The sequence below is a fragment of the Quercus lobata genome, chromosome 2 (assembly GCF_001633185.2).
Source record: "Quercus lobata isolate SW786 chromosome 2, ValleyOak3.0 Primary Assembly, whole genome shotgun sequence".
Lineage (NCBI taxonomy): Eukaryota > Viridiplantae > Streptophyta > Magnoliopsida > Fagales > Fagaceae > Quercus > Quercus lobata.
In genome coordinates this window covers 11,465,719-11,536,763 of record NC_044905.1, presented here as the reverse complement: position 1 = coordinate 11,536,763, position 71,045 = coordinate 11,465,719, and the positions used below count along the sequence as shown (strand labels likewise).

At 34.5% G+C, this 71,045-nt stretch overlaps 8 protein-coding genes across 10 annotated transcripts; 3 read left to right on the top strand and 5 right to left on the bottom strand.

Annotated features, from left to right (window-relative positions):
* Positions 1-5,673: 5,673 nt before the first annotated feature.
* Positions 5,674-6,270, bottom strand: LOC115959338. The gene has a single exon (XM_031077691.1). The coding sequence runs from the start codon at positions 6,268-6,270 to the stop codon at positions 5,674-5,676; it is 597 nt and encodes a 198-aa protein (XP_030933551.1).
* A 444-nt stretch (positions 6,271-6,714) lies between these two features.
* LOC115978350 (gibberellin-regulated protein 1-like) lies at positions 6,715-7,660 on the top strand. Its single transcript, XM_031100370.1, has 3 exons — positions 6,715-7,069; positions 7,162-7,219; positions 7,355-7,660. Exons 1-3 carry the CDS (start codon positions 6,887-6,889, stop codon positions 7,534-7,536), a joined length of 423 nt encoding a protein of 140 aa, XP_030956230.1. The 5' UTR covers positions 6,715-6,886; the 3' UTR covers positions 7,537-7,660.
* Positions 7,661-11,540: 3,880 nt separating this feature from the next.
* Positions 11,541-12,921, bottom strand: LOC115959328. The gene is made up of 3 exons (XM_031077683.1): positions 12,760-12,921; positions 12,210-12,472; positions 11,541-12,090 (listed from the first exon to the last, which is right to left on the bottom strand). Exons 1-3 carry the CDS (start codon positions 12,919-12,921, stop codon positions 11,541-11,543), a joined length of 975 nt encoding a protein of 324 aa, XP_030933543.1.
* Positions 12,922-15,805: 2,884 nt separating this feature from the next.
* Positions 15,806-21,214, top strand: LOC115974489. The gene is made up of 13 exons (XM_031094879.1): positions 15,806-16,607; positions 16,805-17,046; positions 17,142-17,199; positions 17,769-17,893; positions 17,997-18,207; positions 18,289-18,574; positions 18,679-18,745; positions 18,829-18,889; positions 19,011-19,077; positions 19,170-19,260; positions 19,386-19,736; positions 19,816-20,040; positions 20,424-21,214. The coding sequence occupies exons 1-13, from the start codon at positions 16,517-16,519 to the stop codon at positions 20,856-20,858; spliced, it is 2,310 nt and encodes a 769-aa protein (XP_030950739.1). The 5' UTR covers positions 15,806-16,516; the 3' UTR covers positions 20,859-21,214.
* Positions 21,215-24,985: 3,771 nt separating this feature from the next.
* Positions 24,986-30,397, bottom strand: LOC115974488 (AP-2 complex subunit sigma). Its single transcript, XM_031094878.1, has 6 exons — positions 30,191-30,397; positions 29,978-30,076; positions 29,846-29,896; positions 29,293-29,466; positions 26,351-26,410; positions 24,986-25,303 (listed from the first exon to the last, which is right to left on the bottom strand). Exons 1-6 carry the CDS (start codon positions 30,191-30,193, stop codon positions 25,262-25,264), a joined length of 429 nt encoding a protein of 142 aa, XP_030950738.1. The 5' UTR covers positions 30,194-30,397; the 3' UTR covers positions 24,986-25,261.
* A 2,301-nt stretch (positions 30,398-32,698) lies between these two features.
* On the bottom strand, positions 32,699-37,503 carry LOC115974487 (hexokinase-2, chloroplastic). Its single transcript, XM_031094877.1, has 10 exons — positions 37,387-37,503; positions 36,888-37,188; positions 36,469-36,619; positions 36,027-36,209; positions 35,113-35,187; positions 34,871-35,026; positions 34,672-34,767; positions 34,442-34,572; positions 33,904-33,985; positions 32,699-33,353 (listed from the first exon to the last, which is right to left on the bottom strand). Exons 2-10 carry the CDS (start codon positions 37,172-37,174, stop codon positions 33,015-33,017), a joined length of 1,500 nt encoding a protein of 499 aa, XP_030950737.1. The 5' UTR covers positions 37,175-37,188; positions 37,387-37,503; the 3' UTR covers positions 32,699-33,014.
* Positions 37,504-42,469: 4,966 nt separating this feature from the next.
* On the top strand, positions 42,470-44,923 carry LOC115974691 (WEB family protein At1g75720). Of its 3 annotated transcripts, none has more exons than XM_031095167.1 (2): positions 42,470-42,848; positions 44,223-44,923. In XM_031095167.1, the coding sequence occupies exons 1-2, from the start codon at positions 42,702-42,704 to the stop codon at positions 44,706-44,708; spliced, it is 633 nt and encodes a 210-aa protein (XP_030951027.1). In that variant the 5' UTR covers positions 42,470-42,701; the 3' UTR covers positions 44,709-44,923. The 3 variants fall into 3 exon arrangements, with proteins under 3 accessions (XP_030951027.1, XP_030951028.1, XP_030951026.1); XM_031095168.1 differs by having other exon boundaries at positions 42,471-42,824; positions 44,217-44,923; XM_031095166.1 differs by having other exon boundaries at positions 42,472-42,848; positions 44,217-44,923.
* A 4,912-nt stretch (positions 44,924-49,835) lies between these two features.
* LOC115959318 lies at positions 49,836-50,170 on the bottom strand. Its single transcript, XM_031077675.1, has one exon. It carries the CDS (start codon positions 50,100-50,102, stop codon positions 49,836-49,838), a length of 267 nt encoding a protein of 88 aa, XP_030933535.1. The 5' UTR covers positions 50,103-50,170.
* Positions 50,171-71,045: the final 20,875 nt, after the last annotated feature.

Here is a 71,045-nt window from a genome sequence, read left to right as displayed (position 1 = left end):
AAAAGTTAAAAATCTCATGTTAGACTCCACTTATTAAAGGGAGTTTAAACCCACACGTGGGATCAATATTAGAATAAAAGAAATGATATGTTCACAATATTTTTATAACAAATTCTAAGTGACAGATTGTTACTAATTGTTATTGTTGGGGCAAAAAAGTAATCTTAGTGTTAGATTCAAATTTGAACCAATAACAACTAACCACCTGTGATTTGTTGTAAAAATATTGTGGACGTAGCATCTCTCTTAGAATAATAGTTAGAAGATTAAATTCACTATTTTTTGGCTATATTTTAGCTGTATTATTTTCTCAAGCTATGAACTACTATCTTAAACAGATATAGATATTGAAGGTACTGGTCTCAAGTCAACTCGATCAGCGGATAAATTATTCTCCACCAATGAGGCCTGCAGAATCCGAAGCCCATAACATCTCAGCCCAATTTGTTCTGCTGAGAGCTGAAATATTGTCCACAAAACATTGTTCTAGTCCATCACCAGTTCACCATACAGATCAGAAAAGCTTAACCTCAAATAGACCCAAACATTTGTTCTAGTTCATTCCCCCACGTACCCTGGCATTTCTGTGTATACATACGTGATATATTGCTTTAGACCAAGCCACTTTTTACATATGGTTGATTTGAAATACTTCTTCTACAGCTGTTGAATCCCCCACAGCAAACACATATTCCCTTCTGATTTTGCATCAAGCAGTGGGAAAACATTTTCTTCTGGATTTGCATTGTAAAAGAGCAATTAAAAAAAAAAAAAATTTGATTACAAAATAGGCATGGATGAGAACCATACTAAAGTATGGATACTATTTTGGATGTACCAATTCCTTGAAAAATGCCATTTTGAATATTAAATCAGATTATCAGATATAGTCTCTGACCTCAAATCCACCTACCTTGCCTCAATGTACACTAGATATATACCTAAGAATTAATGTTACTTGTAGCTTCTTAAACCACCTGTTGCCCATATTTAGTGTAAAGAACACTATCTTGCTGCCAATTACCATGTCATAAGTGGATAGTGTACTGTCTCCCTTCTCTACAAAATATTACCACAAATACCGAGCTATACATTTCTTTATTTGAGAGGAAAAGCTATACATTTCTTGACTCTATTACCTTTCTCCAACCAACTTTATTTGAAGGATATTAATTCTCCAAATGAGTAAGAAAGTGTGTCAATCTGACGTGCGGTCCAATTTTTTTGTCCAATTTAATAAGTAACAAGTTTAAATCTTATATTTATTACATAAGATATTAAGTTCATAATGTTACAGCCAAAAACTATTTTACAACAATTTTACAAAATGTTGATGTGGTCAACCTCTTATTAGTTTTCATTTAGACCCACCATTAATATCACTTTTTCATTTACAAATAATCATTCACCCACATTAGTTGTTTGTAAAAAAATTTGTAAAATAATTTATATCTCTAGCATTATTCAAAAATATTATATAGTTTGTTAGAATGGAGGTGAGCCAGCCCATTGGTCCTTATCCTAACTTGCTTTAAGAAGATTATAAGAATGATTATCCAAGGTAAAATTTATGATGTAACAGTTTTAGCTAGCACAGTTTCTATAGTCTTGGACCATTGCTTTTACGAGACTTGGTGATTCGTCAATATCAAATCCTTTAATTAAGCAGCTGTAAAACTGAACAATATGGACATGATGATATTCTTAATTATTATGCCATTTGATTAACACAGTGAGAATGTAACTATCAGAGTTAAATCCACCTAATTCCAATGTTTTTCGTTCACCTCAATCAATTGAATGAGACACGCCTTACGTCCTCCACTTTCACGTAACGTTTCTGGACGGTGAAAAATAAAATTAAAAAAAAAATAAAAATAAAAATAAAAAAGCTAAAAGCAATCTGTGGCTTAGGTCACCAGAAAAAACTTTCTAGTTCTACCAAGCATCCTTTAAAAATTGCCTACTGATCCGTATAATTCCAAATGCTTTTCTATATAATTCCAAATACTTTTCGATCACTCCTCTGGTTAATTATTGTTTTTTTTTGGTTGGCTAAATCCTAGCTATAACCCCTATTCTTGTAATTGCGTAACTTCATTTTGACAATAATGCATTTTAAAGATTTCATAACCCATCAATGACACTAGCGCTATTGCAAGGGATTTGCATATCTTTGTATCATTCACAAAGATACTGTAGGTGGGTGGAATTGAGAGACATATGGAACCGCATTAAAAATTTTTACTTTGAGAACTACATGTGTTGAAACTCTTAATGGCGTCGGTCATGACCTGCTAAAGAACAAAACCTCAGATCAACCAAGACCAATGGGGGTTAGCCAAGGAGGGTGAAATGGTTAAGTAAGAAAACTAGTGGAGAAGATGAGAAATGAAAGAACTATTGTATAAAAAGCTTATTCCTTCCCCCTTCTTTATGCTGAGTGGGGATATTTATTAAGCTTAAGATGAGATTTTTGGCAGGAAACCTGGCAGTAGACCTACCAGCTAGTCTGAGGTTGGCCTATTTGTAGACCTACCAAGTGCCAACTAGTTGTCCCCTTAAGTTGGTTTAAGGGATGCAGGTTAAGATAGTAGCTCCAAGATGTAGAAAGATAGAACAAGTTATTGAGACCAGTACTTGAGATTTAGTCATTGAGAGCAATAGTTGAGATGGATACTTAAGATCAACCATAGTCTTTAGACAGTTAAGCGTCCACACTTGGCATGCACTAAACATGTAAAAAATATTACATGTATATACTATTTTAGCAAAAACACAGTCTCTATATTTTGGGGTCATAGTTAATTTAGTTCCTACATTTTGGTAGTAATTAATTTGGTTCTTGTTATTTTTAACTTACAGTTAATTGGCTCCCTACTGTTAACTCGTTAAGGAAATATGTATACATGGCAAACAGAGTGCATAGTAGGCACACTTGAATCTTACATGGCCAATAAAATAATTTTTTTTTAAAAAAATTGAATTAACATTAAAAATAGATTATCCTATATGCATCAAAATCAAAACTCATGTCTTCTCTGTTCAATGAGTTCTCACCAACAAACCCAAAATTTTTTCATACAAATTAGATCTGTCGCAATTAAAACTAACCTAGCTACCCATATGGCAAACCTAGTCCAGTTGCAACCTAGACCTGGTCTTCATGCTATCAAAGCATTTGTGGGTTTGGATCTAATTGTGGTGGTGTGGTGCTTACTCCGTCGCGAGATTTGCACATATGAGAGAAACCAAAAAAATAGGAGAAAAGGAAAAAAAAAATGAAGTGAGGGATTTTTGTGGTTTGGGTTGAAGATTGAAGGTTAGAAAAGATTAGATTTATGTTGATTTGTGCAATTTGATTTTGGGGAATTGATAAGCAAGTCTCTCTCTTGGCCAAGTCTCAAGCTGGTTAGGAAAAGAAGAACAAATGCCCAGATTTGGGTTTTCATTTCCCTTTCACTTGTTCCAAATATTGCACAAAGCCGTTGAAATTTAGGTGCACGTTGATGTTGTGATTTTTCCAAATATTCTCAAAATGAAAATCAAGATAATGTTTAGGGAATTTGGGTTTGTTGATGGCCATTTTGGAAGCCCAAGTGGCAGGAATAATGGATCACAGGCCCATGAGATGAACAAATGGGCCTTGAGGAAGTAAATGGGCTTAAAGGAGCCCGGAAAGAGAAAAAAAGCAGACCATGGGCAATATATGATGTGGAAAAGTGAAAATGGGTCACGGCAGACCCAAAGTAATAAAAGTAAAGAAAGTAAGAGGTTGATGGCAAGCCCATGAACCCCAAGGATGAGGGATAATGTAATTGAGCCAGGGAAGCCCAAAGAATTTAGTAAAAGCCCATGAAAATGCAAAGTTAAGAAAAGGACCAAGGAGGCCCAAGTAAAGTAAACGGGCCCGGGACGCCCAAGGGAAAACAAATGGGACACAAGAGTCTGCCAGTGATATAACAAAAGAACCAGTGACCGTGCTGGGCCATTAGGAGAAGAATAAACGACAAGCCCAAAGAGGCCTAGCTAGATTAAGGCAAAATAATTTCGCAATAGGAATGATAGAGTGGTATGGCAGGAGATGTTAGCAGGAAAAAGGGTAGGCTAAAGAAAAGCAAAGCCCATCGTCAAGTAAGGCCGAGCCCCGAATAGGGCAAGCCATAAAGGAAAGGGAAACCAGAAAATAGTCAAAAACAGACGGCAGACTATGCAGGCCAACCACGACAAACGCATGAGTAGCAGGTAGATTTTGAACATACATGGAAGAGAGGCATGCACAAGGCCCAGACCTCGACCTCACCAGCCTGTACCCAACCAATACAGGACACGGTAAGGTCATAGGTCAGAGGTAAGAGGGCATGGTTTGGTGGTGGGGAGAGGCGAAAACCTATTTTGAGGTTCCTACTAAGGCTCTTTTAGGGGAAGTATTCTGCTAGGATGACATACCACCCAAAGGAGCAAAACTGAGCTGAAACCACTAGGTGCATACCATGAAAGATAGGGAGAAAGAAGGCAACCACACCATAGCAAAAAAGAGTGCCACAGCAGACAAAAAAACAAAATAGTTTTCTTTTGTCTGGCGATGGGGAGTGGCACACAAACGAACCAGTGGTAATCGACAGGTACACCCATACCAGACAAAGGTGGTTAAGAGCTAAAATAATAAAATCCGGTCACGGCAGACACTATAAAGAGGCCCTTACTATGTATAGGGAAAAAGGGGATGGCAAGTACTACGGTATTAGAAATTTGAAAACTAAGAAATAGAAAACAAGTATTAAGAAAAACAAGTAGAAAGAAAAAAGATAAGAAAGGGGAATATTAGAAGATAAGGAAAGAAAAAGATAGAGAGTTAGAACGGCAGGCATGCACCAATAGGTTGATTCCCTCTCTCCCTCTCAAAATCTTACTCTCTGCTAGAAACAAAGGGCGTTCTTGTGTACCAACCATTCAGGTCCGCTCCCCTAAAAGTGATTAATTTCCACGATAGGATCTCCCTAAGAGATTATTTACTTTGAGAAAAGGAGTTCTCCCCTCTCTGGTTTTGGTCCTGCGGATCAGTTTTAATCTGATTTATTTCCTCTCTCAATCAACTCATATAATCTGCCTGCCGCAACCCTCTGAAACAGTTATGTCCGCCGTAAGTGTGCTCTTGGTAGACGAGGCATAGTTTGCGCACAAGCCGGACCAAATTGAGTTGCAGTTGGACCGGTCTCAACTCCCATACTCAGAATACTTGGGCCCAGTACCGCAAGGAGGCAACCCAGTCCACTTTAACCAAAAAAAGCCCACTACAAGGTTGTCATATCTAGACATGGGTTATTGAAAATCTGGGTTTTGGTTGTACATTGTTTGAAATATGTACATTAGTTGAATTACATGTTTAAAGATATTTTTGGTTGAATTGATGTAGTTGATTGTTTTTTTAAATAATCTGTACATAAATTTTGTATTAAGATAACGAATTTTGATTAAAGAGTTCAATTGTTCAAGATTACAAATTGTGTTTTTCCTATTTATTTTTTGTGTTCATGAAGATTAAATTAATTTTTGTTTATGAAGTATTTTTATTATTATTTATAATTTCCAATTTTTTTTATAATACACAAATGGTATAATTTCAATAGGGATTTTAATTTTTTTTTTTTTTGAAAAGGAAACCAGCTTCATTTAAACAACAAGAGAAAAATAATCCACATACAAAGCTTTTAGAGCTGGCAAAGGGGAATCCTCCAGCCAAATACAATCCTCAGAAGTATGTCTAGCAAAGCGAGCAAGAGAATGGGCAACCCCATTAGCAGAACGTCTAATACATTGAAATGCCACAAGTCTCAACCTATCAGCCAAACAACGAACATCGTCATAAATGTTCCCCAACCGAGACCAATCCGACTGGGCAGAAACAATAGACCGCATCACATTTGAATTGTCACCCTCCACAACTAAGTCAGCAAACCCAGCATCAATTGCAAACTCCAGAGCTCGACGACAAGCCAAAATCTCTGCCTCTTCACTATCCGAAACTGCAAGACCCCTCGACGACATCGCAGCCATAACCTGACCACCTCCATTTCGAATAACCATACCAACACTAGAGGCAAAAATATCATTGAAAACTGCAGCATCAAAATTTAGTTTGTACATCGATCCTATAGGTGGCTGCCACTGTTGTGATGGGCCAGTAGTCACAGGAAACACAGGTAATTCCAGGTGAGTCCAAGCCTCCAAGTACTCCACAAGGAGATTGCGAGCACGCCCAATCAACATACCCAGATCCTGTAGGATACCCCATGCACAACACGATTACGACGATGCCAAAGAAGCCAGCAAAGCACCAGAAAAAACTCAAGCACGTCCAACGGCAGTTTATGCAATAGATCCTCAATCAATTGAAACACAGAGGCTTGGATAGTCAGCCCTTTCTACAACAAACGGTGAGAGCAATCAGCCCACACATCCTGAGCTGCAGCACACTCCCACAATGCATGAAAAATTGTTTCTGGGGCTTGATTGTAGATGGGACACAAGTCATTCACAATAATCCACCGCTTCCAACTTATGAATAGGGATTTTAAAATATTAGAGTATATTTTCTTCTCAAAAAAAATATATTAGATTAGATTCGATAATAAATATGACTACAAATGAGAAAAGGTTAACTATTAGATTTCCGTTACTTGCATTATTTTTTTAATTGCTGAAAACCACAATGACAATGACTGGTTGCGAGCCCTCCAAGAATTCTTTCTCGTACACAGCAAAACATGAAAATGTTCCTCTCATTTCACCTGCTCTCTCTTTCTTTCATTGGTAAGAGCGCACCGACTTTCTTTATTACCCCAGTTTCTAACATGCTTTCCCTATAAATACAACCCTCATTTTCATGCACCTTCATACTAATCAGTTTACTACCCATCTTTTAAGTTTTAGAATATTCGTTTTTTTTTCAAAAGCAAGCCTTAGTAACAATCTTCCAAGTCTTCAAGGCATGGCCATCTCTAAAACACTAATTGCTCCAATTCTCATTTCTCTTCTCCTTCTTCACCTAGCTGAATCTTATCAAAAGGTAAAAATTTTCATTTCCGGTTCCTTAATTTACCACTGTTCATCAGGCGTTCTTACTAATTCAAGGAATTTCTTGCATAACATGTTTTTTAGGTGATCACAACCATGGTCGAGAGCCCAAGCCCAAGTCCTTCCCCACCACAAAAGATAGGTACGGAATATCCACTCAGTCACACACACAGATATATATATACTCAGCAGTCAGCACCCATTACTATAAATAATTGAAATAAACAAGTAGTACATAATTAATTGATTAAACATTTTCATTACTCTTTGGTCACAGATTGTGATGATGCTTGTGATGCGAGGTGCCAATTGTCTTCGAGGCCAAACCTATGCAAGAGGGCATGTGGAACTTGTTGTGCTCGTTGTGATTGTGTTCCTCCAGGCACTTCTGGAAACTATGATGTGTGTCCCTGCTATGCCAATATGACTACACATGGTGGCAGACACAAATGCCCTTAAAGTTATAAACTTCTTTGCTTAATGTTACTGTGCTGCTTCTCTCATATCTTGGATGATATATATAAGCATCAAATGTCTTACAAATTAAGAGAATAGAATAAAAAGTACCATGCGGTTATTATTATTTGTGATTACCAAAGATACTTGTTGCTTAAGCTTAAAATTAAAAAAGAGTAATAAATAAATTGTATAGTTGTAATTGTGAAAGTTTAATGTATTATAAGAATTATTCCTCGATGTGGGACTCATTAATGGGTTTCACAAGAATAATCCACAATTCCACATCCATATAACAAACATGATACTTCCCAAGCATTTGGCACCTCTTTCTTATTAATTTATGGCTTTTGTTAAGCTTTTTTTAATTTGGGGTGGGGGGGATTTAATTTTACTGGAATTATGGGTGAGACATTTCGATGAGTTTCCAGATTCATTAATTGAGTTTTACAGAAAATTACTTTTTTTTTTTTTTAAAGATTAGGGTGCTAGACAAGCCTAAAGCAACACATGCTTCATTCGATTTGTATGCTGTCTATTCAAGTCACTTGGATAGAAAATAATTTGTTGCTTCAAGGAAACTTTGTGGCTTTCGAATTCCGAGGAACTTTGGCTGCTTCAAGGAAACTTTTTTATTAGGGAAAAAAAAAAAAAAAAAAAAAAACTTTATATTAGTGGGAGAGGAACTGAATATCGTGATAATCCACAAGGGTCTGGCCTAGTTTTAGTAGCATTGAAATCCGAATTGGGAGAGACCAATCTAGACTATAATTGGGCCCATTTGATAGCCAGCCCAATAGACATTTTTCTTTTAGTCCATATTATGACAGAAATATGGATTCAGCTACGCTCTCTTACAGACAATGAGAAGCCTAAAGAGCAAGAACCAATAAAAAAATATAATTATAAAAGAAAATGATATGCCTTGGGAAGAAGAAAGAAACCCGACCAAAAGCAAGGGGACAAAAAATCCTATTTTATATATATATATTTTTGATTCAACTCTTAATATTTGGTTACATAAACTTTTCAGGCTTTACCATACCTGGACATTATTTTTTGAGTTATTTTTTAATTCTAATTTTATATAATAATAGAATTAAAACCCTTGCCAAATGTTTTGTGCTCCAAGTTAAGCAAGACTCAAGCAAGGCCAACTTGTAAAGCACGAAGTATTACAGAACTCACTATCAACTCTCAATACACTCCCTCCTTCTTAGCTCTCTCGCTTACTTTGACACCGACCAAGCTATGTACAAGTAGAGTTCTGTATCTTGCTCGAACTCAAAGAAAAAATATGGGTATAGCTAGGGGTTTTTGGACCCATGAAAACAGTTTAATCGGAACTCTTACTCGTATATGTCCAATATCAGGTTAAATTGACTCATGAATATTGCTAGTAATTTGATATAATACAAACCCAATTGACCCGACCCGTTTGTCAAGTTTGAATGTATGTTATTAAATCACAACATAAATGTTCAAATGTAGCCCACCTATATGGCCGAAGTCTATAACTAATAGTACAATAAAACAACAATTTTTAAAATTTGAACGAGGTTGAAAAGAGAAATAATAAAAGTGAATTCAACTTCAGTGAAAGTTGGAACTAGGGCCTGAAGCTCGGGGCTTGAATTAAAATAAGAATTTTAATTTAAATAATTAAAAAGGAGAATGGGAACGGAAATGAGAATTGATAGATAGATCAGAAATATCATACAAAATACTTAAATGAATAACGAAACACTAAACTAGAATTAGACATTCATTTTAATGGGCTCAACTGGACTTGGGCCTAAACACCATAATCTAACAAGTGCCAATAGTCCCATATCTAGAAATGTCCTCTAACTCTAGTAGTAGGGTCTGACCACCTTAACCACATCAATTTGACAATGACAATCAAGAAGAAAACATCAAATTTCCCAATCAAGGTGGAATGGAAAGCCAAGGCATTTAACAAAATAGGCACTCATGGGAGTGAGAAAAGGGAAGGAAAGGTATTGAATTTGTTGTAAGGAGAAACTCTCCTGTCTCTTCCCTAGGAAGACCTCACTTACCGACAGCTTACAAAAATCACAATGCCCATGTCACAATATTCATAAAAAATATATATCTCCCGGATCAATCAAAAAAATGTAAAACCTAGCACTTGACCTAAAGGCTATAGCTTATTGATGACCTCCTTTATAATGGGACCAATTGCTTTAAAACTTACAACTTTATAGTTGTGTTGATGGAGTAACATTATTCAAATAATTGAAATATGGAGTGTTGTACCAAACTTTATTTTTATGCAAAGTTGAGGTTCTTTAAAAAGTGATCATAACGAAATTCAGCAAAAGACCAAAGCTACAAGACATTTGAATTAAGATAAGCACAATGGAAAATTGTAAATTGTTGCTAAATCAAGATTATACTTGCTTCATACATCCAACCAAAAGAGAGAAAGAAAAAGGAAATTTGACATGGGTATAATTGCCTCACTGAGAAAAAATGAAGGTTGTTTTGGTAATTTCAAGTTTACGTACCAGAAAATGAGCTACGAGTCACGCAGCAAACATGACTCCCTCACTGCCACACTTAATGCAGAAGCCCAAAGAGTCAAAATCATAACATCCCATAAAAAAATCGCCATAATCTAACCAATTAATTGCGAATAACGCTATGGACACGGTCTGTTTGAAATTTGCGTATTTTGTTAAAATTAACAAAATTTTGATAAAAATAATGTAAATAAAGGTAAAAACTAACTGAAATAGTATAATAGAATCCATTAATAGCACTCAAAAGTGTAATAGAATTCATAAATAGTAACAAAAATAAGTTGATTTTATAATTTTTGCCAAACATACACTAAAATATATAATTTTGTGTTATAACATGCCACGTGATGAGTTATGATTAAAAGATGTATGATGATGGTGGCCGCGTAGAGACACACTTCCACTATTCACAAAATTGTGCTATAACGAATTATTGCACAAAATTATATATTATGTGATTGTTTGGATATTGCCTCTACGTCCAACGTCTAACTTTTTTTGATAGGTTTTGCCGTGCACTGTTTATGGAACTCATAAATATTTTTTTTACAAAAACAACTTTAAAACTAGATTTTACGATACTGTTCATACATTTAAAAATTATTTTATTTTCATGTTTTCAGTTTTTAATTTTCAATTTTTAACAACTAAACAGAAAAATTTTTTTTTTTGAGAAGTATCTAAACAGACCTAAGGGTCCGTTTGGGAGTTTATAAAGGAATGGAATGGAATGATCATTAAAAGAATGGAATGGATTTAGTAGGGAAAGGAATGGAATGGAATGGAATTTAAAAATCTTGTTTGAATGTTATAAAATAAATGAATGAAATGGAATGAAAAGTAAGTAACACCGTTTGGAAGTGACATTGGAAGGAATGGAATGAAATCATTTTATAATAACATTACTATTGTACCCCTCATTTTAAAGAACATAAAAAATAATCAATGAGAACTTATAATTGTTTTGAAATGTTTAGTATTTAGTGGATGATGTGAAACTAGTTAGCAACAATTGGGTCTGTGTTAGATTATTGAATTACAATATAGTTTTGTCAAGGTGAATAGAAATAATCACGCTAATCAATAATTTAACAAATGAAGATAATGGCATGAAAATTTGATAATAGCACAATTTCTTTATTTCAATTTGAAAATTTTTTTTAGGGGCTGCTAGTTTTAGATTGAATCTTTCTTGGCTAGTGTGCTTTACAATAGATTTGATAATTTAATACATCTCCATCTCCCAATTTCTTTAAAGAAAAAAGAAAATTTTATTGTAGCTAAAAAACAAGTTATGTATATTTCTATGTTGTAAAGCAATTCACGCATCACATATTTATTCTCAACAAAATAAATATTGTCTAACAATGCAAACAAATATCTTTAAAAAAAAAAAAAAAAAAGACTCCAGTAATGAGTCTTGTCAAAAAAAAAAAAAAAAAAACATAATCCATTCCAAAACTAAGGTTGGCCAAAAAATCCCACACTTTTTAAATTTTTAGGCCTAGACATTAGTGTCAATAAGACACATTTGCGCTCATGATCTGGGCAACCAAAGAACATCTCCTTATATGTTGGATTTTCCATCAAAAATATGTAGGCCTCAGTCTTTGATATTGGATCTAACTCCAATAGGCCCAAAGCTGCGTGAACTTCTGCTCCATATGACTTTGAAAAGCACTTTGCCATAACCTCAGTCGCCCTATCAATTGCCTTTGATACATTATCAAATGACTGGGAAATTACATTTCCGAGTTCATCATCTTCTGTCAATCGTCTTTTCTTGCTTTTAGAAGACATTGCATCTTGTGATGACACTCGAGAATGTGCAACATTAATTTCTGGTGACCTCTGATCATCTTCCACTTCAAAGTTCTCCAAAGAAACTTCATTTTGAGATATCAAATTATCAATCTCATCAATAGTGGTCGATGCAGCATACCTAACACGTTTCTCCTTTGCAGTTTCAGCATGATCACCTTTTGCTCTATCGAGCCCAAAGTTGTGCCATCTTAGAGTAGTTGGGTATAGGTGTTGTCATCCACTTTTTGGCTGCAGGTTTAGACTGTTACAAACCAAGACAAATGGTTAAACAACAGATATAATTATGAAATACAAAATTAAACTCACAAAAAATGGTAATTTATCGCTATGAGTGGCTCCCAAACTTCTGGTTCAGCTGTCCACATTTTTAAAGAATCATTCCATCCAAAACCACTCAATCCATCTTTAAATATGTCATAACATTCATGAAAATTCTTCTTTAGTGTCTTCTGTTGATTTTTCACCTTATCTTTGTTAATTTCCATGTCAAATTTTTCAACCAACTCTTTCACTATGTCATCATATGCCTTAGAGGTAAAAGTTCCATTAACTCTACCACCTATGATCACCTGATGTAAAAAAGCATCCACTAAAGCATCATCCATAACACTACTCTATTGTATTTCTTTGCTTGGATCTCCACCATTCTTTTTTGATATCTTACCCATACTATAATTAATAGAACAAAAAACACATGTAAAATATTGTGTAAATATTAATATTCATTATCAAAAGATAGAGAGCAATATTAAAATGAAAAGAGAAATTTGCATAACATTTAGGTCTAAGTAATTGAAACATAGCATATTCTTAAACGACATGACAACAATAAACTCAAAAGCTATCACATTTGGACATAGTTTTGCCACATGGCTAATGCTATAGAATCTCTTATAATATCTCCTTGCCTAGCATCCTCATCATCTTCTCTTGGAGTAGGGGCTACACGTTCACGATGAGAATGCAAAACCTCTTCATCAACTTCAGCAATAAGACTTTCATCAGGATTGACACCCATTAAATAATTATGAAGTATGCAACATGCTAAAATGATTTCATTTTGGGTGTCAACACAATAATTAGGCTCTGTAGTACTTGCTATGATAGGAAATCTCTTTTTAAGTACACCAAATGCTCTTTCAATAGTAGTGCGCAATGACGCATGTCACAAATTAAACAATTCTTTAGCATTTTCAGGGGGACGAACAGAGTACTCTTTTAAATGATAACGCACTCCCCTATAAGGTGCAATCAAACGACTTCTATTCATGTATCCCGCATCAACAAGATAATATTTATCTAATAAACAATAACAACCATTAATTATATACTACAAATTTTTTAATTATAAAAAATACACCCTAATATGTATTTGAATTAAATTTACCTTGTGGGATTTTCAAGTTATTGTTTCTAGTTAAAGCATTCTTTATTATTCTTGAATCTGAAGCAGTTCCTTCCCAACCTGGTAATATGTATGTGAATTTTAAATTAAATGAGCATGCCGCCAACACATTTTGTGTTGTGTAACCCTTTCTACCCCGATATCTTGGTGCATCCTCATTAGGCACCTTGACACGAACATGTGTTCCATCAAATGCCCCAATACAATCCTGAGATTAACATTATCTCTCAAAAACATTTACCTTAAAATATATTTGTACTAAAATACTATCAAATGATTCATTGGGGTTTGGGGAACGGGGTGTGGAGAAGAATCAATGATTCATTGGAACACATAAAAGCAATAGCAAATTGAATTTTAAGGGTCAGACCAAAAATAAGATTATCCAATAAGTTGTATACATTGGCATAACGTGTTTCTACGGGTTTTGAAATTTTTTTTTTTTAATGAATCAATCTCAATCCACAATCCCAAGACATTAATGAAAAATAGTTCCTCACACATAACAAAGATAGAAAATATATGACAAGACATGAAGTAGGAAGCAAACATAACAGAACCGGTAGAAACATAAGAAAAGAAAGACTTACTTGTGAGCAGTAACCAAAACTTGCAGCAGTCAAAGAATAAACAGCAATAGCTTCAATGGTGTCTCACGAAACAGCAATAGCTTCACTTTGTAGCAAATAAACAATAACGTGTAGCTATGTTTTTTTTCTTACGGCTGATTGAGAAAAGAATGGTTGATATTAAAGGGGTATTTAGGGGTTTTAACAAAAATTTCATTAAACCTAAACCCATTCCCTCTCATTCCTCCCAATTTTGAGGGGAACAAAAATTTGAGGTTTGGAGGAAAAAGGGAAGAATAAGCATTCCCTCCTAATCATTCCATTCCCTCCCACTTAAACTCTCAAACAAGGGAATAGACTTTCCATTCTCTCCGTTAAAACTTCTAAACAAGAAGAGGAAAGAATATTCTAAAAATATTCTTTTTTTTTTCATTCCAAACGGACCCTAAGTGTCCCTTACCTTACTTATTAATCGCCGAGTGCTATGACTGCCCTGTCCTCTCCTCGTGAGTCGCTAACAACTTTTTCGACAAGTAACGTCGCAGATTTCAGTGTCTAACAAGTGAAATATCATAAATTAATCACAAACATTTTCGTATCATTCAAGCTCACTCTTCAATTGGCGCGTGGAATCAACTCGCACTTTTTTTAGACAGATGGTTTGACATCTACTCTCATAGCAATTAATTTTTTTGATATAAGCATAATCGATCTTTTATTTAAGACAACAAATTTTAACTAGCTAAACTAAACTGACTGTTGCTCAAAAAAAAAAAAAAAAAAAAAACTAAACTGACTGAATCTGAAAACTCGTGCATTGTTAGAGCACCTGATATTGGTACGTGTTTCTCACAGCGATTATTGAGCTCTGAGTATGTAACCTCTTGACCCAAAAAATTTTACAAAAGCAAAAATCAGAGGCAAAAAAATTGTATGGAAATCAAAAAAAAGTACAGAATATTTTTCTTGCAGAGGAGGAGTGAGATTTGAGAAGAGAACAACATTTTTTATTTTTTATTTTTTGGGTACGGGGAGATAGTGAGCTATGCCACGTGGCGAAGATCCAGAGGATTTGCGATAGTAGCCGTCGATGAATGGATTAGGTTTTCAGTTACTGGTCTGAGATATTAAAAGCATGAAATGACTTGTCTCAATCCCATTAAAGGAAACCAATCAGACGGTTTAAATCAATCCGCGGTTTACAAAAATGAATCAGGACCGTTGATTCTTTTGCTTTGCATTACTTTACTTTACTCCAACGTGGACCGAGAGAGCTGAAATGGATTAGGCTTTGTCCAACGTGGATGACACGTTGGAATCCCAATTTGTCTCAGTGGCGATCTAACGGCTGTGAGGGACCACTCGATCTCCACCGTCGATCACGGAATGACGTCAGACCGAGAGAGACGGTTTTTTCTTTTTGTCTTTTTAACCGATTTTATAGTTATAGAGCGAGAAAAAGAATTCAGAAATTCAGAAAAAAAGCTTTGGTTTTTCCGTCTTTTGCGAGAGTGAGAGCTTTCATAGCTTTTGGGACTTTAACTTCAAATTCCACATTTTTTCTTTAAAATTTCCTTGCCTTATAATTTAAAGAGCACGAAAACTTCATTTGAAGTTTAGTATTCGTGTCGTATTTATGTCACATCAATATCATTTATTTTAATCTAATAATTCAGAGTTGGATTTAACATGAAGGGTGGTTCTGAATTTTGTTTTTTTTCGTAGGAAAGTAAGAGAGTCTCTCAGTGTAATCACGGCGAAAGAGTGTGTTAGTTGGGAATATTTGATATTAGAATTAATGGGATTCAGTGATATGGGTTTGGTTCTAGGAGATACCACCATAAATGGGGATTATTTAATATTATTGAATGTGATTTCATTATTCAAACCCAGCTCCCTTTTTTTTTTTTTTTTTTTTGGGGTCTGCTAAATTTAACTTTCTCTTTCTATATCTGACCTTTTTTTCTCTCTCTCTCTCTCTCTCATTCTGTGTGTCTGGCTCTGTAGGTCTGCTTTAATTTACAAAGAACCTGATTCTCTGAACACGAGGGAACGACTTGCACTTTCTTTTTTTCCTTCTTTCTCTTTTGTGCAGAGAGTCTCTTCGTTAGCTTTTTGTCTTTAATCCATCACTGTTGTTGTTTTTCACCGACGAGCTCTAGCTATATATCTATATCTATACCTATATCTATATATCTAATCCAAGCAAAGAGAGAGAGAGAGAGAGCGAAAAACAAGAGTCTGAGATAGAAACGGAGAGATATCTGGCAACTAACTAAGTATATTGATTTTTCTCTTTCTTTGGAAAACCCAAACGCCACTTTTTCGCTTCTCTTTCCGCCTAGCTTTTCGCTAAATACTCAAAACCCAAACAAACCCACACACATACACAAAAAAAGACAAGAGAGAGAGAGACTTCTTCTATCTTCATACATTTTCTCTCTCTCTCTTTACGTTCTTTTCTCATCATTCACATTTTCAAAGGGAAACTATATAATTTACTCTCAACTTTGTGATATTGAAGAATAGTTAGATCTGGGTTTGAGCGTTTTTTTGTTGTGGTGTTGTGAGCCATAAAAGCAGTTTTCAAAACAAACCCAGATGATGATGTTGTTGTTGTTAATAGCTAAGAAGAAGAAATGGACAAAGCTCGCCAAATGAGGCGTGGAGCTAGTCGGTTCTCTCTCACCAGGTCCCACAACAATAACAACAACAACAAGCACTTCTCTGGTAAATTACTTGAAACCACGGGAAGATACAAATAAAGCAAAAATAAATAAATAAACCCTTTTGTTTTACTTGTCGTTGTCTACGTATTCGTTGTTGTTTTGCTTTGGCTTTGTGATAAGGCTTCGCAGGTTATGCGTGTCTGTCCTTTAGCTATTATTGTTATCGTTTCTCTTAAAAAGTTTTGTGTGATTTTGAAGGGTCGGAAGATTGTGTTGGTGGGGACTTTGTAGTTGTACATTCGGAAAGAGCGAAGAAAGAGAGGCTAAGAGAATTGAGTGTTGCTGCTGGTACTATAACAACAAGCTCGAGCTTCGATTACCAAGACTGCGAAATGGGTTGTGATCACGTGTCTGATAATGAAGATGAGCTTCACTTAGAAGAAGAAGAATCTTCTTTTAGTATAATTGGTTCTAGCAAGAGATTTAAGGTTCCCAAAAAGGTCGATTATCTTTAATGACTGTGTTAAGTTTAGTCCTAGCTTGTTGCTCCTATTTTTTAATGTTTAACAATTTTTTTTTAAAATTTTTTTTACAGTTTTTTGATGACTGCAATGGCGTTGATCATGCCTCTGTTCCAAGAAAACTACGGTCAGGTATGTGGGTCATGAATTAGTAGTAAATGGAAGATTTTAGCCTTTTTTTTGTTTTGTTTTTTTTTTTGGGGGATATAATTGGGGTCTGAGTCTCTGTAATCCTATTTTTGAAGTGGGTTTTTGTTTAATTTGGTGAATCTCTTAGAGTCTCAAGTTTAAATTTTAGAGTAGTTTTTTTTTTTTTTTTTTTTTTTGGTGGGTGTTCTGGGAAGTTTCTTGTTTTGTTTTGGTATGTGGATTAGGACTGAAGCAAAACTGAAGCTTTTTGCTTTTTCTATCTTTTTCTAGACACAAGATTCTGTATGTTCTCATTTAATTCTTATTTAATAGTATGTTGATGCTGAAACTTTTATGGTACGTTATTCTTTTAAAATTAATTAGTATAATGGTGTTTTAGATTTTGCTTAATTCTGTTCTAAAAGAGATACTTTAGCTTTTTAATGAATCAAAAGTTTTTATAAATTAATTTTTATTATAAATATATATATATATATATATATATATATATATACTGCTGGCTTTTTTTGGGGGGGATTAATGTTTGGGAATTTTCTTTTTTGAATTTACAGCAACAAAGAAGCGCAATCGCGAATCTATTTCTCAACCTTTACCAGATTCAAAGAAGCTGAACCATAAAATCAGTGGAGTGGAATCATTCATAAAGAATGGAGCAAAGAAATCCAAGCTGAGCATGGTTAGTCCTCTCTATCTTGGCACTATTGAAAAATTCCTTTCTTTTTGCTTTTTTGATTTGGAATTTGAATTTTAATATACTTGGATTTTTTTTTTTTTTGTAGAAACAATGTGGCTCAGACAAGTTCCCAAGAAAGACTGTCACTGGGCCAATAACAAAGGATGAGGAAGAAGTTGTGGAGACCTTGTATGCATTGGCTGGAATGTTCCCAAACAATGATGCAAGTGAGAAGAGTAAATTAGACAGTGAATCTATGGAAGCAAAACCTTCAGCAATGCCAGTGTCAAAGGAGAGCCCAATGCCTACATTGGAAGGTTCCTTCATTAAGTTCTTTCTACAATCTTAAGTCTTGGTTTTCTCTTTGTTGTGGTCTGTTAAATTGTGTATTTTATCAGATTCTGCAGTTACAAATGACAACTTGAGCTCCACCCCCTTGATAACTGCCGAGGCTGCCAATTCATCGTCTAATTTTGAAAGTTCACCTAAAGAAACTGCAAAAGTAGATTCTTTGGATGAACTCAGTGTTCAAGAAAAACCTGTTTTGCTCGAAAGCAAGAAAATTAGTATGGAATCAGATTGTTCTGGTCATCAATTGAATCTAAACAGCATGTCATTCTTGGCTAATAGTGAAAGTAGCAATGAAAATCCATTGCGCTATTCTGATCTAAGCTTGGATACTAGGTGGGTAGTTTTTAAAGATTATTTAGTATTAGCGCTCTCTTATCTTTTCTTATTTATGACACTCCTTGGATATAATTCTTTCCATGTGTTTTATGCTTCTGCAGATTAAAGCCACCCGCACAACCAGGGACCCCAATAATTGATGTGAAACCAGAGATTGCACTGGGGCCAGTAAGTGTAATTTCCTAGTCTAACTAAATGTTCTTTTAGTCAGCTAGATCTTAAGTTAAAGGTGGCTTTGGGTTGCTTTATAGGTCGTAGCCATTGGAAGTCAACCAGAACAACAAAATGTGATCAAGGAGTCCAAGAAAAATGGTACAGTATTAGCTTGCTTGGATGGTCTCATTATCATATTTTTTGGATTTTTGCTTCAGTTGCAAAAGTGGCATTCTGGAGTTGTATTGTGACACTATCATACTTTTTCTTCTATCAAAAGGTCCAGCATTGTGGCCAGGCTTGTCTTCTGAGGCGTCACATGGTGTTGGGAGTCATGGTCTTTTGCAGTAATTTTCTTACATTCTCTTTGATTTTGACCCATTCATGTAACCTTTTTTTATTTTTGGTTCTCATCTCCTAATGCATTTATCTGTCTCAGGTCTTCAGATGCTAAAATTCCAGGTTGGCTTGACACTGCTACGTTTGCCCCCAGACACAGGTCTTTTGAAAACGGTTCTTTAACTGGAAAGGTGAATGTGACTTAATTAATGAATATTTATCTTGTATGCTTCTCTTAGCTGTTGTTCACAACTTTGAAAAGCTCTCCGTTTCTTTCCATACTAAGCATCCGATTAGTTTATGGTTAACTATGCAGGTTTCAAAAGTTGTTGTCAACAAAAAGCCATGGAAGAGGTGTGCCACTCATTTTCACATAAGTCATCTCATTCAGATTTTAAATATTCAAGAGAACCAAGAGAGGTTGCCACTGCAACCTAATCAATTGAGACCACAGGAAGGATCGAGTCTAGGAGTTCTTATGGCAATTAACAACTTTCAAGGTGTAGATAACAGATTAAATGCGATTGCTTCTCCTAGCAATGTATGCAATTCAACCACTGAAAGAAATATATCTGAAGCTAAAACTGGTAGCCTTCAGCACCAGCGGCTCCATCAAGATCAGCCCCAGGCTGCTCTGGCATCTGGGGCATACAATTCACAGCAGCAGGTAAACTTATATTGCAATTGCCAATGGTTTCTTCTGTAGTTCCATTACAATTTTTTTTTTATTCTCTGGTTGCTGGCAGGGTTTTGATTTCTTGTCACTGTCGGCTGGAGGGGGTGGGGTGGAAGCTAAGAATAGTGTTAGTAGAGCTGGAAATGGATTAGATTCTTCGTCACAATTCCAAGTTCCTTATCTTCAATCTCTGGCACAAAAGCAGACTCTCATGCCTTTCTCTATGCCCCAAAGTCGCTATACCTCCTCTGCTTACTCTGATCAGCTTTCAGTAGCACCAGCAGCAGCACATCAGGTTTTATTCTTTCTTTTGTAGGAGGAGATTTCAATAGAGCAAGTTAAACATTTTTTTGCAACTCTCCCAATATTATGTCCTTTTCCCTGCACTTGTTACAAGGTTTTGAGTAGCTCGATGGATCTCACTTTATGGAATTACTAACTTTTTCACCCACTTAATGAGAGAATCAAATGTAAGCTCTACATAGAGGGACCAACAAATAGGACAGTTAATATAGGATTGCCCAATTATGTAACATGAACCCATCTAAATTCTCCAACTTGCAAATAGCAGAAACTTACATTCTATCATATGATTTATGATTTTGTTGCTAACTGTTGCAGCTCTCACCATGTTAGCTAATAAAATTTCTAAAATTATGTTGTAATGCTTGATTGTAGGTCCAGCTGCAGCTACCTCTATATCTTGGCAGTCCACTATGTGGTTCTAATGCAAGTCCTGCAGCCTTGACAAAACAACAGCAGCATCAACGCTTTTGGCCTGCCCAGCTGGCAGCTCAATACAGGCCTGTGGGAACTTCAACATCCATGACCCAAGTTCAGAGCTGGCAACAGGGAAGGCAAGACACTCAGATGCGGATCCCATGTTCCAACGTCCATATTCCTCCACCCCCTTCACCACTAGAAGTACTTGGCCCTAAATACACGCCATTCTCTCAACAGCAGCAGTACCTCATGGACATTACTTCATCATTGCCCCATGCGCGGGTAAAAAGGCAAGACCACCTTCTCCCCTCTGTCTACGAAGACACTGGAGGTGGCTTCCATGCCAGTGGTGCATTGCCATTGCAATTACTCTGCAATGAGCGCCTTTGATGTGAGTCGCATTGACAACTCTTTGATGGGACATAAGGATGGGTAACACATTATTTCGATAATTCTTTCTGTTCATACTTGGGACTTGGTGCCTCAACTTTGGCATGATCGAATAAGTGATGATACATGCAAGGTTTGACTGATAACAATTTCCGAATATCAAATGATCAGAAAAGAAGAGCACTCCGGGCAAGCAGAGGAAACTTGCTGTGACCTCTAGGCGGAGTGAAAACCTGGACCTATCAGCTGCTAGGATGATGATTAAGTTTTGTAGAATAATCCTTTTATGAGCATTACCACATTCATGTCCTTTTACAAACAATGATACTAAATAGAATGGTTAAGGTTATGTTCAATTGGTGCTTCCCTTATTGTTTTAACCTTCACTGCTACACGGCTTCAGTTTAATGCTAGCTCCTTAAAGAAATAAACAGAAGGCCCGGAAAGTTATAGAAAAAAGAAAAAAAAGAATCGAAGGTTAGTCAGTCAATCACAAGACGGGTCCTGTTAGGGAATGTCAAAAAGGAACACAATTTTCGGATGCTGTCATTTTAGTCTATGGAATATGAATTACTCCCATCACACATGGTAGAACAATGAAACAATAATGAGAGATGCTATATTCACAATATTTTTACAATAATTTTACAACAAATCATAAATAGTTAGTTATTATTGGTTCAAATTTGAACCTAACACTAAGATTATTTTTTTGTCCTAATAATAACAACCAGTAACAACTTGTCACTTAGGATTTGTTGTAAAAATGTTGTGAAAATATTGTGGACATATCATTTCTCAACAATTATTGATGATGTACCATCCCATATAACAATAGAAATTTGTCGTTTCATAGAGGAATTAGGCCTGTACTGACCGAGAAATATCCTCCCAACATCTTGTTGAAAGGATAATATATACAAATTCCATATTCGAAATCAATGTATTCTTTTACACCCTTTGCCTAATTTGTGATTTTTGTCTTTAGAATTTAGGTTGGACGGCACTGGATGAGAATATTAAAGCATGATCTTTATTTCTTGCTATAAAAGTCTCAAACTGATAAGGAGCGGTCACAAATTTTTCAAGCCACTTTTGCCTTGTAGCATTAAATTTTTCGAGCACCTTTGCATAGTGTGGGTCCTGGAGCGTGTTTGTTTGCCATTCAATTCTTACATATGCTGCCAAATTGTGTTTGCCAATTGCCAGCCACTCTACAACAAATAAAAAATCATATATTTCACAGTATTTTAGAATTAGTATTTAATGAAATTGTTAAACATGAAGAATACTTAACTGTTAGTTTACTAACAAAAATTAATATCACGATCAATATAAAACTGGAATTAAACATGAAGCGTTAAAAAAAAAAAATTTGAAATGGAAATAGTGAAAATAAAAACAATCCAAACTTCAAGGTTAAGAATGTGTTTTTAATTTGGATAGTCCCAAGTAGTTTTGGTGGTCCCACACCATAAAATTTGGGGTAAGTCAGGATAATAGCTCCGCGATGTATGAGTCATTTTTCATTCATAAAAATTAAAAGAAGAAAAAGAAAAAGAAAATGTGTTTTTAATTAACATGATCATGGTCATGGGTTGGTCCGTTGGACTTTTGAGTTTTGACGCAAACTGGAACCAAACTGGTTAAACAAGCTAACAACTCATTGGACTAGAACACATTGAAAGTACCAAATTCAAACTTATTGGTAATGAGTTCCACGGTGCAGGTTGGTACTTCCAAACATCAAAGATAGAATTTGTAAGGTTGTGGTCAGGATCCACACAGCTTTTCAAGGTCAATTAAGTCCGTCAAAATAGGGAAGATACAATAGGAATTTCATCAATTATTATTTTTATATATTTTATCACAAACCTCAACCAGGGAATGCTTTTTTGCTAATCTTTGGAATTCAATGTCATCTCCTTATAAGTGACTAGAATCTTTTAGTTCAATGAGTACTTTTTTGATATTTTCAAAAGAAACAATTGAGATTTAAATCTATCATCTTCTAACTATTGAATTTTCTTTTTCAAAGTTACTTTTTTTATTTCTATTTTTTATTTCTTATAAATAAAGTATCTTACTCTTTTTCATTATCTAATTTAAGTTGCATTTGGCATTAGCTTAAAAAACTAGTTTTTTTTTACTTTTCAATTTATTTTTGCTACTATGCATGGGTCTTATTGTATTTTTTGGTTCTATTCATGAGTCCTATTGTACTATTTTATCCATAATACTTTCAGCAAAATGTTTTCAGTTTCAGCTAAATAAGCTGTTCCCAAACGAACTCTTAGTGTGTGTTTGGATACCAATGAAAAATTAAAATTTTTCACCATTCAGCTTTTTTTTGTTACTAGTCATGGACTTCATTGCACTTTTTGGTATTATTCAAGGGTACTGTTGTGCTATTTTAACTAACTTTTACTTTTATATACAGTACTTTAAATAATAAGTTTTCATAAATACCAATTATTTTGCTGAAAATGATATAAAAAAAATTAAAAAGTTACTATTCACGCTCGTTGCATTGTTCACTTGCCTAAATGCACTGTTCATGTCCCATAAACAATACAAGAGGCGCTAAAAAAAAAAAAAAACACAAACGCAAGACGTGGGAAGCGTAAAATGCGCTTCCCAAATGCACACTTAGTGTAATGTTTATATTTGCTCTAACCTCTAAGTAGAGAAGAAAAAAAAAATTAGAGAAACTTTCACGGTGTATACTATATAACACTCACAATCACACATAGAACCCTCCAACCACATATGAAACCTGACCCACCCCTCGACCTAGGCCGACTTTTACAGCCAATTTGAATGCCAACGGCTATCGACAATAGGTAGAGCTCTTCAAAATATGATACATTTGAGTAGAGTGTTGGGTTTTACATGTCGCTTTTAATATTTGCTTCTAATTCAATTATCTTATTAAAAAAAAAAAAAAAAAAGTTAGATTTTGAGTTTAAGTTTTAGGATCTGTTTGAATACCATTTATTTTGTTGAAATTTAAAACTTATTGCTGAAAGTACCGTAGATAAAAGTAAAAATTAGTTGAAATAATATAGTAAGGCCCATAAATAATACCAAAAAGTGCAGGAGAGCTCATAAATAGTAACAAAAATAAGTTGAATAGTGAAATAATTTATAATTTTCATTGCTTCCCAAACACACACTTATCATATTATTTTTTTTAAACAGAGTTTATGTTAGGTTGTTAAGCATGAAAATTATACGTTTAATAATAACATAGTGCTTTAGGGTCTGTTTGAATACCATTTATTTTACTAAAATTGAAAACTTATTACTAAAAATACTGTAGATAAAAGTAAAAGTTAGTTGAAATAGTATAGTAAGGTCCATAAATAATACCAAAAAGTGCAGTAGAGTCCATAAATAGTAGCAAAAATAAGTTGAATAGTGAAATAATTTATAATTTTCATTGCTTCCCAAACACACACTTATTATATTATTTTTTTGAACAGAGTTTATGTTAGGTTGTGAAGCATGAAAATTATATGTTTAATAATAACATAGTTATAAGTGAAATTTTATTTAGTTTACTTGGAGGTTTTTCTTTTTAATTTTTAATTCAGGCTATATGGCAAAAGTAGAATTGCAAAGCTCCGGTTTTTTAAATGTCTTGTCATATTCAAAAAAAAAAAAAAAAATTCATCTTATTCATTTGTTGATTATTTATTTTCTCTTTTCCAACTGGTAAATCTCAAGAATCACATAAACCGAGGGAAAAAAACCGTTTGCCTCAAATAGAGAACCAACTACCAAGCATAAAGTCATGGCTAAAGAAAGGTTTAAGTTTTAAAGTTCAGGAAATATTTATTGCACACATTCTAGTTTTTTTTAACTAAAATTGTGTACCATATGTATGAGTGTGAACTTTAGTTTCTTGAGCTAAAATTGTGTACTATGTCTAAGTGTGAAATCGACATTGCTTTTAAAATTTTGTCAAGACATATCATGAGGACAACACCTGTGAAAGTGACGTAGCAGGAAAACGACTCCCTCACCTGCAGAATTTCACAGGATAGCACCAACTTTGCAAAGGTGCTGAATCTGGCCATACAATTCTGAAAAAACACACACACACACACACACACACACACGAATTCGGATAGTGCACACAGTGCTGCTACGTTTATGTATATTGCCTTTGTTGATTGAATGTGACTTACAGCCACCCATGTTACTAACAGCAACATGGGGAAAAGTGAAGAAGAAGAAACACATTAGAGAAATGAACAAGGAACAATTTTCTGATATTACAAGAAGAAAGCCGCAGTATGAATTTTGTAAACAAAATAGAAACCAACTGGGGAAAAAAAGGGAAAGAAAAAGAAAAATGAAAAATGACACTCCTATAACACACTCCTCAGAATAAGGTCTCACTCCAACTTTTCCAGTTCGCCCATTCTTTCAATAATCGCCTGCAAGTCAATGCAACAATTAGCGATATGACCAAATTCTTCAGTCATATTATGCATACAGATATTGCATCTAAGTTATAAGAGAGAATCAGAAAACCACTCTGTAAGGAAGGTTGACAGGGTGGCAATTCATGTTGGGTGGGTTGTGTTTGTGTCATGTCGAAATATATTATATTATATGGGTCAACCCTATCCCAACTCATTTAATAATCTAATCGAAATAAAATCCTTGAACCCTAACATGGTTGATTTATTAAGTGGGATGACACGACACAACCCACGTAACACATTTGATACTTAGTTCATGCTAGGTTGACAAGAAACAAGATCCATTCCAACCCATTAATAAACATGTTGTATTTCGATTGACATGGATATGACCCATTTAAAGAACATTTAAAGGACATGACCCAAAATAATTAACATATTTTTAAGTTTTGTAAGTCAACAAATAATAATAATAATTACAAAAAAAAAAATCTAAACAAATTCTAATTCATAATAACATTAATTAAAGTTTAGCACACAAAATAAAAGTTCTCCTCTTTTTTCTTTTTTCTTTTTGATAAGTAGAATAAAAGTTCTTATCTTGTCTCAACCCAATGAAGTTTTATCCTAATTTAGAAATACACAATCTAAAAAAGATAAAATGAATTGAGAGTTTTTTTTCTTTGTTTTGGGTAAAAGGGTTAAGGACTTTTGGAGTTTCAATGAAGAATTTATTATAAAACTATTAAAATTATTTTAATTACTCAGCTATATTTTTAAAATTCAAATTTATGTTTGATAAAATGACATTTATCTATATGGGTTAATAGGATGGTGTCAAAATAGGTCAACTTGTGTTGACACAAATAATGAACTGGGCCCATTTGAGCAAATTGCAAGTTAAGCACGTCAAGACAAAATTGACTCATTTACACTAAACACTAACTCACAAAAAAGTGTATTGTGTCAAATATTGCCACCCCTACATGTTTGTGGTTGCCTCCAAAACAAGAAAGAGAGAGAGAGAAGGGGGGGGGGGGGGAGAAGGAATGTGCAAACCTTTTTGCTTGTTTCTTGGAGCTCCCCAGCGAGAATGAATTCATCAAGTATCAGATAAACCTTCATGAAAAAACAAAAGAAGGAACACTATAATAATTATTGCCGATGAAATGATAAGAACAGATATACACTATACCCCAATCTGTTGCCCCCCTCTTTTTTCTCACAAAAACAGACAAGCTGAGGGTATGGGTAGAACATAAAGTAATATTTTCAGATCAAACAATATCCTCCATGATCACGTGTAACTTCCAACAGGAGTTTATATAACATAAAGATATTTTATGGCTACTTGAAATGGTATCTAGTGCATCCGATATATACATCATCTATCTCACAAACATGTGGACCCCACACAGTTGAAGACCCACAGGTTGTAAGAGAAATGATGTTTTGGATATGAACATGCATTGACCTAACATGAAGGGAATTAGAGATTGTATTTTATGGTATAGTGTAAGGGCATCACAAAACTGCCAAGAATCATTTTTCAACAATGGAGAATGCACTGTCATTTTCCCCAAACCAGTACCTCACTCTGTCCTGTTGTTTCATCCTCAAACTTGGTCTAAACCTCCATTGGGCACAATCAAGATCAACTTTGATGCAGCTATCTCCAATTCGAAAGCTGCCTTAGCTGTCATGGCTAGAGATTACCGAGGTGCTGTTATAAAGGCATGGGCTAAAGTTATATCCAAACGGTCTCCTCTCCAAGCCAAAGCTGAAGCATTACTTTGGGCAGTTCAGCTTGCTAGCTGAGAAATGGTTCTCTGTCACTTTTGAAGGTGATTATAAGGTTTGTTTAGATGGGGTCCTGAAACTTAAGGGCTGTCCAGATTGGGTAATTGAGAGTTTGATTTCTGACATTTTATTCACTGCTGAGTCCTTTCCTGCTTGTTCTTTTGCTTGGGTCAACAGACCTTGCAACAATGCCGCCCATGTAACTGCAAAGTTTGCTATTGAGTCTAATTTGTCTTGTTTTTTCATTTCGGGCAATCTTCCTCCTAGTATAGTAGATGCTTGTAAGAAAGATGCCCCTCTTTGTTTCTTAGTTTCTTAGTTAACATATATTGAAGTTTATCAAAAAAAAAAAAAAAAAAAAACAATGGAGACTTAGATACCAACACATGCTAATTAATTAGCAGGGTAAACTTAGCTAACTCATTGTCAGTATTTCCACACATGGTAAGATATAAAATCTAGCAAATTTCCATGGACCATCTAGCATCTGGAACCAATATTTCATATACTTTGGAATTTCTATGTCGACAAAGATTAGTCAATGTAATACTTTTATCACAATGTTGAAAGCATTTAGATCTAATTAAGAATCATAACAAGTGAAAATAGCACCTTTTGTGTCTTAAAAGCATTATTTTACCATTCTAATTAAGACTCAAACAATACCTTCAGAAATGACAAATTATACAGAATTTGTTTCTTATCTTCAGAAATTATTTCAATTAATGCTTTCATCACAGTTTTAAAACAAACTTTCTTGATTGCCATATTCTGATACATTATAAGTGCTACGTGATATATGAAATAATAATTTCATGGTTTGCAAGGTTTATTTCACAGAAGCACTATTTCAAGTAGCACCTTTGTGATATAAGCAAAGATGACTCTTCAAATAGCATAAACTTTTGGCAATTCTTTGTCAACATAATGAAAAAGCCTTAATCCCAAAATTTTGGGGTTGGCTATAAATCCTCAATAGATTAGTCAAGGTTGGCTACATGTATTTTTTTTTTTTTTTATTCATTCTATCTATCCAAAGTCATAATCTTTGTTACCTCCTTATTAACATATCATTTTTTTCTCACATCTATTAATTTTATTTCAAGTCTCCCTCTACCCTTTCATTCTCTTGACTTGAATCATTGAATCAAATCATTGTCTCTCACTTGTACATTAATCACTCTCTTCTACATATGACCAAACCATCTCAAATGACTCTCCCTCATTTTTTTCATCAATCCAGGTTACCCTATCATTAAACAATTTTCCTCATTTTTCCTTTGTTCACTATTCCTACAAGAGTGACTAATAGGATTGAGAAACTGCAAAGGGATTTCTTGTGGGATGGGATGGGTGATACACCCTAGCTGCATCTGGTGGGTTGGCATAAGGTGTGTGCTCCTATGGTCAATGGTGGTTTAGGAATATGGAAAATCACTTCTTTCAGTAAAGCTTTGTTGGGGAAATGGTTATGGCAGTTTGGGATGGAGGAGACAAGGCTATGGAGATGTGTGATAGCGTTGAAGTTTGGGGAAGAATTGGGGGGGTGGACTTCTCAGATGTACAGGGGTCCCAACAACTATATCATCTACAGAAAACATACAATAAGGGGCTTTATATTAAATCAATTTAGTGAGCTCACTCATCACTAGTACAACGAGACATGAACTTAATGCTCATAGCACTCTTAATATACATGAAAGATGGCTCTTTAAGGCACCACTTGAAATAGCAATTCAATGATATATTTATCTCTAAAAGAACTATTCCAAACAGGAGTTCTATTGCATTTATTAGAAATGGTCATCAAAATAGCACTCCTATTTTTTGGGTACCTGAGTCTAAAAAATAAAAACATTACTTCCTAAAAAACCTTTGATCATAGTATTGAAAGCATTCTTTTAATAATTATATTTCTAGATATAGAAAGGGCTCTTTTTCTTTCTTGTTCCAAAAAGAAAGCACCATTTCAGATGACACTTTCACATGCACAATACTGTTATTCAATAAACATGCTTCTTTGTGTAGGACTTTCCATCTTTTTCCTAGATACTTCTTTAGGTGGAAATATTATTTCAGAAAATACTTCTATAACAGCATGAAGTACTAGACACTAGAATGATAGACGTATACAAGAAGCAGATGAGCATCGAGTAGGCTTTGCAGATAATTGCACGGAAAAATCATGATAAGCAACAAACCTTGTGGAAGTTAAAAACCAAATCTAGCTCGCACACATTGCTGAAGAAATGATCCAGTATCTCCACGAACAAATGGATGCACTCCAAATAAGCCAACTCATTATCAGTAATGTCGACGCAGAGCGAGAAGAATAACCCAGCATAGCGCCTGTAGATTACCTTATGAGTGCGGAACTGTAAAATGCATAATAATCACATCATCAGCACTTAGCAATAATTTCATGACATATTAACTACAAGCCGCAATAAAGAAAATTAAAGCATAAAACCCGGCCATTGCCTGAACCAGCTATAGCCTAATTGACACATTGATAACAATCATGAAAGAAACTCACAATTCCATCAAACATCATACAACATAATGGCAGATTAACAGAAGCAATGGAGTAAACAATTTTCAGTCAGCAGATTTAACTTAGTTGCCAAACTATAAATGAAGTGTGTTTAATTTCTTGGGTCACAAACATATGAAATGTGAGAATCAAAGTTCTAAACCCCATTCATTTTCCCCACAATTTCTCTGTAACAAAGTCAAAGCATAGGGAATTTTCACCTCGACGAAATTCGTGAACTTGGGATCTCTGTTTACCACCAATCGATGAACCTACAAAAACCCATCAAATTCAAAACCCTAGAAAAATCCAAAAAACATTTATAGTTCAGAATCAAAACAGGAAGATCATACCTCGTATTCGACCTTGTGTTTCTCGGAATCCTCGAGAGGAACGTAGTACTTGGCAAGACGGGTCTTTCCTTGCCTGTTCTGTAATAGAATGAACCGGATCTGCCAAATTCACAAAGATTTTAACGAAATGATCAACAACATTGAAACTCATTTTTCTTTGAACAATGAAAAATCAAAGACAAATAAATATGAAAAAAGTGATAATTGGATTACCATTTTTGAATGAAAATGAAGGAAATTAAGCAAAGAGAGGAGCTAGAAATTGAAATAGATTTGGATTTTGGAGAGAGCGAAAATCTAGGGCACAGCTCAAATACCAGTCGCAGGTTCAAAGTCCTTGCGAGAAGGGACAACGGGTGAAAAACTGTAACGTGTGTAAAATCAGACCAATCAACGGTGTGCCAATTTTATTTATTTTGGTGGGTTCGGTCAACTCTAGAATCTCTATTTCTCGACTAACAAAAAAAAAAATTATAAGGGGTCTGATGGTTAAACAAGAGACTTTATAAAATTTTTGATGGTTGAATAAAAGAGTTTAATCTTCGTTTACACCAAAAACACCTATCGGTGTCTTCATCTGGGATTTAGAACTTCTAGATTTTCTAGGGTACTCTACCAATAAATTTCTTTAGATCCTAACCACTCCTTTATAATTTAAGGTTCTAGATTCTGCCATGTCAGCATTCCACTAACAATACTCTTAAAATAATAAAATAATGTTGCAAACAAAACAATTAAGATTATTGTTAGTGGAATGCTGATATGGCAAAATCTAAATCATTAAATCATTAAAGAATGGTTAAGATTGAAGGATATCTATTTGGTAGATTACTCTATAAAATCTAAAGGATCTTAATCTATCTTTCAGAGAGTTATCATTAGGAGTCGACACTATAATTACTTCATAATAAACTTATATAAAACATTGTGCTAAAAAATTAGCATTTAGCGAAATGTCATTAACTAAAAAATTCTTTTTAATTCAACTTTCAATTTTCTCTCTCCTTTTTTTATTTCATGGGTCCCGTTAATGGATTATTTTAATAAAAATTTTATCCCCTTTTATGGAAAATATAAAAAAAATCAAAAAAAAAAATAGTTATCATTTGCTTTGGAATGTGTTTTTGAGTCAAAATTATTTTAATGTATTATATATATTATTTTAATGTGTAGCATGGAAGAATATAAAATGTGATGTAAGGTATAATGTTAAATGTCATGTTTAAATATGTAAAGTAACTTTTTGGTGTATTAAAATAGAAAAGTTTTTAGAACATCTAATGCAAATGCTCTTAATAAGTAATTTTTTTCATAATTTTATCATATTATTATTAGAGTTAATGACATCACTGTTTTAAAAACTGAACCAACCGGTAAAAATTAAGAACCAATCCCTTTTTCTAGTTCTTTGAACGTTTCGATTTTTAAAACCATAAATGATACTTTCGTTTAAGAATTTATAAAAATATAATATAATTGGAGTTGATGGGAAAGGGAGAATTTAAATCCTAGATGTCTTTGTTAGAAACAACAGGAGATGTTGATTGAGTTACAAGAGATACTATCTTATAAATTTACACAATCCAAAATCAAATCTATATAATTATATTTTATACTTTTATATATAAAGTTATAAACATATAATATTTATATATACTTGTATTCACAACCTTAATCCTGAATACATTATTATGTTTGAGTTTTGCTCGTTTAATAGCCAAACTTTAACATGCATGTGAGTCATTTGCTAAATAAAGAAAAACGAACAAGTTTTTACTCGAGTCAAGCTCGAATTATTTATGAGCACTCCATCATTTACAACCTTATATTGATTCATGGTTAGCACCCTCTATGTTGGTTTCCAAGTTTAAATCTTTTCTTCCAGCTGACAGAGATATCTTATAAACTTCTTTTTTAAATCTATATCAACAGGTGAGGCAATGCTAAGAGTATATCGCAACTATTAGCTATATCATACAGGATTGGTCCGAAAGTTTTAAGATCATCTGAGTTGTCCTGCTGCAGAGCACAAAGATATGGGGTACTGCAATTAGCTTAGAATAAATGGGTTTAATGAGAACTCTAATTATAATTGACCGAAGTCCGAAGATTAGCTTTGGAGAAAGGGAGATAATCATGAAAATAGGTCAACCCATTGTAGATGTCAATTGAATAAAGTGAAAACCAAGTCTTAAAAGATTTGTTATACCAAGCTTTCAAACAAAGAGTAACTAGATAGTAATTTGTTATTTGAAATGAAAAGGTGAGGGCACAAGATCTATAAAGACTTGAGTCGAGACTCTACGATGGTAGAGAATCATAATGCTTTGAGTCAAATTAATAGTTGTTTTCCATGAAAGTAAATTTATATATATTCCATGAAGATGTTGAAAATAATTAATACTTTTTTTTCGTTTTCTTTTTTGAGGGGGAAAAATAATTAATACTTAAAACTCATTTTATTAGCACTAGAATTCTATTTCATGGTCTATTCATTCCTAATATAACGTATTTTTTGAGAGTCTAACTTTTGGTGTCATTGTGATGTTGTATAAAAGAGCAGTGTGGAAAAGAACAGGAAAAAAAAAAACTGTTTTTCAAAAGAATATTTCTCTTATTAATGATGCAGAAGATTTGGTGAAAGCATCACAATCATTTTGTAAAGAATATGAGAACCAAGAAGTGAAAAAAGGATCCCATGTGAGTTCTGCTACAAGGACAGGATTGAATTACACTAAACTAATTTAATCAGTGATTGAATACAATCGTTAACTAGAATGGAATGGTTGCTGCATAAAACATACACAAAATTGCACCATAGGAAAATGGTGCACGAGTTCTAAAAATACAGCTACATTATAACCTTGAAGCAATTTTCTAAACTCTTATTGTGTTCTTTGCTCTTATTCTCTTCACTCTTAATTATTAACCCAATGACAAATTATATTACAATACAAAACTAAATTCGATACTTTTCTGACTTGGAGATAAATTAAATGTCCATACTATAAATCGGTCATCAGGATGCTGTCACACCCTAGAAGTCGTGCTCATATTTGGAGTTCGAAGCAGCAAGGAGAGAAGCCCCTATACCAGACCCGTCTTTTGTGTGTTCTATAACCACATTCTTTGATTTTTCCAACCCTAAAACCTCTTTAACAGCATCTTTTAAGTATCTTTTGTACTGGGGGTAATGCTCATACAAGCCTCCATCCATAGCCACCACTGTCCTCTTCCCAAAGATGAGACCTGTTGAATCCTCTTCCATCTTTTGCAGAATCCCCACAATTCCTGCACCAGCTAAACGGCCACCTCGCATCACAATAGTGTCACAAACCTCTAGGACAATCTTCCTTGCACTTAAGTTGCTCTCAACCTGATCCCAAGATTCAGAAGAAAACAAGAAAGAAAATTACTATTGCATAAAAGATTTCATAGAATGCTTTAATGAAACGCTACATTTTTCATTGTAGTCAACACCCTACAAATAGGTCAAAGATATTCCAAGTATATGTCAATGGTATGCGTTTTCTATTTAACAAAACAAAGTTGCCCCAGCTTTTATTCATTTGCAATCTTTCAACAACACCCCCCCCCCCCCCCCCCTTACAAGATACATGGAGGTCAACAAAACTGTTATTATCTTTAAAAAAATAATTATGAAACAGTAATGCAAAACTCCACTTGTTCTCATAGTTTAGTCAGAATGCCACTAGTGTGTTGCGTGTAGAAGTAAGTGCTTCCAATATCTACTGTACTATATTCCTTCACTCACATTGATTCAAAATTTTAATATTATCAAGAGGTCTCTGAAAATTATTCTCACATATGCAATTTATTCCCAGTCCATGCTTCCCAACCCTCTTATTCACTATCACAATATAGAGGTTGATTTTCAAAAGGGTGGGACAATGCAAGGAGTTTACCCCAGCTATGTTATAGAGGATTGACCCGACAACATTAAGATCATCTGAGTTGTCCTGCTGCATGGCAGAAAGATCTGGAGTCCTGTCATTAGTTCAGAACAAACAATTGTAATGAGAACTCTAATAATTGACCAAAGATTAGTTGTGAAGAAAAGGGAAATAGTCCTAAAGATAGGTCAGCTCACTGCAGATTTCATGAATAAGTGAAAATCAAGTTTTTCACGATTTGTTATACCTAGCTTTCAAGCAAGAGTAATTAGATTGTAATTTCTGATTTGAAATGAAAATGCAAGGGCACAACAATGCTGAAGATTTGTTGAAAGCACTACAATCATTTTGTCAAGGATATGAGAACCAAAATGTGAATAAAAAAATAAGTCCCATGACGGGATACAGACAGCAACAGCCCAAATAGAATGCAAAGTAAATATAACTCAACCAAATAGCAACAGAATTCATTTAGATCTACAAGAACAACTTAAGGTGAATTTGAAATTTAAACTAGATTTTGCTGAAGAAGAGTGAAAGTTCTAGTTACCGGAGTACAAATGGAGTGGATAGTTTTTCTGGAACAGATTCACCAAACAAGGCTCCTTCTGCAGCCATCTTTAGTAGCACTCTTCGTACAATTTCACCGAGATACATTCCAGAGATTGTCTTCTCAAAGATCTGTCCATAAAATATGAACACCATTGATGACTTTGTATTCCATAATTCAATTATACCTTAAACAATAAATGAACATTTATGACAGAAACTAGAGCTTACCTGCTCACCAGGATTAATACTAGCAGCATCCATGTCTTTATCAAAAACAGTTAAAGGAAGACCATTCGAGAATGCTCCCCACTCAGTATTAACAATCTGCAATTGTTTTTTTTATATTTTAAATTAAGGATATAATCTAAACTATGGGTATTGTAAAAGCTATAAAGAGAGAGATAAGCATTGGGGAACTCATATACACCGTTGTTCCAGAAGGAGACACATGACCCTGAAGTTTAGGAATAGCATCCATCCGTTCAACATAACAAGCATTGGTTCCAGTACCCAAAATGACAGCAACCATGACATCGTCATCCCAGTATCTTGCTCCAGCTAATGTTCCAACAGTATCATTAACCTACTTTGCATTAATTTATAAAATCTTGATCAATTCATTGTTCTACAAATTTCTTCAAAAAAGAAGCTAACATAAGAACAACATACCAAGGCAGACACCCGCATATCCAGTCCTTGCCTATCCATAGCCTCATTTAAACAAGCCACTACGTCTCTTCCTGCCTGTAAGGAGTTTGAAGTTCTCCATTATGCTTGTATAAAGTTAACAAGTTTATGCCACCACTATAAGAAATAGGGCTGAAATTTACCAAAAGAAAATATTAAGGTTATTAAAAATTGACCAAAGACAGCAAACAAAAGTTACTATAAGTCAGATCAGGCACAAAACACTACAGTAAAAGTTTTTTCATAGTCTACTTTTCATTGAAATGGGATTGCAAAACTATTTTAAAAACCATCATTTGACCTAGATTCCATCAGGCTTTATTTCGCTTACAATTAGTTCTACCACATCATAATTCATAAACTGGCTCTCTTTCTGTAGTCTTGTCAAACAAACTCATGTACAATATAAATCACAGCTTTGAAAAATTTTGAGAAGCTCCTCTGGTCGATATGGATATAGCCAACCAACTGAATCAACCAATGCCACAAGGTACTTTCTTCCCAAAGAGAAACTGACTAACGAAAATTCATTTTCTGGAGCTGGAAGGGAAGTACTAAAACAATTATGGGAGTACACGTTTTCCATAAATTTTATATCATAAACTGTTCCCTTTTTTTTTTAAGGCAATCATGTTATAACAGCGTCCCCCTCCCCAGCTGAGACTTTTCTCATTGAGCATAATCCTTTTTCCACAAAGTTATTTTATCATGCTTCAATATATATCCCTGCCACCTTTCATGTATTACTGCTAATGGAATTGAATTGGTTGCACAAATTTCAATACTATAATCTACTTTCATCACGAATATTGTTGCTAATATAAATAGTAGAAACAGGGCAAAAATCATCAATAGCATCTCCTACTTATACCATTATAAAAATGTAAAATACAAACCGTTCCAGAGACGGCAAAACCCTTTGTCCACTTGATTAGTATGCCGGAGTCTATAGACGTCTGCCTCACAGGAAAAGAGAATGTGAATCCAATCTCCCTTTTCCTTCCAGGTGGCAGATGAAACTTTCCACCCTCCTTTTCTGCAAATTTTGCCAACCCAGAAGCTATAAAATCAAAAAGCTCCTGCAGTTTTGGACTCAAAAGAATTAACAACAGCTTAGCTTATAAATAAGTGGCCATATAACATACGAAACATTATACCAAAATGAAAAACCCCAATTGAGAGGGAATCAGGTGGGGTTGGGGATTAGAACCCAGGTTTCTCTCCGCAGAAAGAACCAGACAATTCTAATGAGCCACATGACTCTTGGTCAAAACACACTAATTAACAAGAACAACAAAAAAAACATAACATTGTACCAAAATGATGGGGGAAACAGACCTCAGAGGTACCAAACATGAGCTCTTGAGGTATGGACACTTGATCAAACTCGGTAGCGATCACACGCTCTTCCTTCCCACCTAACTGCACCCTTAGCACCCGGAAGTTTGTGCCACCAAGATCCAAAGCATAAAACAACCCTCTCTCATTCCTTTTACAATACATAACATAACACATAATTTAGATAACATTTAAAATTCATTTACACAAAATTGCACCCACTTACAATTAAGAATCAAAAACAACTTTGGCACCAACTTTATAAAAAAATAAAAATTCAGAGAAAGAAAAAGAAGGTTATTGATCTTTACTAGCATAAAGTTACTAACTTTTTTCCAACATATTATTAGAAATCAAAACCAAGTCCATATTCATACATAGAGTGAGAGGATCAAAGTAACAAAAAAAACAACACACACCCAGTAGGGAGAGTATCAACATAGCTGAGGATCATCTTGAGATCACTCCCGCCATCAACGGCAAGCCCAGCGCGCATATCAGCGGCCATTGCATCCGCCACGTGGCGCAAAAGGGGCAGAGGGGTAGCACAGTCGTGCTTTAACTTGGTCAAGATCGGGGCAACGCCAGCAGAGACAGCGTTACTAGATCGGACGGTCATGGTGAACCGAGGCATATTGATGCGCCCTCGTGATCTCGGAATACAAAACGATCCGACGGCTGGGGAGGCTGCTGTGACAGTTGACATTGCTTCTTGTTGTTCTTGTTGTCGACGGTGAGTATTACGAAGAAAATTAGATACGGAGAGTCAAAACGAGGTTGAGATGGAGAGTAAGTAGAGTAGTACTAGTACTTAATATTATTAATAAGGTTTCAAATTTGTATTATAAAAAGAAATACTACAGATTTGAGAAAGAAAGACATACTAGGCTAGTAGAACTGTACAAGGTTTATGCTTACCGGTTTTGGTTTTGCTAACGACCTAAACTGGTCGTTACCTTCCAGTTATAAATTGTTGTTGTTGTTTTTTATTTTTATTTTTTGTTTTGGGGGAACATAAAGCTACAATTTGGGCGGACCAGCCGATGTGGACACAACAAACATTTTTTTTTATGAACAACACAGCAAGTCAGCAACATCTCTGCTTTGTTCTTGTTCTGGTCAAATTTTTAACCTAATATATTTTACTCATCTTCGGATATTCTCACATGCGATTGCGTGCATAATACGCGCACTGTCTGTAAACACTGTTGGCGATTCCAGAAAACTTTTTTTTTTTACTTTCTTTGTTTTCTTCGCATGAATAAAATTTGTTGCCTGTTTGGGTTGAAGAATTTGCAGTGATGCAATGTTGATGGTTCTTCGTATTTTTCAGCAATTTAAGGGTATAGTTTTTTTAGAAAAAAAAAATTTTTAATTTATTTTTGAGAAACAAACACACACACAAGGGTTTTCTATGGATTTATAAAATATGAAATGTAAATAGTAGAATTATTTTTTTAATCTTCAAATTTCTAAAACTCTCTATTTTGTTCAATTTTTTTTTTTTTTTAATTTAAAAAAGAGAGTTTCAAAACAAAACTTAAATGCCTCTAAAACTCTTTTATTAAGATTGTGCTAACGCCCAATAAGAAATAAAACATGACTTTATTTCTTTAGTGGGAAACGGATTTGACTATTGAGGACATATTAACTATATATATATATATATATATATACACACATATATACTAACCCAGGTGGGTTGGCCAAGTGGTTGGGTACTTGGTTTCAAAGTGCTTGTCACAGGTTCGACTGGGTGTGCTCCCCAGTTCAAGTCTAGGTACCTGTATTTTGAAAAAACCCCTTGGACCAACGATTTACCCCATTAAGGCCCACCCGTCGAGAACAATGATTAGTTTCTGGTTGAAAGATTTGAAGATACATTGTGGGAAACCAAAAAAAAAAACTATATATATACTCTACACAAATATGAATGTTTGGACCAACGATTTACCCCACTAGGGTCCACCCGTCGCGAACAATGATTAGTTTCTGCGGCAATTGGGTCGGGTCGGTTTTTAGGCCTTGGTAGGTTGGGTTGGGTTACAAAAAATAAAAGTTCAAAACAATAAATTTGTAGAGAATGAGTTGGAAAACTGGGTTCAAATGAACTCAATTGACAAGAACAGGAAAGTAGATTGAATTGATCCAAAGATAATCGTCCTTGGCAAAGTCCGAGGAAATCAATTCTTATATATTTCTTACAAGTTTGTTCACAGAGTTGGTTCCTGATTGCTACAGTGTTTCCCTCTTGATTTCTCGATCCCCCCTTCATGGAGGGTCTCTTCTATTATATAGTTCTCCTTAGTCAATCTTGGCCCTTCACTTATTGATCATCTAAGCCACCACCTAAGTGATTGTTCCATCAGACACCCTTTCAGTCCCCATGTGCGTTGGGGTAGCCAATGCAACACTATTCAGGGGTCTTCTCCACATTAATACAGTTAGAAAGTTAGCTATAGAGTATTCAATGCGGTGGTATCAACTTTCCCCTTAGATATTTTAGGACACATCCCTATCCTGTGTTCCCATAATGCATATCCGTATCAACAGAGTGTTCTTGGGCCATTCTCCCAGACGGCAGACCACCTCTACGAACTTTGGCCTTGGTTAGCCAAGGAGGCTCTCCTCCTCGGCAAAACCCCCTAGACAGTTATGATCAAAACTGACTTCTCTGTTTGCTAACATGGGCTCTTTTGACAACGTTTACCCTCCTTGGATGTCTTCAATCCTTGGCTTGGGCCTTAGGTCCATTATATACATAAATAATGGGTCTCGCAGCCCAATGCCCCTACAATATATATAATATTATATAATAAATAAATTTTTAAAAATAACCAACTCTTCCTATCCTTTATAAAAGCCAATTAGTTCACATAAACCCTAGTAAATTACTATTTTTGTTTAGTCATTATTGTTGTTTGCCTTTAAGGAGTTACATTGATACTAATCTTTGTGTTTTTTTAATATATTAATATTTTTTTTCTACTCAATTTAATAATAATAATAATAAAATTTTGTCCAACCCATGGGTTCAACCCGACCCATGTGAGCTGGGTTGGGTTGAATTTTTTTTGACCCACCATGATGGGTTGGGTCAAAAAATCCCCTCAACCCGACCCATGCACACCTCTAGCAAAAGGGTAATTGGATTGGAAGAACATATCTATAAGGATGACACATAGAATACTGCGAGTAATGATAATGATTGATGATAAATTGTTACTTATTTGTTTATGCTTAACGATTTTGTCAAATTTTTAGAAATTGATACACAAGTATTACTAGTGCTTTTTTTTTTTTCCCCCCTAAAAAAAATGACTTATTCCCTCCAAAACAAAAGGAGTTGAAGTGGGATCAAAGAAGCCAAAAAAAATATCTATTAGAAAGTAATTAGAACATAAGCAGCCTTATTAGCTAAATACTTAGCTTTGAGCAAAAACTTTTTGATTCTTCTAGGAATTGAATTGCTTAGAGGAAGTCGACCTTGGATACAAACCTGGCAATCACTTTCAAAACTTACATTGAGAAGCTTGTGTTTTATAGTAATTGAGACAGCCCACCTAAGTGTCTCAACTTGAATAGGGACGTTGGCATTCACTTTGATAGAACAAGCAAGCACCAAATTCTCTCTCCAGTTGCTAGCAATCATGGTAATTGATCTTTATTCTATCCCCTTGTTGGATTACTCCAATGAGTGACTGAAACTGGGGAGTTAGGTGGTTTGCAATGATTCTTGGACAAATCTGACCAGTGCTTATCTCATGGAATTTTCTTTGAACAACCCCATTCCAACTCTCCTCCGGTCGGTTTAATTCCTTCTTGGACTACCTTGTTTCTCAAATGCCCCAAAGACTTGTGCAATATGTATTGACTTGGAGAGGCTCAGCAGATATTATAGATTTAGTCATGAACAATTGGAGATCAAAGAAATATTGAAGGGCTATGTGGGTATAAATCACACATTCGTGCCATCTCCAGCTCTCCACCCAAGTTTGTCACATTTGTAATGAACCAGGCCGACATGATGCATTGCCCAACTTGGACCATTTTCAAGGAGTATTCTTCTATTTAGATTCCACAATTAATGATGAGGAGCTATACACCTTGGACTCAATTCAGTTTTTTATTATTTATTTTTTGAAACGAGTTGCACCTCACCAATTGATCACACTTTTTATTTTTATATAAGATATAAATTCTACTTTAACTTAATTTAAATAAATATGTCTGAAACTTCCTCTTAGAGACTTGAACTCTAGCATTTACCCTCCAACTCTACAAAAACTTTATACTTGTAAAATGACCATCACGCCAAATGTGTGCAATTATATACAATGTACATTACTAACTCCAACATAAATAAAATATTTAAAAAATATTTAAAAAAAAAACTTAAATAATATATTTTATTTGTTTCCACGACTCTACCACCTAGTCAATTTTGTTTCGCTTAAACCTTATTTCATGGTCATATATCTTTCCGGCTAAGGAATGGAAGTGATATGATAATATTTTATTTTGTTTTTATCTATTAATGATGTACAATCATTTAAAATTTTAAATGATTCCTCAAATGAAGAGTACCACCTCTCCTCTATCATATTTACGTAAGAGCACTCTCATCAGGTGTGTCAAATGCCAAATATTTGGCATTTGACACACCAAACACCAAAAAACTACTCTCATGAGGTGTTCTAAATGCCAAAAAATTTGGCACGCGTGAACAGTAACGTCTCAAAAATAGAAGTGTACGGACAACAATGCTATAAATTTTATTATTTTTTTATTATCTTTTCTCTCTCCTCTCTCATCACTTTAATCTTTTTTAATTCTTTCTTTTCTCTCTCCCATCCGCCTCAGTCTCTCTTCCTCACTCATTCTCATTCATTCTCACTCCTAGCTTCTCCTTTCTTCCTTTCTCTAGAGTCTAGAGCACACCGCCGTCCTCATCAAGCCGCTGTCCTCATCAAGCCACCGTCGATCTCACCAAGTAGCAGACCTCACCAAGCCACCACCTAGCCATGACCCACGAACCCGACCACCAACACAGCCACACCGACCCATCCCAACCGCCACAAGCCCACCACATCCACAGCAACCCATGGTCGGAGTTTCAAGTCAGGCCGATCTCTATGGCAGTGATTTCTTTTTTTTTTGGTTTTGTTGTGATTTGATGGTGGATTCGGCACCGACCGATTGTGGGTTGATTTTCATGGGTTGTGATGGGCTGATATTGGTGGGTGGCGATGGTTGTGGGTTGATTTTGGATTTTGGTTATGGTGGGCGGTGGTGGTAGATCTCTCTTCCCTCTCCCCTCTGTTCCCCTCTGTTCCCCTTTCACTCTGCCTCTCTCTGGTTGTGGGTTTTTTTTTTTTTTTTGGCTGCAATTTGGGCTGATCTGATATTGGTGAGTAATTGGAGTGGTTGTGGGTTGATTGTGGTGGTAATTTTTTGGATTGTTGTGGATTTTTTTTTTTTTTGTTTTTTTTTTTTTTTTTTAAATAAGGTGGTGTTGGTGGATGTGAGTTTTTGCCGGTGGTGCCTGTCGGTGTTGTTGCGGCAGTGGCTGTTGGTGGCTATTGTTGTGGCAGCGGTGGTTGTGCCGTTGTTGATGATGATGATGATGGGAACTGGGGAGGAGTTTAATGTATTATTTTAATATGTTGTAAATATTATTTTAATATATAGAAGTGAAGTATAAAACATCTGATAAATGAGATGTTGTAAAATGATGTTGTAAAATAGTAAAGTAGGTTTTTGATGTGTCAAAATGGCATTTTTTATAAAAGATCTGATGGGAATGCTCTAATGGGTTATCATTAGCCTTTTCAATATAGGCTTTTGCTAAATGCAATTGAGATGTAATGAGGAATCCACATGGCAAAGTCCAAGTGAGAGTAGTGGACCTTGGGGTATAGGTGCAGAGTCCCTATCACAATGGGCCACAAAACCAAGAGCACCCTCAACCACTCAAAGGCACCGTAAGCTAGTAAGTACTAACAGAATTCTAGTGAAGTGGACGCGAAGAAAGGAAGCTCCCCCCAAGTCCCCATGATATTTGTCACCCTTCTCTCCTCTCCTTCCTTGCACACCCAAATCACTCCTACTCATCCCTCTCTCTCTCTCTCTTTCTTTCTCTCTCAAACACATACACACACACAACCAAAATCAAAAGAGCATTCTTCTCTCTACACCTTAAATTTCATTCAATATTCTACATCTTTAGGTGAATGAACATGGATAAGGAAGAAGGACTTGTGATGATCAAAAGGGCAGAGATTGACACAAGAGCACCCTTTCGCTCGGTCAAAGAGGCCGTCACATTGTTTGGTGAGAAAGTTTTAGCTGGAGAGGTATATTCCAGCAAGCTCAAAGAGGTGACCCTTCATTATATATTCACCCTCTAGTTTGATATGATGGATTACTCTTCTTTTAAATATATATGTATATATATAATTCGATAATTAAATAATGGAAGAGGGAGATTCAAAACCTCTCGTAAGTAATATTACTAGACTATAAAGTTTTTGCTTTTTGGTATATGTTAGATTAGTTTTTAAGTAGTTAATCTGTGTTGGATTGCTATGTTAAGCTTACCTTCTTTTTTCTTTGTTTGAACTTTTAATATGTGATCACTTCTTCAAATTTTGGTCCATCTAAGCTTCAATACCATCTCATAGGGCATAAAGGCTGATTTTGCATTTTGTAATATATTCGGGTACTTTAAGTTTTATAGTCCTATGTAATGTTCTGTCAACGATTATTTCATTATTTTGGCTATGGGCATTTCCTATGGAGGTTTATTGGAGTTATTTACATGTAATATTTATCATATATTATAAAATTTTGAACTAAACATTCTTATTCAAAATCAATTTGCATCGGCCCTCACCAATTAACAAAATTGTATTGTGATTGGTGTGGATATTTTTATTTAATGAGAATTAATTTGTTAATGTTGATATAATACACATTCCACTAATTTTTATTTTGAAGGCACACGCTCCACTATTTAGTACTCACTAGTCACTAGTTTATAAAATGTTGATACTAATTTGAATGATAGGATAGATGTCTTCAAATTAATCTCAAATTAAGGTGTTGATTAAAAATATTTATAGTTTAGGATAGGCATTTATACAATTTTTGGACTTCATATTGAGATAATTATTTTCCTTTTTTTTTTTTTTTCTATTATATGAGGCTATCAGCATCCATCAATAAACTCCATTCTTTATACCGCTCTATCTGCTTGCTTGTGCATAGGGTCAATTGAAGTTTTTCTTATGTTTTAGCTGCTTTTTTGGCTTTTCTTATATTATGTGAGGGAATAAAGGTAGAGAAATATATCATTGTAATGTACTATAATTATAGTAATATAATTGTAAGACTTACTTAAGCTTTATTAGGGAATCAATCTCTTTTTCTTGCAATAAGTAGATACCAAATCACATTACACGCATTCTCCCCACGTAAACTGTGTGACTAAATACTTGGAAGAGATCACAAGCTAACCTACAGTTTCATTTTAATAATCAGTCTTAACCAACAAAGAAAAAAAAAATATTCTATAAACCTAGTAAAGTTTGTTTCCAAAACATTAAGCTAGTAGAAAATAGTGAATTGAATAGTATTTGTATCCTTAATCAAACATTATTGTTTCAATAGTTGCATTAAAAAACTCTTATTCAAGCTCTTAATCTTTAGAAAGTTCAATTTTCATACTAAGTTGCTTAAGTATATAGATGCAGAATGGAGCAAGTGAAAATGGGTATGACCATCTAAGGCTTGGTATTACATCTGAGTTAGAGGAGACAAAACAAAGTCTTGAGAAAGCGAAAGAAGAAAGCATGGTAATGGCAAATTGCCTCTCTTCTATGAAGGAAGAGCTTGATCAGACACGGCGAGAGCTCCAACAATTAAAACAACGTGAATCTGAGAAGCCGGTGGAGACTGAGACTGAGATTGAAGATGTCAAGGTTGTCGAAGATTCGACAAAATTTGAGGTCAAAACACAAACTTCAAATGAAGAAGGAATGGAATTTCAGAAGAAAAGATATGTGACCTTTGCAAATCCTCCTTCCTTAGCACACCTTGTAATACCACAAGGTGTTGAAAAACTTGAGAGACACCCTTCCCTCAGGAAGAAGAAGAAAAAGCCTTTGATCCCATTGATAGGAGGGCTTTTTTCCAGGAAAAAAGGCAGCACAGAAGTTGCATTACCAAGAGTTCCCTAAGTGCATTTCAAAATTTTCAACATATATAATATCTTTGCTTCCAAGAATAATAACAAATTTTTTTTTGTTTTGGTAAGACTTTTGTTTCTATCTAAGCAATTCTAGCCAGTAAAGTGGGTCTGGAATGAAATGAAATTCGGAGCAGAGTATGAATTTTCAGTAAGAGAGACATGTAATAACTTACCTTATATACACAACATTATACTTTACTTCAACTTTTTTCTCCTGTATGTAAGCGTGCAATATATTACACATCCGGATCCAATACACAGTAACACATAAGTCAATTTTTATTAGTAGTATGACTTAAAGTTTCAGAAAAGTGTCATCCATTCATCCATATCACTCCTATAAGATCATTCTCATCAAGTATCTCAAAAGCTAAAAATGCTATTTTTTAGCATCTTATTCCAAAAAAGCATACTACAACAAATATGTTATTCTTAAAATTATTAGCATCTGAGCTACAGTATACTGCTATCTATGACAGTCCATTGTAGCTCAAATCTTATAAATATAATAATATTATAATACTACTTTAATTAAAATTTTTTTTCTCTCTCACTATTCATATTTGATTATTTTCTTCTCACCTTCTTTCTCATTTTCTTCCCTCTTTCACTGGTCTCCCTCTTCTCTCTCTTTTTTCTTTCTTTCTCACTGGTTCTCTCTCTTTCTTCCTCTCTCTAGCCCTCTCACCCTTGCCCTCTCTTGCTCGTCCCTCTCTCTCTCATCGGTTCCCGTGGGTGAGTCACAGTGCACTGGTGGCACTGTGGGTCACCTGGTCACGATGGGTCATAGGTCACATTTTGGTGGTGGAGCGGATTTGGTGGTGGTTGAAATTTTGTGATGGCTGGCTTTTGTGTTTGTGATGGTAGTTGTTTTGTGATTTGGAGGAGGAAGGTTGAAGGTGGTGGCTAGGTGGTGGTTTTGTTTTGTTTTGCTTAGTTGTGGGTGGGTATGGTTTGTTGTGGTGGTGGCTAGTGGTGGGTTGATTTTGGGTTGGGGTTTACGGTGGTGGCAGGTGGGTGGGTGAGTGAGTTTTGGTTTTTGGTGGTTAATGGTGGGTGGGTGCAGTTTGTAGTGGTGGTGACTAGTGGTGGTTTGATTTTGGGTTGGGGTTTATGGTGGTGGTAAGTGGGTGGGTGATGGTGGCTGGTGGTGACTATGAGTTTACTGGGTTGGGTTGGTTGGTGGTGACTGTGGGTTTGTTATGGGTTTATTTTTGTTTGTGATTTTGGTGGTTGGGGGTTGGGTGGTGGTGGCGGTGGGTGTGAGTGTGGGCAGTGGTGGTTGGTAGCAATGGGTGTGGGCAGTGGTTATGGATTTGTGGGTAGCAGAAAAGATGAAATTGAGAATAAAAATAATTATAAAATAATAAAAATATTAATATTTTAATGAAGTGGTAAAAAATATAAAAACTTTAATATTGGGTGTATTGTAAAGTGAGTTGTTAAAATAAATAAAGTAGGTTTTTAAGATGTTAAATGCTAAATTTTTTGAGATCTTTGATGAGAATGCTCTTATTATTGTCATCAGATTACTAATGAAAATAGAAAATAAATTATCAAGTTAATATGAAAACGAAATCAAATATGAAATGCTAAAAATGGTGATGTAAGAACTAAAATGTTTAGGATAAATATTTTTGCACACATTGTTTTACACAATTAAAAAAAAACTAAAATTATAACTTTAAAGTCACTATTTTTAAAAAGTATGCGCATTAAGGTGTGTGTAATAAACTCTACTTAATAAAAATATATATATATATATATATAAATATATAATGTCAGCCGTCACCTCTAGAACCTTCTCCATTCTTCTTTTTCAATTAAGAAAAATATCTCTCTCTATGTATATACCAGCTATCAACTCTAGAAGCTTCTTAATTTTTCTTTTCCAATTAAGAATTTATCTCTCTCTCTCTATATATATAAAATAAAAATAAAATGAAGAAGAAGAAGAAGGCTTTAGTTCTAAACAAAGAAACAAAGAAAGTAGAGAGAAATTGATTGAAAGGAAAAACCAAAAAAGAGAGTTCTAGAATTCTATTATTTCTGCAATGTAATCCCACAATACATCACTGAGCTATGCTAAGCTTATATACATAATCAGAGAGAGAAAGAGAGAGCGTAAATCATGGAGGTTGTTATAACAGATTAACCACCACTAACATGTATGATTATAACTGCATTTAGGCCTAAATAACTGACTTAACCAAACGTTGCGTTCTGCATAAGGGTCGTCAATGGGCCAGGTCGGGCCGGCCCGGACCATTTTTACTGGGCCTATGGGCACAATGGGCTAGGGCCAGGTTAGGCTAGGCCGAAAGAGAAAACCTCAACCCATGAGCAATGCCCATTTGGTCTTTAGCAAGGTGGGCTATCAGGTTGAGCCTAATGGGCTACCCATGGGCTTGTGTTAGCATATTATTTTATTATTTTTATAAGGAAAGAATCAATTTTTATAAGGGAATAATCAATCTAGTTTTTTAAATGAAATAATTAAAGAATTTAATACTTAATTACAAATTTTTTTACAGTCAATTTTGATATTGCACTGAATCAATAGGCTAAATGCTTCGGCTTTGATGGGCTACTAGCAGCTGTGGAAGGCTTGCGAGGATGAACACGTGATCAAAAGAGGACCGGAGTAGACCGGCCAAACACCCTCCGATGGATAAGTTAGTTTCTCACAAGAATGGAGTTCCAACTTTTCGGGAGTAAAGTGTCAGAAATGTTCTTACCTTCGTTTGGTTCAAACCGGTCCTTTATATAGAGACCCTGGGGACGGTTATTTACCCAGTAACTTCCCTAAGATTCCTGGAAGCCAATGAGTCCGGACTTAACTTCCTTAACGGCTACAGAAGTTGCAACCGCTAACGGAAGTTAACTTATTCGAGGAATTTATGACGATAATCATGGGTTTAGTAACCGTTCCAAAGTGTCGAAAGTTTCCTAAGTGTTGCACATTCATCCATTCATTGTATGGACGATTTGGTCGTCCCTGGACATCTGATCATCGTCCATGGACGACCTCGTTATCGTCCATGGGAGACATTATCGTTCATAAGCGATATTCTCGTCCATGAACATCTTTTCTTCTCCTTGGGCGATTCCTGATCCTGCCTGCACTCTGGGTCTTGGACGATACCTTTGGACGAATTGGAGATAAACATAATTTTTCGCTATCCCATCAAAATCTATTTAATTTTTTGTTTTGTTGATGGAAACCTATTTAATTTTTTTATTAAGGCTTTAAATTGTTTTTTTATTTTTATCTTTAATAAAAAAAAATGTCAAATGGTTAATTCAAATTTGCTAGACTACTAGAAAAATATATATTTAGTAAACTAAGTTTAGCACAATTACTTTGAGTATCTTAGTGGTTGAGGGAGTTCTCTTAAGAAATTCCTCTATAATATCTCAGGATCAATCCTTCATACACTTAATTATGAGTTATTGGGCTGGGCCAACGAGTTAGGCCAATGGGCTGGGCAACGGGTTGGGCTACTGGGCTAGCCCACCGGGTACCCATGGGCATAAAAACTAGCCCACGGCTTGACTCACTGGGCTAGTGGGCTACCCATGGGCCTCAATAACAATGGGCTAGGCCGCTCATTAGCTCGAGGGGTTGGGGTTTCTAAGTCAGGCTGTGGGCCGTGAGCCGTGGGCTATTTGATCCCTTAAATGAGTCATAAACAACCTAAGGTAAAACGACAGTGTTTTGAGTTTTAGTGATACGGTGCATATGGCTTCTTCTCACTACGACACCGTTTTCATCTTGCCTTTTGCAAGTCTGAGAGCATCTGAAGGTTCTTCTTCTTCACCACCAAAAATGACTTCATCCTCTGCTATCCTATGCTCTTCAAGTTCTTTTCTACCGTGTAGGCTGTAAGGGTGCCCCAATACCCCTCAGGCCGTCACTGGCTTGGTTCTCAACTTCAAGATGACGGATACATGTTCCAGTTTAAGAGGTCCCTCATAATAAAATGGGCCCAAAATTGGTTAGCATACTTAGCATAAGAAGACACTCGAGTGCCATATTATGAAGGGACCAATAAAATGGGCTGGATACGGGCTAACCTAAAGGTTCTAAATGTCTAACAGATTGAGCACCAAATTGACAGACACTCAGCCCAATGATTAACAGACTTAAGCATCAAAGTCAGAGCCAATTTTTTCCATTAAATGGACTTTTTTTTGTTAGCTAAACTCCATTAAATGGCCTTGCTCCCAACATTTTAATTGCCTTTTCAATATTAGAACCCTTATTAATTTTTTTTTATAATTCCTTTTGTTTTAGAACAATAATTCCATATTTTTGCTATTAAAATTAAGGCTAAAATGTGAAACTGATTTTCTAAATTTCTTTAGATTTCATTTTATTTTTCGAATTTTGCTTTCATTTATTTTAATCCTCTAGGTTTCAAATTTATTTAATTAAGGTCTAATTCCATCAACTTTTATTAAAAATTTTTGAAAAAAAAAATCTAGAAAATATTTTTTAATCATTAGTTATATTTTTTTAATTTAAAAATTTTGAAAAAAAAATTTTAAAAATTGAAAATTTAACCACAACATATAACAAAAATTGATGGAAAAATCTTAATTGAATAAATTTGAAAGTTAGAGTACTGAAATGAACGAAATCAAAATTAGAAAAATGAAATGAAATTTAAAGGAACTTAGTGCAATTTTGCATTTTAGCCTAAAATCAATATTGCTGCTATAAATATTTTCATCTTCATGGTCTATTTCTCTCTTTGTCTTGAACCGGCCCTGTGAAACCAATTATCATATCCAGATAACTGATTCAACTGAAGCCTACATGAAAACCGTACAGATCAGTCAAATCAACAAAGAGTACGTGCAAAAACATATTCGTATTCAAAAGGTTACTTTTATCAATCATCAATTTACAACATAGCAAACATGAAACCTCTCTAATCTAATCTAGGTGGAAAGAAGAGAATAGTTAACAGATAAAACAGGCCTGTATGAAAGTCATATTAACTTCCATTCGCTGTATGAATATGCTCTTAGAACCAAAGCAATTAATAAGACAAAAAAGAAAACTGAAACATGGTAAACAATATTATTTCATCAAATTAAGCATGTCAAGTCAAACCATAACATCGGAATTACAACCATCCAAAACCCCTTCCTGCGAGGATGACTTGTTAAAGAACTCAATGCAGTCAGCAATGGCCTCGTTGTAATGCGAGTGAGACGAGTAATATGAGCTGCATGAGGTCTTTGGTGGCTCAAATTTGTCACAATTTTTAGGCCCCGAATTAGCCATTCCTGTTGATGAAGCTGAGGACCCACGAGAGGGAAGTGAAAATAACAGTCGCATGAGAATCTTACGGAAACGATTAAAGAGTTTCATTGCTGAAAAGTTTAACTTGGGAGAGACAGTGCTGCTAGCTTGAGGGCTTTGATGATGAAGAGCTTCACAACTACTTGTTACTTGTATGACAAAGCTCTCTCTTTGAGGCCTGAGCATTGTATTGTATTTCTCTCCCTTTGACTCCTCCGGGAAGTGAAATGCTATGATGGGTGTCGTTTGGTTGTTGAGGAATTGAGGATATATAAAAAGAGGGTGAGGTTTTCCAAGCATGAGTTTATTCTTATGTGGGGAGACTCAAAACGAAACAGCATATTTCAGGAGTGAAAATTAAGATGTTGGCCAAGTCCCATGTGCTCAAATCATTTGTATGGGCTTCACTTGTCCTCAAAAGGTAGATTGTTTATTGGATTCCTTTGATTATCTTCAACCAAAATCGGTTTAAAAACGTACCTACAAAGTTTAAAGAGTATTTGGGTGTTTGTTAATGTCTGAATCAAACTTTTTAATCAAGGTTTGGAAGTGAAAGTGATCATTGATTGACACTTTTTGCCCCATAATAAAATACTTGATGAATAGCCAACGATAAGCATTTGATGAACATGTGGAGCCTATCTGACTTATTAAACACATAATAGGGTAATACTTAGGTAGTACAAAGTCTTGGTGTTTGGTAAATGGTAAATGGTACATACAATGAGTGAGAGTAAAGGCATATATGGTGCAGAAAATAATGAAATTTAGGACAAAAGGATCTTATTGGACCTTTATCAAATGGGGGTAATAAAACTGATGAGAAAGCCAAAGTGATCATTGACTCGAGGGAGAGATTATAGGTATTAGTTATACCAAACATTTACCATGCATGCATATATATTATGACATGACAGCTTTATAATTAACAAGGAGATTTGATCATCTATTAAGGGTCTGTATGAATATCGCTTATTGTTAAAAATTGAAAATATTGTAACAAAATAATTTTTAAATATAAATAGTGTCATGTGGGACTTAGTTTTAAAGTTTTTTTATTTTTTATTTGAATTTCATACTTACAGGTCCCGTAAACAGTGCACAAAACCAACAAAAAAACACCCAACGGCGACTGAAATTTATTTTCAACCCTATCCAAACTTATGCCAATTAGGTTTTGAAATTAAAAACTGAACTTGTAATTTGTCTTTTTAGGCGGTTTAACCCAAAGGATGTGTGATTATGTAGCTTTGTAGATCATAGTGATGTGAGGGTGGTCCATACCCTATATAAAGTCTATGAGCTGCATCGTTTATACATGCCAAGTGCATGGCCTAAAAATTTGATACGGTTAAAACCGAGGAGCAAAGGACAAGAAACATTACAACATATCTAAAGTCCTTTGGTAATAAACAAGATTTGGAAGTAGTAAACCATCATGAGGTGGTGAAGTATCAGATGATTTTATTAAGAGAATATGGAGGGCTAGAGGTAATAATGATTTGTCAGACACTATAATTGTGTCTCGTACTTTCTTCCTTAGACTAAAGAAGTTGAACAATGATTAAGCCACCAGCCATCTGCCTCACTAATTTTAATTCACATTTTGGAATTAGAGTAGTGTTAACGAACCGCAAAGTACTCGTTAAGAAATTATTTTATGTTAAATTATTTTGCTTTATATCAGATTTTTTATTAACTTTATAAGGAGTGGAGCTAATGGAGCTAATTTTTTTTAGTTTCACTTATCTTCAATAGTATTTGTAATCTCTTTATCAATTCATACCAATTTATTATTAACCAAACCTCACAATAACTCATTTATAACGAACGTCTTACCGTGCTTATTAACATTTCTTTTAAGAATAAAGTCATTTGTTTTGTTTTGTTACCATCAAAGGACTTATCACACATTCACCCCTTGTAACCAATCACACTTGTGAGTCTAAGAATTGTAGGTTCAAGTAGTGGGGAGTCCTATTAGTGTCTAAGAGATCTCACACTAGTCTACAGCACAATGTGAGAGTTTATGTGGTGTGAGGACAAGTGGCCAGCCTCTTTTTTTGTTTGGTAAAAATAAAAAATTAAATTGTTTAGTTTAGGAGACAAATGGACAACTTTCCAATTAGTATAACTTTTGTTTAATAATTCTCAAAAAAAAAAAAAAACTTATGCTTAATAATTATAAATTGCCCATTCTCAAAAATAAATAAATAAATAATTATAAATTGCCATCTAGCTTGATTTTAAAACAGAAGCTCATATACCAATTTGTTATAGGAATTCTACAAGAATTTTGGTCTTTTGCGACCAATGTTTTAGCGATGACCAAAAAGTCGTCACTATTAGGCATACATTAGCGACGAAAATATATTGTCATCACTAATAAGTATATTGTAGCGACAACACAAAGGTAGTCGCTAATAAGTCGTCGCTAACACCATAGAGGAAATTTTATTTACTTTTGGAAAAATGGAGGGAAACTTTTAACAACGACAATAAATTTTGTTGCGACGACATTTACATCGCTAAAATAAGGTTTATTTTAATGACAACATCTATCATCACTAATATTCATCTTTACTGACGACCTTATGTTTCGTCACAGATATGTGGCCAAAAATATATAGTAAATATATTATATGTAGGATTTATTTATCAGTGATGACACATTGGTGGTCGCTATTAGAAGGCTATTAGCGATGACACAACATGTCGTTGCAAATATATCTACCTAAATATAATGGAGGGTAAAATTTTCACTCTCAAAAAGTGGTGGGAATTATTAGAGGGAAGCAGATTTTATATTAGCAATGAATTAAGTCGTCACTATAAGGGATCTTTTAATGAAGACAAAGATTGTCGTAACTAATATGTGGCCAAAACAATTTTGATATAATATGATTTTTTTTTTTTTATCAAATCCTCCAAATGCCTCTTAAAATATTAAAAATGACATAAATTCCTTTAAAATGTTTGAAATGATTAAAATACCATTAACCTCATCAAAATGACCAAAATACACCTAACTTATATAATGACCAAAATAAACTTGAAGCCTCCAAAGTAATTTAAAACTTTCAAATCCGTTAATATATATATATATATATATATATATATATGAGACAACGGAGGGCTTGTTTCTTCAATATACTCTCAAATCATAATGTTACCCATTTGAAACTTGAAATCGATAAAATAATAAAAATTGAGAAAGTTTTGATTCCACTCAAAATATTGACTAATTCTCATAGTTATCAAAATGTGAATTGTATCGAGAATCAATTTTTTATTTTTCTGTATCATGTGTCATAAGAAAGGTATTAGTCAATATTTACCAAACTAATAAATTCATTATAAATATATGAAAGGTATATTCATTATAAATTCACAATATATTCAACTAATAACCAATTCAATCATCAATTATGTAATGATATTTACCAAAAGTAAGTAAATAAATCAAATTAAAATATATTTATAACATACATATTCAAATTAATTAAAATCAAAAGTGATAATACGTGATATATATATATATGAGCCAAAATAATAAATTTTTTCATCGTTTTGCCTAATCAATTTTATCTAAGTCAATGTTAACAAGATGTTCATCATCTTTCAAAATTATTTTTTTACTAACATTTTCTAACAACTACTCCAATACCCAATAATCCACGGAAAACCTTCCCACTAAACCTAATTTTACAAAGTCTAGTGGTCTCAAGATCATCTATTAAGTTTGATTGGGTTTGACTAACTTTAACTAAACTTTAACTGTGCCTTTCTCTAAATCTAACAATTTGATTGTGACCATAATTTACCAAATTAACCTTCCATTACACTCTTCAAGTCCAATAGTTAGATTTCAAACCTAAGTATGACGTGAGATGGATATGTGTTGTGTATTTGTATGGCTATGTTCCCTTAATCTAACCATTGAATTGGTCTCAAATTTCACCAACACCAATATATCACCATACTCTTCAATCTTAATGATCAAGATTTGAATCTAAATTTCACCAAGTCCAATGGTCACAGGACCATCTATTAAGTTTAATTGGGTTTGACCAACTTTAACTAAGCTTTGACCGCCTCTTTCTCTAAATCCAACCGTTTGATTGTGATTATAATTTACTAGAATTAACCTTTCATTACACTCTTCAAATCCAACAGTTAGATTTCAAATCTAAGGATGGCACATGATGGATATATGTTGTGTACCTGTATGGCTATGTTCTCTCAATCTGACTATCTAATTGTTCTCAAATTTCACCAATACCAATATGTCAACATACTCTTCAATCCTAATGATCAAGATTCGAATATGAATTTCACCAAGTCTAGTGGTCTCGGGACCATCTATTAAGTTTGACCGGATTTGACAAACTTTAACTAAACTTTGACCGCATATTTCTCTAAATCCAACCATTTGATTGTGACCATAATTTACTAGAATTAACCTTTCATTGCACTCTTCGAATCCAACGGTTAGATTTCAAATCTAAGGATGGCGCCTGATGAACATGTGTTGTGTACCTGTATGACTATGTTCTCTCAATCTAACCATCTAATTGTTCTCAATTTCACCAATACCAATATGTCACCATACTCTTCAATCCTAATGATCGAGATTCGAATATGAATTTCACCAAGTCCAGTAGTCTCAAGACCATATATTTAGTTTGATTGGATTTGACCAACTTTAACTAAACTTTGACCGCACATTTCTCTAAATTCAACCGTTTGATTGTAACCATAATTTACTAGAATTAATCTTTCATTGCACTCTTTAAATCCAACAGTTAGATTTCAAATCTAAGGATGGCGCTGATGGATATATGTACTTGTATGACTATATTCTCTCAATCTGACTATCCAATTGTTCTCAAATTTCACCAATACTAATATGTCACCATACTCTTCAACCCTAATGATCAAGATTCGAATATGAATTTCACCAAGTCCGATGGTCTCGAGACCATCTATTAAGTTTGACCGGGTTTGACCAACTTTAACTAAACTTTGACCGCACATTTCTCTAAATCCAACCGTTTGATTGTAACCATAATTTACTAGAATTAACCTTTCATTGCACTCTTCGAATCCAACGGTTAGATTTCAAATCTAAGGATGGCATGTGATGGATATATGTTATGTACCTGTATAGCTATGTTCTCTCAATCTGACCATCTAATTGTTCTCAAATTTCATCAACACCAATATGTCACTATACTTTTAAATCCTAATGATCAAGATTCGAATATGAATTTCACCAAATCTAGTGGTCTCGGGACCATCTATTAAGTTTGACCAACTTTAACTAAACTTTGACCGTACATTTCTCTAAATCCAACTGTTTGATTGTGACCATAATTTACTAGAATTAACCTTTCATTGAACTCTTCGAATCCAACGGTTAGATTTTAAATCCAAGGATGGCGCGTGATGGACATGTGTTGTACCTGTATGGCTATGTTCTCTCAATCTAACCATCTAATTGTTTTCAAATTTCACCAACACCAATATGTCATCATACTCTTCAATCCCAATGATCAAGATTCGAATATGAATTTCACTAAGTCCAGTGGTCTCGGGACCATCTATTTAGTTTGACCGGATTTGACCAACTTTAACTAAATTTTGACCGCACATTTCTATAAATCCAACCGTTTGATTGTAACCATAATTTACTAGAACTAACCTTTCATTGCACTCTTCGAATACAACGGTTAGATTTCAAATCTAAGGATGGCGTGTGATGGATATATGTACCTGTATGGCTATGTTCTCTCAATCTGACTATCCAATTGTTCTCAAATTTCACCAATACCAATATGTCATCATACTCTTCAATCCTAATGATCAATATTCGAATATGAATTTCACCAAGTCCAGTGGTCTCGAGACCATTTATTAAGTTTGACCGGGTTTGACCAACTTTAACTAAACTTTGACGGCACATTTCTCTAAATCCAACCGTTTAATTGTGACCATAATTTACTAGAATTAACCTTTCATTGCACTCTTCGAACCCAACGGTTAGATTTCAAATCTAAGGATGGCGTGTGATGGATATATGTACCTGTATGGCTATGTTCTCTCAATCTAACTTTCTAATTGTTCTCAAATTTCATCAACACCAATATGTCACCATACTCTTCAATCCTAATGATCAAGATTCAAATATGAATTTCACCAAGTCCAGTGGTCTCGGGACCATCTATTAAGTTTGATCGGGTTTGACCAACTTTAACTAAACTTTAACCGTGCCTTTCTCTAAATCCTACCATTCGATTATGACCATAATTTACTAGAATTAATCTTTCATTGCACTCTTCGAATCCAACGGTTAAATTTCAAATCTAAGGATGGCACATGATGGACATGTGTTGTGTACCTGTATGGATCAATGTTTCATGCTTAAACTAGAAAACCTATCTACTTCCGATTACTAAATTTTATATTTGTGCTTAGATCTTCATGAGTATTTGTAAATCCTGAATTGAAACTAAAACTTAACTTTCCACCGCATGAAGTAATAACTTCAAAAATTAGGCACCCAGAATATTATATGTCGTCAGTTGCAGCTCATCCATCACTTAAACTTTGGGAGAATGAATTTAAGGTTGAAAAAAAAAAAAAGAGATATAAATTTGCATGTAATGACTGACAGATTGTGTATATATATAAAATAAAAGATAATAACTTCGTGGACTGGTCTTATACTTCATAGTTTTATTGAAACTTTTTAAACTACCCCTAAACTATAAGATTTAAATTGTAATTTACCAATATTTTTGTCTTCTCTTTCTTTTTTAATGAGAAAAGTTGCATTAAATTAGAGAAACCATTTATAAATGATTCAAGAAAAAAAAATTTCAAGGTGTTGTGTAATGCATACCCCAAAAAAAAAAAAAAAAAAAATCATACTACTAAATTACAATGGAATAATATATGATAGGGCAGCCTAACCAATGACAAGGTTAGGATATAACTTTAGGAGCACTACAAAAAAATGGGTCTAAAGCTGCGTTTGAAAAACGCAGCTTTAGACCCCAAAAACGCGGCTATAGGTTTTTAGCCGCGTTTCCTATGGCTGCGTTTATAAACGCGGCCTAAAGTCCGCAGCTCAAAACCTATAGCCGCGTTTTTTGAAACCGCGGCTAAAACCAGACCTATAGCCGCGTTTTCTAACCGCGGCTATAGGATTCGTCCTATAGCCGCGTTTTTGAAAACGCCGCTCCAGGACAGCTTTGAGCTGCGGTTATCAACGCGGCTAAGGCTTCGAACCTATAGCCGCGTTTTTAAAACGCGGCTATAGGTTGTTTCAAGTAGCTGGATAAGAGTCTATAGCTGCGTTTTGAACGCGGCTATAGGTTTTTTTTTTTTTTTTTTAATTTTTTTTCCCTGCTTTCTCAACTTCCTGCTATTCACACAACTCCCTAGTATTTCACACAACTCCCTACTTTCACAACACATCCCAAGAATCACAAGTTCTATAACAACTCCCTACTTTCACAACTTATTACATCCCAATATCACAAGTTTATTAAAACGCAGTGTGTGAAAGAAATACAGTCCTAAACAAAAATAGAGTGCAGTTATAAAATTAGCTTTTGTGAAGAAAAGTCCATTTAAGGCATTGGTGTTAATTAACAGAAACAAATGGGAAAGAGAAAGAAGTCAAATATGATCCAAACAATGGAAATTTATATGGCCACTCTACCAAACTGTCTCTAACAAAGACAATATAGACTAATGGAAAAGAAACACACATATCACATATACAAAAACTTAATTGAACTAAACAGTTATGTCAGAAACATAGCAGGTTTGGTAATAAAACAGATATAGAACTTTTTTGACATTAACTTTTTTTTTTTGAATGAAAGATAAAGAACTTTTGACATTAGCTGAAAAGGCAGAAGACAAACTCAACAATTAAGTTAATGCTTCTCCTAATTCAAGCCATCTAACCAAGCTATTTGGCAACCATTTATACTTGTTGAATCCATCATCATTCCAATTAACTCAAAATCTTAAAATGCAATGCAGAGTTATTTTTAAATTAATTACACTTTTATGTATATGCACTATTCTTTTTTTTTTTTTTTTAGTACAATCTAGCTAGAACAAATTAAATCGGGCTTCCAAGTTCTAACACATGACTTGGAACTCCTAGAGAATCTGTAAGTCAAAATTTTTCAATTGATTAAAAATTTAAAAGAATGGTTTATAAGATGAGCTTGTGCTATGATATATAAATCTTAAACTTCTTATATATTCAAGCATGATTTGAGTCCCATCTGAAATGTAGCTGCATGGTATGAACAATGAGAACACTGTGAAGGCAGGAAAAGTAAGAATGAGCTAAAAAGGAAAGTGTTGGTGCATTTTAATATTAATTATAAATAAATTGTTAAATTTCATAGCAAGTTATGTCACATTGTGGCTTCATCACATAAAATGAGTCCTAACACTTTTTTTTTTCCTTCTTTTTCATTCTCAACACCAGTCCCCAAGGCCTAAGTTTAACCAATAACTTATCTCTCAAAATAGCAACAGCCCAAAATAGAAGGCTATCTTGAGTCTAAGACTTTAGCCTTATGCTGAAAACTTGGTCCATGATCATTTAAGTATCTCACTTTAGTTCACTGACCTGAAATATTTTGGTGCAAGCACCAATTGCTTGAGGTTATGACCATTCCCAGCAATCAGAAAGATGAACAATAATATGATTGCATAAACATAAAAAGAACATGAAACATGGCAATGATGTCTAGGTAATTAATTGAAGCTAAGCCTTCTCTTTTTCTTTGCAATTCATTTGGCAATAATGGACAAATTATAAACAGCATACAATTCATTTTCTTTGTCTCAACAAATTTAAAAGGATACTTTAGGAGAGTCATAGCTATAGATACCTGCTATTTGAATTTTTGGTGGTTTGACTACAGGACTGTTAGTGATATGGCAGAAGAACAGAGCTTCACACCATCATCCTCCCATTTAGAACGTGGGCAGTTGCTCCAGCAATAATTGCCTACATATGAAAGGGAGACATTGATTTACTTGATGAAATCATTAAAAACCAAAATGAAAACAAAATCACTGGCATCATGGTTTTCTTGTGCAAATCAAAATCCTAATTTTTTATCAGAAAGTTCTTGGGCCTTTCGGTAGAATTCTATTGAGTAGATCAACTAATGGGCTATAGGCACATAATATAGCCTGGTATGTATTGGCTATATTTTTTACAAACAAGCATTCTATCACTGAAAATAAATAGTAACAAACCTTTCCACTGTTAACAGCAGCTATTAATGCTACATGCTGTTCATCTCTACCAAATTCATAGAAGTAATAAGTCCTGAAACGAGTATTTGAACACCAAACATTAGGAAATAAAAGTTCCAAATATTAAATGCAAAGGCTTACAAGAAATAGCGATTATTTTTTAACATATATAGCGATTATTTTCCTTCATTATATATATATATATATATATATAAGGTTTAATTTTCCTATTAAGGCCCAACTTCTACTCTGATAGTATTAGATACCAATATTTTCTAACAGCCTGCCATCAACTCAGAAAACAAACTCACCTGAAACCTTCCTTTTCCTTTATTTTTATAGTTCTTACAGAGTATAAAGTTGAACCACCTGCCACGTAATTCTCAATAGACCAACTGCTCATGCAAATTCTTAAAACAGAAAAACTTGACTTAAAAGGGACTTAACAATTTAAATTAGATGGAGTTCTAACATATTGAACATTTAAGGTTTTCTTTGTCTCCTAAAGCATCAATCCAAACCTCACATGTCAAGTATAACAAACACAATAGCCAAAGGATCCTAGAAATGTGCTTTTAAAGCCCCAAAGTCACAAAAATCTTATAGTCAAGTATTTTGACAGACAAGTTGCAGGCAATTTCTAAGGGGTCAATCCAAAGGCCAATGCTATTTAATCTAAGGGCTTGATAAGATGTAATGAAACCACCAATGGTCAACGCTATTAATTTCAAAATTGTAGCAGTTGTTAGTTCCAAAAGAGAAAAAATAAAAATAAAAATAGTAAACAAAATAATCCCAACGAATTCCTGAATGATCACTCAGAAAACAAACCAATGGCATTTTTCAAATAGAACAGTTGACATAGGGAAAAAAAAAATAAGGGAAGAAGAAGAGGCATGAAATGGACCTCATAGTCATGGAAGATTGTTTGATGTCTAAGATGGTGCGGTCATCAACTCTACCATAGGAAAACAGATGTCAGAAAGAAGAAAAACAAATAGAAATGGGTTTTATTTTTTGGGTAAATAAAGTGATTGTTTTTTGCTGAACCAAAACATAAAGAGCAGAGGAAGATAAGTTGACTCAGGTAGTGGAAGCCAAAATGGAATTCAAATTATACTTGTCACTAATGGTGAGTACATTCCTTTTGTTTCTGCACAAATATATAGAATAATGCTAAAGATTCTCACGCTATCGTTCTATACGGTCAAGCCAAGATGATCCTGACACATTCATACACACACACACAAAAAACAATAGTAAACCTGAAGCCCCTCAAAACCCCAGATTAAACCCCAAATCAAAAACTCATAGCAACAACCATTCAGAACCCTAAACCCAAATCAAATTTCCAAGCAAACCCAAAACCTCACCTTGCAACGAATCTCTGAAATCTTGGCAACCCAGCATTACAAAGTGCAAATGCAAACATTTAAGCATAACTGCTATCATAATCCACACTGTAACGTGCAATCCCCAACAGAGTTATAAAACAGCATGACACATAACATTGCAAAATATGAAGTTGAATACCAGATGAAGTCTAAGCACTTTTTGGCCCTCTCAATCAAATGAAGCATAATGCCAGCTCTGCATAAACAAGAAACATTTGCTCATTAACAAGAGAAGCCACTTTGATTGACCACCCCCCCTCCAACCCCCCCCCCCCCAAAAAAAAGGTAATACATATCTAGAAACCATTATTAGGAATAGCCTCTAGACTTACCATTCATATGAATGGTTACATTCTACAATGGTTCCATTATCTAATTCAAGTTAAAATGATCTCAAGTGATAAACTGCATAAAAGACATGTTGTGGAAACACCAGCATAAATAGAGTTTAAAAGTATGGGGCATCTTCACAAGGCAGAAAAACAAGTCTAACAATCACATAAATACCACCTGTAAAAGCATGCAACAACAGTCAACAGATAGAAAGTGACCTAGACCATACATTCTCTATGTTGGCAATACAAATATAGTCTCATTTATCCTCATGAATAACCCATTTTTATTAACAACAAGCAACTAGAAACCAGCTAATAGTATGCCCACCAAATTTTGGAGACATTATGAGATCAAAGTGAAAACCAGTACAGCTTCTACCACTGATATGAAAGAAGGGGGGGCACATCTTTGTTCAAATAGACTAAAATTGGCCAACATCTTTTGGCCAAGAACAGAAGTAGCCACCATCTTTTCTGAGAAGGGTAGCACAAGTCACATCAACCAAAAGGGAAAATCATTTGGATGTTTGAACTACACATATAAAGACGAGGAAAAATTACCCATGCTCAAATGTTAGAGTGACTCCATTAAGGAGAGCCCTAGATTAGCTTCAAGTTTGAGGATGTCCAATATTAAACAAGACAAGCCCAAATTGGCAACAAGATTACAATGATCACATTGCCATCTTGTGTTAATAATACACAAAAAGAACGTTAATGGCCCAACTTAAAAAGTATGTAATGAATAGTTAAACAGTTGAACTCAAAAGAATGAAGCACAAACGTTAAAGGTCAAAATCAAAGGTTTGAGGGCAAGAAAAGAACACACAGAGAAGTAAACCATCACACTCATTACACTCATTCACATCTACAAACAAACAAACATGGCCACAAACCCAGAAGAATAGCAATAGCCAAACCCATGGCCAAACAAGCAACTAACAAAATACAAAACACAACCACAAACACTACAAATATTATTGTATATCATTCAATAACAAATTCCATTAACAATAAATATATAAATTATATAACACTGCAACAATATACCTCAGACCCAATCAGCCAACCAAAAAAAGGCAGTCACAGACCCATTCCCAGCAATATATCACATTCTTCAACAATATATCACTTCCTAATGTTTTTATTATCAAATGTTATATCTAACGTTTGTTTCTAATGTTTCCTTTATTTATATCACAGACCCACAATGATTCCGATTCATCAACAATTCCGATTCAGAATCGAGGCAAGCGAGAGGTGAGGTAGAAAGAGTGAGAGTTTAAGAGACTTACCAGCTGCAAGTAGGAGGAGCTCTTTGTCGTGGGTCTGTGACGGCAAGGTCAGAGCAGAGACTTCAAGATGGGTCTACGGCGTGGGTCGATGGAGTGGGTCAGCGGCTTGGTTCGACGGAGTGGGTCAAGGGCGTGGGCCGGTGACGTTGAGCTTCGGGTGGGCCGGCGGCGGTGAGGCAGAGAGGTGAGAGTTTTTTATTTATTTTTTTGGTAATTGCAGAGAGGTGAGAGTTGAGAGGGAGGTGAGATAGAGGTGAGATAAAATAAATAGAAAAGAAAAAGAAACAAACAAATAATATAATAAACGGTGAGGGGAGGAAGAGAGGAGGGACGAAGGGGATCTGCGATCGGTGAGGGGATTTGTGAGAGTTGTCAGCGATCGGTGAGGGGATCTGCGATCGGTGAGGGGACTGTGTTGGATCGGTGAGAGTTGTGTGCGATCGGTGAGGGGAGTGTGTGCGATCGGTGAGATTTTTGTGCGATCGGTAAGAGTGGTCGATCTGGAGTTCGGGTATTTTTGTGTTTGGATGAGGGATTTTTTTTTTCTTTTTTTTTTTTTTGGTTATTTATACTGAAAGTTGAAGCCGCGTTTAAAAAAACGCAGCTCCAAACATGTAGAAGCTGCGTTCTTTAAACGCAGCTCAAGCTATAATTAAAAAAAAAAATAATATCCGGATAGGGACTGAAGCCGCGTTTTGGAGCCGCGTTTTTGGAAAACGCGGCTCCAGCCTTCCCGTTGAGCCGCGTTTTTGGGAAAACGCGGCTCCAGCCTTCCCTTTGAGCCGCGTTCATGAAAAACGCGGCTCAAAGGAAAAGCTGTAGCCGCGTTTTCTAAAAACGCGGCTAAAAAACGCAGCTTAAAGTCGCGTTTTTTGTAGTGGAGTTAAGATTTATAATTAGCACCTATACACACATTTGATATTACATGGTATAATTTGAAAAATAAAAAGCTACTCACTTGAATACCAAGTTAACTTTAATTATAAAAAATAAAAATAAAAAAACAAAAAAGGAAGAGGAAAAAAAAAAAAAAAAAAAACCCTCATAAAAAAGATACAGCTAGATTACAAAAGCTATATGGTAGGGGAGCTCTGCTAGTGGCCAAATTAGGATTTGATTTTTGGAGACAAAATTAAGAACCGACCCATGTACATAACTATAACGATACAACTTGTTCAAAAATTCTTTTTACAATAAATGCATAAAGAAATCATTAAGGAAAAGAAAAAGTAAAAGTTTAAAAAAAAAATTACCGTATAAATTATCTACTAACTATATAAAAAGAGCTAATGGCTCTAGCTACAGGTGAGAAAGAAAACTTTTAATACTAAAAAAATGTTATGTCCACAAAATTTTCATAATAAATCTCTTATCTTAAGTAGTAAGTTATTATTGACTATTATTTGTGAGAAGAAAAAAAAAATAACAATTTTAATGGTGGGTTCAAATTAGAATCATTAATAACTTATGGGACCTGAGAATTTGTGGCCCTGACCCACTTTACATTAGGGCCCAAGGCCCAAGCCGAGGAGAACTATTTCCGAGGACACATGATGAAAGCCCAAAAAAGGCCCAAAAATACGGCCGAGGACGATCTTGTGCTCAGCACCCCATAGAACGCCTAAAGGAAAGGACAAGCTCAGTGCAGGAGCCGGTCACGTGAAAAAGCTGCCAAAACATCAATAAAGAACTCTGCGTCTAATAGGTCCATGCCTTTCGCCATGCTATTCAATTTTTACAACCACTCCCATCCGCTCCAGGTATGAGTTGATAGGACAAGTCTCAACCCCAAAAAGTGGATCCTACACGTGGACGCTAGAAGAGGGGTAAATGCTAGTATAAAAGGAAAGAAGAACCAATGGAGAGGGCCATGAGGCCCTGGGAGAGGAGAATAATAGCATGAAGCTCCTCGGACAAGGTTTAAAAATCGGAACCATTCTTTGTCGCCACCAGAAGAAGTGACCCGGGCCTAGCCTTTCGAGCCCACACTCTACAAATGATATTGTTCGGGCCCTTAAACTTACAAACCCGGTATCTTTCTTGGGTCGCTACAAATCATGTCCCTACATAACTTATTGCTAAAAAACTTGTTGAAAAAGTATTGTAAATATATTGTAGACGTAACACTTAGTATTTAATACTATTACCTAAAACCTTTAAAATAAGGAGAATTGGTGAGCTCTCTTCTTCTATTCTTTTTCTTTTTTTCCTTCAAGTATGCCAGTTTGGATTGAGCTTGCTTTCCTTCTTCTTCTTTTTTTAATGATTTTATATGTTTACTTTGTACTTTTATAATGTAAGCTTATAGCGTAAAATTTAGACACACAAAAAGTAACAAATATTAAACATATTTGTAAAACAATGGTATTTATTGTACAAATTTTGCAAATGTGTACAACATTTGCTAATTTTTATGTGTCTACAATATAAATTTACATTGCAAGTACAATGCAAACATAGAGATATTGTGAAAATAATGTAAAACATGTGTCAATTCCTTTTAGGTCAAACTAAAATAAAATAAAGGTACTGTGTTGTGAAAATGTCGTGACATTTTGTTGTTATCACAATATTTTCATACTTATTGAGGTGTAAGTTCCTTATAGGTCAACATAAGATAATAAAATATTAGATTGAGATCCACCATAGTTGAAAATAGAGGTATTGTGAAAATGACTTTTTTTTTCTTTTTCTTTTTTTTTTCATTTAGTCAAATTTGGTAAGCCAAAATTCACATTTTCAAGCACATTTTTCTTGGGTTGATTTTTTTTTACACACCGTTTAAAATTTAAAGTAATAAAATAAAATAAAAATACAGTTTTACACCAAAAGCAAATTTAGTTTGGGGTAATTTTATTCCTCCCTAAACTTTAAAACTAAGGAAATACCCAACTGTTACCCTCTTAGTTAAACTATTTTGAAATCTTATGATTCTTAAAATATTCTATTGTAGAATGTCTAAAATAACCTTACTAAATTCTAATATCCCAAAACATTTTCTATGTATTTTGAGTTTTATGTGGTAGTCATACTTGGTAAGTTGGAATGGTGATATATGACATTCTATTTGTTACCTAGAGAACGTTGATTTTCCTAGGTTTAAATATTCTAGACTTAAAATTTTATCTAATTGAAACTTCAATGACACGTCTTTGTTATTCTCTTCTTTTTTTATTTCTATTCTTACTTAAAAGGGTGTTCATTAAAAACTAAGTAAGCTAAATATCGTGGTTAGACTCATAAAATGTAATATAACAAAAAATGAAGCAAGAATAACAAAATATTTATTATGAATAATTGCAAGTATTTGATAAAGCCCTTCAATTGTAATATATGATCACATCATTCATTGCAAAAGTTTATAGAGTGCCCACCCCTTAGATTCAATTCTCATTTTAATTTCAATTTCTAGGGTTTCACTAATCCCACCGGTGAGTGAATGCAAAAAAGAAAAGAAAAAAAGGACCTTCCTATTCCATCACTGTTCAAACAAGCTCGTAAGATCCATTCAACTATCAAGTACACTCTCAATGTTGAACAGTTTGGTCTATTTATTTCCTTCGGCTTCTTTGCCTTCAACCCTTGAATTCGTAATTGGGAAACATAATTGAGCATTGAGAGTATTTTTTTTCTGTTGTACTTTGCAAGTTAGCAATTTGGGAAACGTAATTGGGTTGCCACTACAAAGCATGTAAAGGTTAGGTATTCGTATTGTTTTTATCTCTATAGTTATTTTGTGGTTGAAGGGAGTTCAATTACACTAGTTGGGTTGTCTTATATTTATTATTGCTTTTGATTTTGTTTATGAAATATTGTCAAATATTTTGATATTTGTTTGTTTCTAATCCTAAAATTAACATAAAGTAGACCTAAAATAGTTAATTGTCACTTCCCCACAATATCCTCTCCTAGTTTTTGAAGAACTGTCTATACTGTGTCCCCATATCTTTATCATACTTCTTTTTTAATATTATGAGAAGCTTAGTTACTTTGAGAAGCAATCCTTGTGCTGCTTCTCAAAATTAGCAAGAGGCTAAAGCACCTTTGATTTATCTAATGAGATGCTTCTGGTCTTTAAAATGACGAAACACCCTATAAAAGCCCCCATCAAACAGAGTTTAAAAGGTTCAACTGATAGAACCATCCAGTAATCAAAATTAGGATCTGGAATTCTATGAGTAATACACACAGCATGTATAACACATATAACATGAGCTAGGAGAACACAACAGTATATTGATCAGAAAAACATGAGCTAGGAGAATCACATCTCTATGTTGGTTACAAATGATAAAAAGGCATTCACGTATACAAAAACAATCTCAAGATTAGTTATTTTGTACCTAAGGAAAAAAAATAAAACACTATTTAGACAAGACTTGAGCAGACACACTTCGACCACTTTATTTGGAAATAAAAACAATCTGAACCATACATGAATATTGATAACCATAAAGGTTTTGAAGTAAATGTAATCAAGATTGGCATGAGTTCTTAATTAAGGTCAGAGCCATGTACATGGTTGTATTTAAGGATTGCCTAGTTTTGCGTTGGTGCTTTCTAGATGGAATGACTAAATGCATTTCATTAAACTGATCAAATACATGGGAAAAAGGCTTTGTTGAGGAAAATCTCATGCTCTCTGTTTGTTTTTGAATTGTTTAGTTGGTAGTCTCAGCTTAAAGTTTTGATGCATAACTGAGGCAATTACAAAGAATTGGGTATGAGTTTCGACTGTCACATTGTTTTAAAACCATTCTCAACAGAGAACCAGATAGAGTGATTTCTGGTTTTGTGGTCGGATTAGAGTTTGATCAGTGGTTGTATCATCTCATAAATAATAATAAAATTTTAATTAGATATATATTTCTCAATTTATTATTTTGTGAGTCCAAATTTTTTGGAGATTCTTTTCCATTTTGATCTGAGGAGAGGGATTTATAAAGACTTTTTAGTCATTATTATGTAAGTTACCAGTGTGGGACTTTTACACCTTAAGAATGAAAGGTAAAAGAGAAGAGGGCTCATTTATCTTTGGAAACATTCTCAGTATCTTTTATTGTTTCAATGTAGGACATGTTGTTTGTAATAGAAACTTAATGTAAGTCCCATGTTGGAAAATTAAAGGGGATGCTATACTTCTTCTATAAACACCACACTTCATTAGGAATTCCAGGCACTAAATGACGAGCTAGCTTTTGTGTGAGTCTAATATTCTTTAGTTCAATGTTGAATTTGTTATGTGGTCCATTTATTCCCAATGAAATAAGTAATGTTGTAAGCAAACTTTAAAAAAAAAAAAAAAAAAAAAAAAAAAAAAAAAGGAATGGTCAAAAAGTTTTATGGTAAGTTATAAAAAAAATAGAGAAAAAAAAAAAATCAAGACTGGCCAAAACCAATTTTGGTACACAGTTTTGGAGATTGAACCTCTTATTTACTAATTTTGACTAGTTTTTGAATTTTTTCGGTTTTAGGGTAATCACAGGTCTAGTATAGGTATGGCTAAATTAGTGGAATCAATTAATTAGGTCTGGTTTTGAAACTATGGCTATCACCCTGAAATTTTACAAATTGAGTATGTACAATGTACATATTCATTATAATTGTTATTTTTACTTATCAAAAAAATATTAATTTGTTTTTGAGGCACTTGTAGTCTTGTACAGTAAATTGGTCGAACTAGTTGAAAATAGTCTATTATGATTGCTGTTGTTTCAATAACAAGCAATTTTGTTTATATTTTTTAATTGATTTTATTTCTGAAGAAAATTAGGTTATACTTGGTAAGTAGTTCACTTCTTTTATATTTATGAATTATGATAGAGACATCATAATAGAGAACTTGTTTAACTCATCGACCCACTTCATCTCCAGTAAGAATGTATTTGTTGAAATTATGATAGGGACATCAAGATGGATAAAAGTTGGATGCATGAAACTGATAGAACTAGTAAACGATATAGTGAAGGTGTTAAGCAGTTCATTAACATGGCACACGGTCATGCGGATCGAGTTGGTAGGATTAAGTGTCCATGTCGTGAATGCACAAATCGGTATTATCAACATATAGACACGGTGAAGACTCATTTGATTGTGAATAGATTTGATTTGAATTACACCAAATGGATATTTCATGGGGAAGAAGATCAGTTTTTTAAACATGTACAAGTTGAGCATAATGATGATAATTCACAAGCAGAGGACATTGATGACGTTGGAGAATGACATTTATAGGGGGACATTTCCAGATGCAAATATAGGTGAATCCTCCACTTCTCCAGGTCCATCAAACAATGATTACAGAGTAAGACCTATTGATTAGTTGTGGGAAGATGCCCAACATAAGCTTTATCCAGGTTGCAAGAAGTTTTCTAAACTCTCTTTTTGTATAAAGTTGCTTCATATAAAGACACTTTACAATTGGAGTGATAAGTCGTTTGATTTGATGATTGACTTGATAAAGCAGGTGCTCTTAGATGGGGAGTCATTGCCAAAATCGTATTATGAAGCAAAGCACTTTAAGCGAGACTTGGGTTTTAACTATGAGTTGATACATGTATGTAAAAAAGTCTGTACACTTTTCTGGAAGGAACATGCTGATAAAGAACATTGCCCAAAATGTCATACTTCAAGATGGAAAGAGGACAACGGTAAAGGTAAAAAAATTCATTTGAAGGTCTTAAGGTATTTTGCAATTAAACCAAGGTTGCAGTGATTGTTTATGTCGAAAGATATAGCTAAAGACATGAGGTGGCACAAAGATGAGCAACTTGAAGATGAAGATTACCTTAGACATCCTGCCGATTCAATAGTGTGGAAAGAGTTTGATAAAAAACATACTCGGTTTGCTGCAGATTCCTGCAATGTGTGACTTGGTTTAGCAAGCGACGAGTTTAATCCATTTGGTAACATGAGTACATCATATAGCATGTGGCCAATAGTACTTATGCCGTATAATTTACCTTCGTGGAGGTGTATGAAGGATCCGTATATGATTTTGTCCTTACTTATTCCTGGACATAAGGCACCTGGAAACAAAATCGATGTGTACTTGCAGCTGTTGGTGGATGATTTAAAAGAATTATGGAATGAAGGCATCAAGACGTATGGCGCATCAACGCAACATTCATTTAAGTTGCATATAGCGTTATTATGGACTATAAATGATTTTCCTGCATATGCGAACTTATATGGGTGGTCTACCAAGGGAAAGTTAGCATGTCTCATATGTAACGAAAATACAAAGTCGAGTTATTTGAATTTTAGCCACAAATTATGTTACATGAGTCTTCGTTGATTCTTACCTTAAGAGAATAACTGGCGCCATAAAAAATGAATTGTTTGATGGAACTGAAGAGCATAGGATAGCCCCTAATGAATTATCAGGAGATCAACTGTTACAACAACTAATGAATGTTCCAGAAGTGCAATTTGGAGATGATGAAGCTATAAGAAAAAAAAAAGTGCATAAAGATCGAGTTGAATTGGACAAAGAAAAGTATTTTTTTTTTAGTTACCTTACTAATCAACATTGAAACTAAGACATAACTTAGATGTCAGGCATATTGAGAAGAATATATGTGACAGTGTTTTAAGTACACTGATGTATGATAGTGGAAAATGGAAAAATAAAGACACTTCTAATGCACAAAAGGATTTAGAAGATATGGGCATACGTAAAGATTTTCACTTACAGAAAACTGGTACATCTACAAAAATGCCACAAGCAAAGTATACATTGACAAAAGCTGAGAATACAAGATTCTGTGATTGGCTGAAAAAATGTGAAGTTTCCTGATGGGTATGCATCTAACATTAGTAGATGCGTGAACACCAATGAGGGTACTATTTCAGGAATGAAAAGCTATGATTTTCATGTACTCTTACAACAATTTCTTCCTGTTGCAATTCATAGATATTTCAATGATAATATACGTACAACATTAACTGAATTGTGTTTATTTTTTAAGGACTTGTGTTCACGAACATTGAAGTTAGATGCCTTAAATCAAATGAAGGAAGACATTGTTGTGATTTTATGCAAAATAGAAATGATATTTCCACCCGCTTTTTTCGATATAATGGTACATCTAGCTTTTCATTTACCTCGAGAGGTAGAGCTTACAGGCCCTGTTCAATTTCGTTAGATATATCTAATTGAAAGGTTTCTTGGTAAATTAAAGCAGTTTATGTGAAATAAAGCAGTTTATGTGAAATAAAGCATGTCCAGAAGGGTCAATTACTGAGGGATATTTATCTATTGAATGTTTGACATTCTGCTCCATGTATCTTCATGAGATTGAGACAGTATGGAGTTGTGAGGAGCGGAATAGCGACAGGTGCCAGGGGGAAAGGGATGTAGGCTTGTCTGTTTTTTCACAACCAGTACGTCCTTTAGGAGCAGCGAAATATGTAAGACTTGATGATACGCATCTCACACGGGCTCAATGGTATGTGCTTAGCATTTGCTCAGAAATTGATTCGTACAAAACGTAAGTGTTTCATTGAATTTTTTTTTTTTTTCAATTTACATGTTACTTAGCAATAAAATGAAGTGCTTATATGTTTTTATTATGTAATAAGCGTTATCTGAAGATCCATTAATTTTTTTGTAAGAAAATTTTCATGTTACTTGAAAATAAAATGAAGTGTTTTTATGTATTTATAATGTAGTTAGCATTATTTGGA

Bases quoted from the DNA above. Each gene is read 5' to 3' on its own strand.
- LOC115974487 (XM_031094877.1), bottom strand. From the start codon at position 37,174: ATGTCAACTGTCACAGCAGCCTCCCCAGCCGTCGGATCGTTTTGTATT. The intron at 35,027-35,112 runs GTATGTTGTTCT...AATGCAAAGTAG, and splicing joins ATATGCGGGTGTCTGCCTTG to GTTAATGATACTGTTGGAAC. The intron at 34,573-34,671 runs GTAAGCTCTAGT...TTTTATGGACAG, and splicing joins GTATTAATCCTGGTGAGCAG to ATCTTTGAGAAGACAATCTC.
- LOC115959338 (XM_031077691.1), bottom strand. From the start codon at position 6,270: ATGTTGATTGGGCGTGCTCGCAATCTCCTTGTGGAGTACTTGGAGGCT.
- LOC115959328 (XM_031077683.1), bottom strand. From the start codon at position 12,921: ATGGGTGTCAATCCTGATGAAAGTCTTATTGCTGAAGTTGATGAAGAG. The intron at 12,473-12,759 runs GTCCAAATGTGA...TTTTTACATCAG, and splicing joins TAGCCATGTGGCAAAACTAT to GTGATCATAGGTGGTAGAGT. The intron at 12,091-12,209 runs GTGAGTTTAATT...AACTACTCTAAG, and splicing joins GCGATAAATTACCATTTTTT to ATGGCACAACTTTGGGCTCG.
- LOC115974489 (XM_031094879.1), top strand. From the start codon at position 16,517: ATGGACAAAGCTCGCCAAATGAGGCGTGGAGCTAGTCGGTTCTCTCTC. The intron at 17,894-17,996 runs GTTAGTCCTCTC...TTTTTTTTGTAG, and splicing joins AGAAATCCAAGCTGAGCATG to AAACAATGTGGCTCAGACAA. The intron at 20,041-20,423 runs GTTTTATTCTTT...GCTTGATTGTAG, and splicing joins CACCAGCAGCAGCACATCAG to GTCCAGCTGCAGCTACCTCT.
- LOC115959318 (XM_031077675.1), bottom strand. From the start codon at position 50,102: ATGAAACTCTTTAATCGTTTCCGTAAGATTCTCATGCGACTGTTATTT.
- LOC115974488 (XM_031094878.1), bottom strand. The intron at 29,897-29,977 runs GTATGATCTTCC...GGGTTTTTGTAG, and splicing joins AACACAAGGTCGAATACGAG to GTTCATCGATTGGTGGTAAA. The intron at 29,467-29,845 runs GTGAAAATTCCC...TGCATTTTACAG, and splicing joins AGTTCACGAATTTCGTCGAG to TTCCGCACTCATAAGGTAAT.
- LOC115978350 (XM_031100370.1), top strand. From the start codon at position 6,887: ATGCACCTTCATACTAATCAGTTTACTACCCATCTTTTAAGTTTTAGA. The intron at 7,070-7,161 runs GTAAAAATTTTC...CATGTTTTTTAG, and splicing joins TAGCTGAATCTTATCAAAAG to GTGATCACAACCATGGTCGA. The intron at 7,220-7,354 runs GTACGGAATATC...CTTTGGTCACAG, and splicing joins TTCCCCACCACAAAAGATAG to ATTGTGATGATGCTTGTGAT.
- LOC115974691 (XM_031095166.1), top strand. From the start codon at position 42,702: ATGAACATGGATAAGGAAGAAGGACTTGTGATGATCAAAAGGGCAGAG. The intron at 42,849-44,216 runs GTGACCCTTCAT...TTAAGTATATAG, and splicing joins ATTCCAGCAAGCTCAAAGAG to ATGCAGAATGGAGCAAGTGA.